Consider the following 71,717-nt stretch of genomic DNA (forward strand, 5'->3'; position numbering starts at 1 on the left):
AACAACCTAGGGAACATGCACAAAAATTGGCAGCTCAAAATAACGTTCTGGCTGTGCGCACGAATTTTTTTAGTAACAGTCCAGAATCTGTTTTCAGGCAGCACTTCCCCAAATATCATCTTTCTCTCATTAGAAAACCACTCAAAGAAACTAAACAAGTATATACAAGTATCCAGCAACCATAATATGCAAAGAATGAGTGATGCCGGTATACCTCCCCCCAAGCTTAGGCTTTTGGCCTAAGTGGAGATCAACCCCATGGTGCCCATGAAGAAGCACCTTCGTAGTATGAAGATGGATCATATTCCGGGTATGTGCTAGAAGAAGCACCCGGATACGTGACGGTGTAGTCGTAGGAGGGCTCGGCGTCCTCGGAGTCATGCTGCTGGTGGAAGTTGTGTATCTTGAGTTGCTCATCCACCTCCTCCTTAGAGCGCGACCATGGTTTCCTGTTGATACTGAACAAATCTGGTTGGGGCAAAGGGACTTCCCTCTCTTCCCCGTCAGCAAACAACACTCTATAGACAATATTATCTAACTTAGAGTCAGTTGTAACAAATTGATGACTCTTCATAGCAGCAATATCGAGCCTCATAGGAGCTATTTTTACATCATTAGGGTCAAGAGGAAGCTCTAAATATGCTAAAACGCGCGAAGCAATAATTCCTCCAAATATAGGCCCCTTGTTAGACAAGCGGCGAGCAACAAGAGCACCAAGATGATAAGGCGTGTCCCCAGTGAGTGCAGCAATTAAGAAACCAAGGTGATAGCTAGATATGTTGCTAGTGTTCTCCCTACCAAGAATGCTAGTACCAATGTAATAAGCAAAATACTTAATGGCGGGGAGTTGAATGTTTCTTATCTTGCCACGCCGAATGGTGCGACAATCATCATTGGTGATCCCTCGATAGAGCTCCAACAATTCCCTTGGGTTGTCCTCGATCTTCCTTGCTGTACCTACAGGGACAATACCCAATGCAGCACAAAAGTTTTCCAACTTCATAGTAATAGGTTTACCATAGATCTTGAATGAAACTGTCGGGTGAAAGTGCTTATTGTTGAACTTGAAGCTCTCCACAAAGATTTTAGTGAGCGTGTAGTATTGCTCACTCTCATCTCCCACATAGGTGGTTAAGCCTGCCTTACCGACGAGGGTCAAGAAATCATCCAACAAACCTGCATTTCTCAAAAAGTCATAACATGGGAAAGATGAAGCATTAGGGACTCCATTGTCCTCCTCGGGTGCGAAGCTTGGTGCGATGAGATCCTCATTATAGGATGGCCTCGCATCGGGTGGATGACCTAGAGGGCCTCCCCGAGCTTGTTGTCTCCCCTTGGAACACTTCTCCAAAGTTAAAGTTGTCCATCCCCCTTTTCTGAAATTTTTCAACAAACAATATAAAATTTGATTTGGTGACATATAATTGAGGGAAACTACCATAGGAACTTGCTAGAGTACTAATCATGCATCAAAACTAGTTTCTACCACTTAGAACAAGCATGCAAGCTCACTAAATATGTTACCTACATCAGCAAAATATGCAAGATATACTCAACCAAACAAAATTCTACTTGGAGGGTTGGAGGAGTCACATACCGAAGAGCAAATGTGCCAAATTTCAGACAGAAATCTGGGCTGAGCAAAGAGATCGAGAAATCTGGAGCTCTTGAGCAAAAACGCGAGTGAGAGGAAGCTCGGTGTCGATTTTTTCGGAGAGAGAAGAGTGTGGGAGGAAGAGATGCCGAAGTGGGGCAAAGGGGGACCCACACACCAGGGTGGCGCGCCCCTTCCGGGCCGCGCCGGCCCGTGGGGTGCCACCCTGGGGTGCCCCACTGGTCATCCCCAGGTGCTCCCAGGTGCATTTTCGAAAAATAGGACTAACGGTATAATTTTTGTGAATTTTTGAAAACTTTGAAAAATGCACATTTCTGGGTATTAGGTTTATTATTACTGGCCAGGAAAATTTTTGAAATCTCTAATTGACTAAGGAACTTTACAAAACAAAAGTGCTACAGCAAGTAGAACAAGTGGAGGAAGAAAGAGATGTTGTTTACCTCCTCTATGCATATAAAAAGTATTTGTTAACAAGGTTGATCAAGTCTTGCCACCAAATAAATTTTACATAGCATAAGAAGAAATAAACCTCAAATCAATCATGTTACCTTGAATTGTATTGATATGGATCCAATCACAAGAGTTTGATATTCTTCTTTAGGCTCATATATAGGACAATCGATAGTTCCCACTTTGATAGTTCTCACATTAGAAATAGTATTAACTCCACATACTTTATCAATCCTCTTGGGGAAATAGACGGTGTGCTCCCTATCATCAACATTGAAAGTAACCTTTCCTTTATTGCAATCAATAACAGCCCTCGCGGTGTTAAGAAAAGGTCTCCCAAGAATAATAGACATATTATCATCTTCAGGCATTTCCAACACAACAAAATCAGCTAATATCAAGCAGCTTATTAGTAACTTGAACAGGAACATCCTCACATATACCAACAGGAATAGCAAGTAGATTTATCAGCCATTTGCAAAGATATATCAAGTAGGTATCAACTTATCTAAGTAAAGTCTCTTATAAAGAGAAAAAGGCATAACACTAACACCGGCTCCCAAGTCACATAGAGCAGTTTTAACATAATTATTCTTGATAGAACAAGGAATAGTAGGTATACTCGGGTCGCCCAACTTCTTTGGAACTTTGCCATTGAAAGAGTAATTAGCAAGCATAGTGGAAATCTCCTCATTAGGAATTTTCCTTTTGTTAGTAACAATATCTTTCATATACTTTGAATAAGGAGGCAATTTAATAGCATCAGTCAAAGGGATTTGCAAGAATAAAGGTTTCATCCAATCACAAAATTTATTATAGTGTTCTTCTTCCTTTGATTTTAGTTTCTTAGCAGGAAAAGGCATTTGCTTTTGAACCCAAGGTTCCCTTTCATTACCATGTTTCTTAGCAATAAAATCTTCTTTAGTATACTTTTTATTTTTATCTTGCTTTTCAGGTTCATCTTCAACTTCTTCTTTATCAGAAACATCATTCTTATCATTACCATCATTATTATCATGTTCATTACCACTTTCAGTTTCAAGCATCGGAAATAGAAATACTATTAGGATCATTAACGAGTTCGTGAGGATTCTACAACATTTTTATGTTTCTTTTTCTTTTTCTTAGATGGAGTACTAGGTTCAATGCGTTGAGAATCTTGTTCAATTCTTTTGGGATGCCCTTCAGGATATAGAGGATCCTGGGTAGAGACACCACCTCTAGTTGTTACTTCATAAGCATGTTTCTCTTTAGAATTATTTTTTAATAAGTCATTTTGCACTTTAGTAAGTTGATCAATTTGAGTTTGAACCATTTGAAAATGTTTAACAAGCATCTTAACATCATTGGAGGTTCTCTCCACAATACCATGCAATTCACCAATAGCTCGAGAATTTTCCATTAAGTGATTCTCTACTCTCATATTAAAATTTTCTTGCTTAACAATATAATTATCAAACTCATCTAAGCATTGTGCAGGAGGTTTTGAATACGGAATATCTTCCCTAGTAAAGCGCTGAAGGGAGTTTACCTCAATCATGGATGAAGGGGGAATTATCTCACATATATCTTCTATGGGAGGTAGATTCTTCACATCTTCAGATTTAATACCTTTCTCCTTGAGAGACTTCTTGGCTTCCCTCATATCTTCATCATTCAATTTAATTAAACCCCTCTTCTTCAATATTGGCGTTGGAATTGGTTCAGGCGTAGTCCAATCATCATGATTCCGGCCTATTTTAGCCAATAATTCTTCAGCTTCGTCTGGAGTTCTTTTCCTGAAAACACAACCAGCACAACTATCCAAGTATGCCCTAGACTCAATGGTTAGTCCACTATAAAATATATCAAGTAAATCATTCTTTTCTAAATCATGTCCAGGTCGAGCTCGATAAGAGAACAAAATCTAGCCCAAGCCTCGTGCAATTTCTCTTCATCTCCCCGGTCAAATCTATAAATTTTCTGTAAAGCAACATGTTGAGCACTAGCAGGGAAGTATTTTCGAAAGAAAACATCACGCAAATCAGTTGGACTTTCAATAGAACCAGGAGGCAAATTATTATACCAAGTTTTAGCATCATCCTTTAATGAGAAAGGAAAAATTTTAGCGACAAAATAAGTACGCATCTTAATATCATCAGAAAACAAGCTACTCACAGAAGAAAGTTCAATCATGTGTTCTACAACACTTTTTTTTTCAGTACCACAAAAGGGTGCTTTCTCTACAATAGCTATATGAGATAGATCAAGAGAAAAATCATAATCTTTATCCTTAATGCATATAGGAGATGTGGCAAATTTAGGATCGTGGAGATAACTTAAGTCTAACAAGATATTGTGTGAGAAACTTTTTAATTTTACTTGCATCAGCAGTAGCATTGCATCTATTAATAAAATCATCATTAAGCTCCACATAATCTTCATTAGGATCATCACTAGAATAATCAAGTTCGAGTGAATTAACAGGTGTAGTAGCATTAGGAGTTTCCAGTATTTTCAATTTGTCTAGACCTAGCAATTGTAGCATCTAGAAAAGATCCCAATGAACCACTATCATCAAGCACAGCAGAAACATTATCAATATTATGAGAGTTTTCAGATTCAGCAGAAGTACCAGCAAGTGAAGCATGTGGTGGTGAAACAAGTTTATCAATCGCAGATGGTGAATCAAGAGCAGCAGAGGTACTCAGAGTTGTACCTTTTCTTGTAGTGGATGGTAATATGGCGACTTTAGGATCGCGAGGTTTACCCATGATGGAGAATTTGCAGCGAACAATATCAATCCAAGTGAACTTCCAAATAAAGCTATGCTCCCCGAGCAACGGCGCCGTAAAAACAGTCTTGATAACCCACAAGTATAGGGGATCGCAGCAGTCTTCGTGGGTAGTAAAACCCAATTTATTGATTCGACACAAGGGGAGACAAAGAATACTTGAAAGCCTTAACAACGGAGTTGTCAATTCAGCCGCACTGAAACAGACTTGCTCGCAAGAGTTTATCAGTAGTAACAATTTTATAGCAGTAGCAGTAGTGAAATAACAGCAGCAGAGTAACAGAGACAGCAGTAGTAATTATAGTAAACAGCAGGATTAAAATACTGTAGGCACGGGGACGGATAACGGGCGTTGCATGGATGAGAGAAACTCATGTAACAATCAAGCAGGGCATTTGCAGATAATAATAAAACGGTGTCGAAGTACAAAGCAATCAATAGGCATGTGTTCCAATTATAGTCGTACGTGCTCGCAATGAGAAACTTGCACAACATATTTTGTCCTACCAGCCGGTGGCAGCCGGGCCTCAATGGAATCTACTGGATATTAAGGTACTCCTTTAATAGAGTACCGGAGCAAAGCATTAACACTCCGTGAACACATGTGATCCTCACATCACTACCATCCCCTCCGGTTGTCCCGATTTCGTCACTTCGGGGCCATTGGTTCCGGACAGCGACATGTGTATACAACTTGCGGGTAAGACCATAAACAATGAATATCATGATGAAATAATAACATGTTCAGATCTGAGATCATGGCACTCGGGCCCTAGTGACAAGCATTAAGCATAACAAGTTGCAACAATATCATCAAAGTACCAATTACGGACACTAGTCACTATGCCCTAACAATCTTATACTATTACATGACCAATCTCATCCAATCCCTACCATCCCCTTCAGCCTACAGCGGGGGAATTACTCACACATGGATGGGGGAAGCATGGCTGGTCGATGGAGAGGCGTCGGTGGTGATGATGGTGATGATCTCCTCCAATTCCCCGTCCCTGCGGAGTGCCAGAACGGAGACTTCTGGCTCTCGAGACGGAGTTTCGCGATGTGGCGGCGTTCTGGAGGGTTTTTGGTGACTTCGACTTCTCCCCGTGCGTTTTTAGGTGGAAGGCAATAAGTAGTCCGAAAGAGGGCGTCGGGGGCCAGGCGAGGCCGCCACACACTAGGGCCGCGCGGGCCCCTCCTGGGCCGCGCTGGCCTAGTGTGTGGGGCCCTCGTGCCCCCACCTAGCTCGCCCTTTCCGGCTCCGCCGACATTCTGGGAAAATAGGACCTTTCGCATAAATTCCGAGGATTTTCCCGAAAGTTGGATTTCTGCACAAAAACGAGACACCGTGAGCGGTTCCGCTGAAAACAGCGTTAGTCCGTGTTAGTTGCATCCAAAATACACAAATTAGAGGCAAAACAATAGCAAAAGTGTTCGGGAAAGTAGATACGTTTTGGACGTATCAATGGGGTACCCCACGCGGCCAAGGAATCATGGGCCTACCCATTTTGGTCCTCGGATTTTTTTTTTGCGCTTCCTTGACTCGTACTCCTTCTTCCTTCCAAGAACTGATCCTCGTAAAATCTCAGGTGATTTGGACGTCGTTTGAGTCCCTAAAACATCAAAATATAGAAAACATGGTTTTCTGACAGTGCATGGTTAATTCCAGAACAATAGGAAAACTGTGAAATATCCCCAAAATCAATATAAAGCAATGATATAACCCTTATATGATGCAATTATGATTGAAATATAAGTAATACAATGCAAAGTTCATGTATGCATTCTACATGCATCATTCGCGAACTATCCAGACATGGTCGAGAAACTTCTCTGATCAATAACCAATAGCGGGACCTGGAGATCCATAATGGCTCCCACATATTCAACGGTGACTTCCAAGAACTGTTAACATAAGATACCGTTTTCCTTTGTCGCGCGATACTTTACTTATCCGAGGTTCGATCATCGGTATCTCCATACCTAGTTCAACCTCGTTACCAATAAGTACTCTTTACTTGTACCATAATATGACATCCCTTGTGACCCAATCACATGCTTGCAAGCTAATTTGATGGCATTCCACCGAGAGAGCCTAGAGTATACATATCCATCATTTGGATGGACAAATCCCACTCTTGATCCATGCGTTTCAACCCATACTTTCCGAATACTTAACGTCACATTTATAACCATCCAATTACGAAGTGGTGTTTGATGTCATTGAAGCATCCATCCGGTGTAGGTGATTAACACGATCTCATGGTCGAATGATTATGTTACTATGTATTGAAATCTTGTAGCAAGACGAACTCAATGACTTGATCTTATGCTATGCTTACTATGGGTGTATGTCCATCATACCATTCTCCTAATGATATGATCTTGTTATTAACAACATCCAATATTCTTGATCAGAAAACCATGATCATCTATTAATCAAGAAGCTAGTTTAACAAAAGGCTTACTAGGGACTCTTTTATGTTTACAAAACACACAAGTATTAATGTTTTCCGGTTAATGCAATTATATCATGTGATACAAAAATTTATCATAAACACAAATTTATAATAAAAATCACTTCATTATTGCCTCTTGGGCATATCTCCAACACCCTCCTCCCTCCCGACGTGCGGGTCTCACGCCGCCACGCCGAACCGCCGCCGGCCGCACCTACCCCGCGCAGGCACAACACCGAGAGGGAAAACTCGATGGGCCGCCGGCGGCGGCTCCATCCAGGCCTTGCCCGACGACGCACGCCGACGGACGGCGGGGGAGAAGAGGAGGAGGGGGTGCGGGACAAGGGAGGCGGCGGCGCGGCACCGTCGCCCACGGGGGACGACGCGGTCGCGGGAGCGTTTTTTCGGGAGGGAGCACACGCACCTCGGGAAAACCATACTACCAAGTAAAAAGCAGCATGCATGAGTTTGGGTAGGGAAGATGCAGATCTGACGGTTGTAGTTGACTCCATCCAACGGCACAGGAGGCGGGGTAGTTCGGATGGATCCTCAAGAGGAGGCTCAACACGCGGCCAGAGAGAATGTCACCGTGCCAGACTTGTTTGAGACTTAACTTGCAACGTTGTGCTGTGGCTGTCTGCTTGTTTCATTGTTTGAGACTCTTGAGAAAACATGCGCTACTATATATGTCACGAACACATTTTTTACTTGTCGAAGTGTACCGCATTGATCACTTAGGCCTTGTTCGGCAGGGGTGTTTTTTTTGGTTTTGGGGTGTCTTAACCCACAGGTTTTGGGTGGAAACACCCAGTCCACCAAAAACACTTGCTTCAGCCCCAAACCACTTCCTCATCAATACCCTTCACAACTCGATCTGTTCGGCACATGGGGATAGCCACCAGGTTTCACATCAACCTAGTGAGCAGGTCAATGCTTTTTTACACCACATTTTCATGAGCACTCAGCACACATTTTTTATGCACTCCCAATCTGACGAGAAGTACTTATTTTCTGGGGTGTACACATTCTCTTTCATGCAAAATCATGAACCAAAATCAGAACGAATTAATGTTAAACGAACATCTTCCTCTAATTCCAAATCCTTGACTTTGACCATACAACAATTCACCACCACTCCTCCACTGTGAACTCAAGAACAACTACTGCATGTATATCAAGAACTGGATCAACATCGAAATTGAACACCTACTACATGCATATCAAGAATTGGATCAAAAAACCTAGATCATGAACCAGATCTCACATACATATCAACCGATATCCGCATCTAGCAGTGGATGGGGAAAGGAGGGGAAGAAGTTGGTAGCACTTATAGGTGAGAAATCCAGCTCTGCGGCCGTCGTTGTCGGAGGGATCTCGGCGGCGTCGGCGGCGGCAGTGCCGGAAAGGGAGGTGCGGCCGTTTGCAGGATGGGCAGAAGTAGGTGGAGGAGCTCCGTACTTCCTGGCTGCGAGATGGTGGAGCGGCCGGCGACGTCGGCAGCGCCGGTCCGCGCCGCCGCCGCGTGGGAGGTCCGGGCGGCCGCTGCTCGCTCGCGTCGCCAAGAGGGAGAAACGCGAGTGGGGTGGGGGCGAGCGTTTCTGACCCCTCCAACCCGCCGTGTATCGCCGTGTATCGGGAGGGTCGATCGGGCCGAGACACGTCAAACCCGGCCTACCGAACGCTCCAGAGGTGTTTTCCAGTGGATTGAAAATGGGCTGGGTAAGACACGCCAAAACCCAAAAATACACCCCTGCCGAACAAGGCCTTAGAGGGTTATACATTTGCAGTATGTTGTAAATATATAGTGTAATTCACCGATCGACCACTTGGTGGACGTAGGCAGCTTAATTAGTTATTCGTGTAATGTAACCACCACGCTCTTGTCCTGTCCTGTTATCAGCAGGCACCGGGGGCGAAGCCGACGGTCTTCTTGCCGAGGTCATAGACCACGCCGTAGGTCTTCTGCTGCGTGTTCCCAAGGATGCCCGTGCTTTCGTCGTCGCCGATGGACGCGAACGCCAGGCACACCTGCGCCTGGGAGATCGCGTACAGGATGCCGGACTCGTCCACGTCCAGGCACGCGCCGCCCTTGAACACCAGCGAGACCGTCGGCACCGCCGCTTCGCTGATCCCCGTGAAGTCGTAGCAGGTTTCCAGGATAGAGTATCCCGCCACCTTCTTGAACCCTCGCGCCGCCATGCCCGCGGTGAACGCCGAGGACAGCGCGGAGTAGGCGGTCTCCGGGAGCCGTGTGATCACCGTGCCGGAGTCCACAATCGTGCCGCCCGTGGAGAAGACAGTCTCCGGGATGGACAGCTGCTTCCCGCCGACGCGGATGCCTGTGAGGCCCACGAAGTAGAACGTCGGCCCGTTGTCGGTCAGCATCGGCGTCACCCTCGCGTTGGCCGGCGACGCGCCGGGGCCGAAGTCCAGGTACCCCGTGGTATCCGTGGACAACGCCGGGAAGCAGTACGCGAACGCGCCGCCGTACCTGTACTGCGCCTGCACCGTCAGCGACGTCTTCCCTCGGCCGAGCCCCAGCAGCCCGGCGGTCATCCCGAAGAGGCCGTCGTTCTTCTCCCCGCACCCGAACTGGAACCCCTTGATGGCGTCGTGGGCGATGGTGAGGGTGTCCCGGGCGAAGAAGCCGACGGTGTACGAGCCGTCGCCGTACTGGACGGCGTAGAGGCAGTGCCCGCCGGTGCAGCCGCTCTCGTCGAGGTCGTCGCAGGCGGAGTCGGAGCACGAGACGTTAGCGTAGGTCGACGATCTGGCCGGGTCGAAGAGCGGATCCTTCTGCTTGTAGCACTTGACCACGCAAGGGCGGCACTGCACCCACGTCGTGTCGCTGCCGGTGTCAAACACAACCGTGTACTTGGACGCCGGCGTGCCCAGCCCCAGCGTCACCACGTAGTTGCCCGTGCCCAGCGCGCGCCCTGAACTAACCGGGAGTAGCGGGGCGGAGGAGAACGACGAGTGCCCCGGATGGATCCCGGCGGGGTTCTTCTTCGGGCCGGGCTGGACAGGTGCGGCGCGCTTCTTTAGTTTGCCGGCCGTCGCGGCCACACGGCGCTGGATCGACTCCACGCGGTTCTGGTCGGCTGCGAGGATCTCCGCGTGGGACGGCGGCTTCCCGTGGGCGTCTGCCAGAGGCGAGCATGGGCCGTGCTGGTGGACTACCTGCATCCTCGCTGACGTCGCGCCGCTGCGTTTGTTCTCTGAATTTTCAGGGACATGTTTGGGTTAGTGTCAGAAAATTCAGAAATTTAAATTCAGGATTACAGTAAGCTCATCTAGTAAGACGCCGCTGGTTTTTTTCTCTGAATTTTCAGGGACATGCATGTTCGTGTTGGTGTCAGAAAATCCAGAAATTTAAATTCAGGATTAGTAAGCTCATGTAGTAAATTTTTTCTTGAATTGCAGCTGTAATCGAGTAAATCGAACCATCCTTATCAGACATGATAGAAAAGTTGTAGCCAGTGGTCGTTTCTGGTCAGCCCGTCACTCTAGCTGCTTGGCCATGTTCGACCAGACAAAGAACGGGTAGTAAAAGACAGCACATGTAGTTTTGTCCACTTCAGCTGTTATGGGGTAAACAGCTTTGTGTTGCACTACTCATTATACCAACATTAAGCTGTAAACGACTTAATTTCCTGAAGATGCACCTTCCCATCCCAGTTTTTAGCTGCTGCAAGAATTTCGCACATGTCTCGGGCGAAATTTTGCTTTCAGATTTTTCACATGCAGTACTTCCTGAGTTTCTTATTCAGAAGTTCTTAAATTCCAGATGGTTTGGAGAAAATCGTCACACTTATATATCTATCTAGCTATCCAAAACTAGAGGAACCAAATCAGAAGTGGCAAGGTTTTTGTTTAAAAGAATCACAAGTGGCAAAGTAGACATGCATGGATTCAGTGAGGGAGAAATTCATGGAAAGTAAGAAAGAACAAAAACAATTCAAGCATGGCCGGCTGCAGCTAGTTACCAGTCAACAGCTAACAGAACAAAAACAATAGGTAGCTACGTAGGAGTAGATGTGATCTATGATCGATGATCATGAGCTCGTTCGACCAAGAATTAACCTTGTGGAGCAGCGCACGACCGGCCAGGCAGCAAGGACTGGACGTTGAGCAGCACGGTTTCATCCCCCGAGCTCCCGGCAGCACGGGCGAACCCGAATGCCGCGAGAACGGCGGCGGCAGCAAGCAGACGAAGGAAGCCATGGCTGCGGCAGCGGGAAGACGAAGCAGCAGCGGCCATGGCAGGACCGCACAAGTGGTCTTCAGGTAGTGGGCCGGTGAGTGGAGGGTACACACACGATCACACAGCTCCTATCCTGTCTTATATACAGTGAGTCAGGAGATGTTACGATAAGAGCCGTGCGCACTGGCCTACCACACTACTACCCTCTCTGGGGGGTGCCTGGTCGTCAGCCCCCGCACTCTGACCAAAATTCAGCACTTGTTGCATTGCAGTGGATCACAGGTGCTGGAAGGTAGACTCTGCTGACTCGCGTCTGTGCTAGATCGTATTGCAAGTTATATCCACCCCTCGTACCAACCTTTCATTGAAGGTTGACACATTAGAATCATAGCTGCCCAAGAAATTGCGCACTCTTTCTCATTGTCTTCATGGGATATCCATGATTTCCTGATAAAACTGACTTGGCAAAAGCTTTTGACATGTTAGAATGGCAGTTTGTCGGTTCCACCTTAGCATGTAATTAAAGGGTTGTATGTTCATTTTATAAATCTTATTCATGCATTCGCTGACTTTTTCTATTATCATTAACGATTAATCTAATGCTCGCTTCAAAAGTATCATTAGCGGAATTTGTTTTGGTGTGTCATAAGGGAGGCTTTTGGTAAGCAATACTTGTCTAGGTGTAGGGATGACTTTGTGGATATTTTCCTCACTGCCGGGGGAAGATACAATCATATTTCCTGGTTCTTGGCAGCAACTGTTTTCTGGTCCTTGTGGGTTATGAGAAACGAACGAATTCTTCAGCATAAAGTGCCGTTTTCTCCTTTCCAACCGATATACAGAGCTTTCTCTCTAATGTTACATTGGATGCCATTGATCGGTGCCAAGAATCTATCGGGGATTGAAGACATGATGCTGAAGCTTGACTCTAAGATCAAAGAGTTGAATCCTGGGAGAGCTGATGGTGGTGGCAGGAGCAGAATAGCATTAGGTTTGAAAGGGCTGTGTTCCCATTTTCTTCGTTTTATTTGCTGCCTTCCTGGTGTGGTTCTCAGCTGTCTATGTTTAGTTCACATGAGGTTGCTAGTTTCGTTTTTCTTTTTCTTTTTTTTGTGTTGTAAGACACTATAAAAGCTTTCAATATAAGCTGGGCTGAGAGGTCTTTGAGCTAAAAAAAAGTATCAGATTTATAAGACAAGGATGTCCCATATCCCTTTATCTCTTTGTTGTTGCAGCGAAGAAGCTCTCACTGTACCTACATTAGCTACGCATAGGGCGAATATTCTCTCTCATGCAGCTAGGCTTACGCCTATTCAGTTTGTGTTTGCTTCCACACATGTCTACTATATACGTCCAACATTTTTTTCTAAGAAGTTCCTTGCAAAGCTCATATCTATCATCACAATTTTTTGGTGGGCAGGGTGTGAAATATGAATCAACAACAAAGAGCTTATGCATGAGGCATGAGCTCACATTTGCATAAAAAATAAAATTGGTGGACTAGGAGTTAATTAGAAACTTGTAGGAAATGAACCAAGGGCTCATTCTCTCGACAGCCTGGAGATTGGCAAAGTAACCTCAAAGTATGATCCAATAGAAAGAAATGTCGTGAGAATCCGTGACATTGTGTTTGTTGAAGATCAAAAAATTGAGGATATTGTGAAGAAATAGGAGAAAGTTCCGGAGTCAATTCTGGTGAGTGTTCCTCCTCAAAGACAATAGCAAAATAGAAATGATTCTGACCTAGGTCATGTAGATTGCGCTCAACAACAAGCTGAAGATGATGATGCAGAAGATTTGAAAGATGATTCACATAGTGTTGCAGGTGATGAAGATGCTCCCCAACAACAAGAGTATGATAATGCTGAAGAAGAACAACATGATCAATATGAAGCACTAGCACAAGATAGTCCATCAGAAGATCCACTCAGACAGTCTAGCAGTGGTCGTAGTCAAGCTTGCATGGACCGCACCCGTGGTTTTTCCCTCGTCGTGTTGAGGAGATATTCCATGTAAATTCTTGTGTCACTTGTGTGTGTGCTTGTGTTTGTTGTTCTCCTCGAAATTTACCTTTTTCACACAGGCTAGTAGGTTGTGGGGTCGTGTATCTCCTCCTTTCCCTAACAAACAAACAACTTGGAATGTTGATTTAGTCATGTCTCCATTACTCCTCACGGTGCAAACGCCAACCTTCAAACTCCAACTATAAGCTCAATTGGATAGGACATGTTCGTGTGGAAGTTAACTCCTATGAACCTCACAAAGCACATACATGCAATTTTTCATTAACCTCCCTTTGCAGGCAGATCAACAGCCTAAGGTAGTTCCCTTTCAGGTTATCTCTTTACAATCAGATCCGGCAGGCTTCGAACATGGCGCCTCGAGTTCACACCTTTGCATGGAGGCTACTTCATAGATGCAATTACTATAGGTGCACATACAAGCAAATTCTCAAAGTATATTGAACATGATTGTTCTAGATGTGGATGTTTGGAAGAAGAATTTTATTTAATTTATTATTTCTTGACCCCTTTTCAAAAGAATCTTGGTTTACTCATCATTGGTATATCTAAACTGAAACTCTTGCTGGTGTGCACCAGAATGTTCCTGATAAGCTAGAAGCTTTGCTTTCTTTTACAAAAAAATTCTCTAGGCCTAGCCAGGTCTCTGTTGTTGGTAATGCCATCATGCAGGACTTGAAGCTTGAAGGCCAAGCGTCAACTGAAGACCTTGTTCAGGAAAGGGGATGCACTTTCAAACCCTCTTCTGAGCCAAATGGAGAAGCAGTTCTCTACGATGCTGATTGGAAATTAGAGCACAACACTACTACAACGTTGACCAACGGGGGAATGATCCCTCCCTTGGCTATACGTTGTTAGGTAGGATGAGACTCTCCCCATGAATGGACGCTAGGATGATAACCCGGTTTAAAGTCCGCCTCTCCCAACGAAATTACAGCTAGATGGGGATTCGAACCTGGTTGACCTGGTTGCGCACTCGCTAGTCTTGCCACTGAGCTAGAACTCAGTTCTCACAACACTACGACAACTCTAGCAGAAATTGGCATCTTCATCTGGTTGGAGCGTGATACATCTCAAACGTATCAATAATTTCTTATGTTCCATGCTACTTTTATGATGATACTCACATGTTTATACACACTTTATGTCATTATTATGCATTTTCTGGCACTAACCTATTGACAAGATGCCGAAGAGCCAGTTGCTGTTTTCTGCTGTTTTTGGTTTCAGAAATCCTACAAAGGAAATATTCTAGGAATTGGACGAAATCAACGCCCAGGGTCTTATTTTTCCACGAAGTTTCCAGAAGACCGAAGGGGATACGAAGTGGGGCCACGAGGGCCCGTACCCATAGGGCGGCACGGCCATCATGGGGCCCGCGCCGGCCTATGGTGTGGGGCCCCCGCGCCGCCTCCAACCCTACCCTTCCGCCTACTTATAGCCTTCGTCGCGAAAACCCCTGTACCGAGAGCCACGATACGAGAAAACATACTAAGACGCCGCCGCCGCCAATCCCATCTCGGGGGATTCAGGAGATCGCCTCCGGCACCCTGCCGGAGAGGGGAATCATCTCCCGGAGGACTCTTCATCACCATGATCGCCTCCGGATTGATGTGTGAGTAGTTCACCCCTGGACTATGGGTCCATAGCAGTAGCTAGATGGTTGTCTTCTCCTCATTGTGCTATCATGTTAGATCTTGTGAGCTGCCTATCATGATCAAGATCATCTATTTGTAATGCTACATGTTGTGTTTGTTGGGATCCGATGAATATGGAATACTATGTCAAGTTGATTATCAATCTATCATATATGTGTTGTTTATGTTCTTGCATGCTCTCCGTTGCTAGTAGAGGCTCTGGCCAAGTTGATACTTGTAACTCCAAGAGAGAATATTTATGCTCGATAGTGGGTTCATGCCTCCATTGAATCTGGGACAGTGACAGAAAGTTCTAAGGTTGTGGATGTGATGTTGCCACTAGGGATAAAACATCAATGCTTTGTCTAAGGATATTTATGTTGATTACATTACGCACCATACTTAATGCAATTGTCTGTTGTTTGCAACTTAATACTGGAAGGGGTGTGGATGCTAACCTGAAGGTGGACTTTTTAGGCATAGATGCATGCTGGATAGCGGTCTATGTACTTTGTCGTAATGCCCCGATTAAATCTCATAGTAGTCATCGTGATATGTATGTGCATTGTTATGCCCTCTCTATTTGTCAATTGCCCAACTGTAATTTGTTCACCCAACATGCTATTTATCTTATGGGAGAGACACCACTAGTGAACTGTGGACCCCGGTCCATTCTTTTACATCTGAAATACAATCTACTGCAAACTCCGTTCTTTACTCGTTCTTCGCAAACAAACATCATTTTTCACACCATACGTTTAATCCTTTGTTTACAGCAAGCCGGTGAGATTGACAACCTCACTGTTAAGTTGGGGAAAAGTATTGTGATTGTGTTGTGCAGGTTCCACGTTGGCGCCGGAATCCCTGGTGTTGCGCCGCACTACACTCCGTCACCAACAACCTTCACGTGTTCCTTGACTCCTACTGGTTCGATAACCTTGGTTTCATACTGAGGGAAAACTCGCTGCTGTACGCATCACACCTTCGTCCTCTTGGGGTTCCCAACAGACGTGTGTCTTACACGCCAGCAAGGATATTTTCTGGCGCCGTTGCCGGGGAGATCAAGACACGCTGCAAGGGGAGTCTTCCACATCCAATCTCTTTACTTTGTTTTTGTCTTGCTTTACTTTATTTTATTTACTGCTTTGTTTGTTCTCTATATCAAAAATATAAAAAATATTAGTTACTAGTTTTACTTTATTTACTGTCTTGTTTGCATTCTCTATATTAAAAACACAAAAAATTAGTTACTTGCATTTACTTTATTTACCTTTTGTTTATTTCATCATGTTTCCTCCTAAATACGCTCTGAAAGATATACCGGTAGGACGAGGGTCTATCATTGGAAGGGATAATATAGAAGCATTTTTCACTCATGTTAGTATGAATGAAGATTTTGATGATACACCCTTGGTAAAAGTTGTTCCTACTTATGGAAGTGCTACTGCCTGTTTAATACGCATGTTGGAAACTAGATTTGTTAATCTCAATCCTATAATCCAACATATGTTTCTTACACTCTCTGATATGGAAAGGGGAGAAAAGAGAGATTTTGTTTTAGATGTCTTTCTTAGAGAATTTGGTGATATAGCTAAAGAAGCTAGAAAAGTTTTTATTAAGCATAAGAGGCTTGGTCTTTTCACCGACTTTGCAAGAACACTTGAAAAGATGGACATGGATAGAATAAAGTACACTAATAATGTTAATGATGGTGGGGAGATTAAAGTACCGATACCTAGTAAGCTCCTAGGAATGCATGAAGCTCTAGAAAATAACTATGCTTGGCTTGTTCCTGAAAATTTATTTGATGAGGATAGTAAGCCTAGGAGCAACAAAAGAGGAGTTACTTACATATACAAGATACAATGCATTGTTGAGAAAACTCCCAACTCCCCTGGTAATGATGTTGATGCTTCATCTCTTGATAATACTTGATTCACACTTTCTGCGCCTAGCTGAAAGGCGTTAAAGAAAAGCGCTTATGGGAGACAACCCATTATTTTACTACAGCACTTTTGTTTTATATTTGAGTCTTGGAAGTTGTTACAACTGTAGCAACCTCTCCTTATCTTTATTTTATTGCATTGTTGTGCCAAGTAACGTCTTTGATAGTAATGTTGATACTAGATTTGGATTATGCGCAGAAACAGATTTCTTACTGTCACGAAATTTAGCAGCCCCGTCTGTAGGTAACTCAGAAAAATCTGCCAATTTACGTGCGTGATCCTCAGTTATGTACGCAACTTTCATTAAATATGAGATTTTTCATCTGAGCAAGTTAAGTGCCCCTGAAAAAATCGTCTTTACGGACTGTTCTGTTTTGACAGATTCTGCCTTTTATTTCCCATTGCCTGTTTTGCTATGTTTGATGGATTTCCTTGTTCCATTAACTTTCAGTAGCCTTGTGCAATGTCCAGAAATTTTAAGAATGATTATGTCACATCTGAATATGTGAATTTTTGATTATGCACTAACCCTCTAATGAGTTTGTTTTGAGTTTGGTGTGGAGGAAGTTTTCAAGGGTCAAGAGAGGAGGATGATACAATATGATCAAGAAGAGTGAAAAGTCTAAGCTTGGGGATGCCCCCGTGGTTTATCCCTGCATATTTTAAGAAGACTCAAGCATCTAAGCTTGGGGATGCCCAAGGAATCCCTTCTTCATCGACAACTTATCAGGTCACCTCTAGTGAAACTATATTTTTATTCGGTCACATCTTATGTGCTTTACTTTGAGCGTCTATTTGCTTTTGTTTTTGTTTTTGTTTGAATAAAATCGGATCCTAGCATTCTTTGTATGGGAGAGAGACACGCTCCGCTGTTGCATATGAACACATATGTTCTTAGCTTCACTTTTAATGTTCATGGCGAAGGTTGAAACTGCTTCGTTCATTGTTATATGGTTGGAACCAGAAAATGCTTCATGTGGTAATTGGTATAATGTCTTGAATAATTTGATACTTGGCAATTGTTGTGCTCATATAGATCATGTTTAAGCTCTTGCATCATGTACTTTGCTATCTTATTTCTTATAAGTTGCTTGTTGAGCGGTAACCATGTTTCTGGGGACGCCATCAACTTTTACACCTTTGTTGAATATCATGTGAGTTGCTATGCATGTTCGTCTTGTCTGAAGTAAGGGCGATTTTCATGATCAAATGGTTTGAGTATGCATATTGTTAGAGAAGAACATTGGGCCGCTAACTAAAACCATGAATCATGGTGGAAGTTTCAGTTTGGACATCAATCCTCAATCTCTTATGAGAATTTTATCTGTTGTTGAATGCTTATGCACTAAAGAGGAGTCCATTATCCGTTGTCTATGTTGTCCCGGTATGGATGTCCTAAGTTGAGATCTATCAAAAACGAGAAATCAAATGCGATCTATCTCCTTGGACCTTTGTACAGGCGGCATAGAGGTACTCCCTTTGTGACACTTGGTTGAAACATATGTTATGCAATGATAATCCGTGTTAATCCAAGCTAATTAGGACAAGGTGCGAGCACTATTGGTATTCTATGCATGAGGCTTGCAACTTATAAGATGTCTTATACATAACACATATGATTTATTACTACCGTTGACAAAATTGTTTCTATGTTTTCAAAATGAAAAGCTCTAGCACAAAAATAGTAATCCATGCTTCCCTCCGCGAAGGGCCATTCTTTTACTTTATGTTGAGTCAGTTCACCTACTTCTTTCTATCTTAGAAGCAAACACTTGTGTCAACTGTGTGCATTGATTCTTACATGTTTACCTATTGCACTTGTTATATTGCTTTATGTTGACAATTATCCATGAGATAAACATGTTGAAGTTGAAAGCAACCGCTGAAAATTATATCTTCCTTTGTGTTGCTTCAAAGCTTTCTACTAAGAATTTATTGCTTTATGAGTTAACTCTTATGCAAGTCTTATTGATGCTTGTCTTGAAAGTACTATTTATGAAAAGTCTTTGCTATATGATTCAGTTGTTTACTCATTATCTTTACCATTGCTTCGAATCATTGCATTCATCTCATATTCTTTACAATAGTATTGATCAAGATTATGATAGCATGTCACTTCAGAAATTATCCTTGTTATCGTTTACCTACTCGAGGACGAGTAGGAACTAAGCTTGGGGATGCTTGATACGTCTCAAACGTATCTATAATTTCTTATGTTCCATGCTACTTTTATGATGATACTCACATGTTTTATACACACTTTATGTCATTATTATGCATTTTCCGGCACTAACCTATTGACAAGATGTCGAAGAGCCAGTTGTTGTTTTCTGCTGTTTTTGGTTTCAGAAATCCTACAAAGGAAATATTCTCGAAATTGGACGAAATCAACGCCCAGGGTCTTATTTTTCCACGAAGCTTCCAGAAGACCGAAGGGGATACAAAGTGGGGCCACGAGGGCCGGTACCCATAGGGCGGTGCGGCCAGCATGGGGCCCGCGCCGGCGTATGGTGTGGGGCCCCCGCGCCGCCTCCAACCCTACCCTTCCGCCTACTTATAGCCTTCGTCGCGAAAACCCCTGGACCGAGAGCCACGATACGAGAAAACATACTGAGACGCCGCCGCCGCCAATCCCATCTCGGGGGATTCAGGAGATCGCCTCCGGCACCCTGCCGGAGAGGGGAATCATCTCCCGGAGGACTCTTCATCACCATGATCACCTCCGGATTGATGTGTGAGTAGTTCACCTCTGGACTATGGGTCCATAGCAGTAGCTAGATGGTTGTCTTCTCCTCATTGTGCTATCATGTTAGATCTTGTGAGCTGCCTATTGATACGTCTCCGACGTATCGATAATTTCTTGTGTTCCATGCCACATTATTGATGTTATCTACATGTTATATGCACACTTTATGTCATATTCGTGCATTTTCTGGAACTAACCTATTAACAAGATGCCGAAGTGCCGGTTCCTCGTTTTCTCGCTGTTTTTGGTTTCAGAAATCCTAGTAACGAAATATTCTCGGAATCGGACGAAATCAACGCCAAAGTTCCTATTTTCATCGGAAGCATCCGGAACACCCGGGAAGGACCGGAGGGGGCCACGGGGCCACCAAACCCTAGGCTGGCGCGGCCGAGAGGGGCCGCGCCGCCCTATGGTGTGGCCCCCTGTCAGCCCTCCTGCGCCGCCTCTTCGCCTATAAGAAGCCCCTGGATCAGAAAACCCGAGACCAATTGACGAAACTCCAGAAAAGTTACTGTGGCGCCGCCGCCATCGCGAAACTCCAATTCGGGGGACAGAACTCTGTTCCGGCACCCTGCCGGAGCGGGGAAGTGCCCCGGAAGGCTTCTCCATCGACACCGCTGCCATCTCCATCGCCACCGCTGCCATCTCCACCGCCATCTTCATCACCGCTGCTGCTCCCATGAGGAGGGAGTAGTTCTCCATCGAGGCTCGGGGCTGTACCGGTAGCTATGTGGTTAATCTCTCTCCATGTACTTCAATACAATGATCTCATGAGCTACCCTACATGATTGAGATTCATCTGATGTTTGTATCACTACTATCTATGTGCTACTCTAGTGATTTGTTATTAAAGTAGTTTATTCCTCCTGCATGTGTGCAAAGGTGACAGTGCGTGCACCGTGTTAGTACTTGGTTTATGCTATGATCATGATCTCTTGTAGATTATGGAGTTAACTATTGCTATGATAATATTGATGTGATCTATTCCTCCTACATATGCATGAAGGTGACGAGTGTGCATGCTATGCTAGTACTTGGTTTAGTAGCGTTGATCTATCTTACACTAAAGGTTACTTAAACATGAGCATTATTGTGGAGCTTGTTAACTCCGGCATTGAGGGTTCGTGTAATCCTACGCAATGTGTTCATCATCCAACAAAAGTGTAGAGTATGCATTTATCTATTCTGTTATGTGATCAATGTTGAGAGTGTCCACTAGTGAAAGTGTAATCCCTAGGCCTTGTTCCTAAATACTGCTGAGTTACTACTCGCTTGTTTACTATTGCTGCGTTACTACTCGCTGCAACACCACCACCATCAACTACACGCCAAGCACTTTTCCGGCACCGTTGCTACTGCTCATACTTATTTATACCACCTGTATTTCACTATCTCTTCGCCGAACTAGTGCACCTATTTGGTGTGTTGGGGACACAAGAGACTTCTTGCTTTGTGGTTGCGGGGTTGCATGAGAGGGATATCTTTGACCTCTTCCTCCCCGAGTTCGATAAACCTTGGGTATCCACTTAAGGGAAACTTGCTCGCTGTTCTACAAACCTCTGCACTTGGAGGCCCAACACTGTCTACAGGAAAGGAGGGGGAACGTAGACATCAAGCACTTTTCTGGCGCCGTTGCCGGGGAGGAAAGGTAAAAAGGCTCTCATACTACGGTCCCAGGTAAAGTATTTTTCTGTTGCCGTTGTGTGTGTGCTCAAAGCTATTTCCTTTAGATCCTGCAATTGCAACTTTTTGTTTCTTGTTTACACTAGTTTGGCATAATGTACAAGAGTGAGCTTCTTATTCTATTTCCTGATTTAAAACATGGATTGTTTGATGCGAAAATTAAAAAACCTATGAAATCTTCTTTGCATGCTGGTAGTAATATTAGTATGAACACTTCGAACACCATTGTTGATAATGATATAGAAAGTTCTAAGCTTGGGGAAGCTGGTTTTCATGATATTTTTAGTCCCCCAAGCATTGAGGAGAAAATTTTCTTTGATGATACTTTGCCTCCTATTTCTGATGATTATAATGATAATGGTCTTTTGGTGCCACTTACTGCTGAGAGTAAATTTTGTTGTGATTATACTATGCCTCCTACACTTGATGAGAATAATAATGATAGCTACTTTGTTGAATTTGCTCCCACTACAACTAATAAAATTGATTATGCTTATGTGGAGAGTAATAATTTTATGCATGAGACTCATGATAAGAATGCTTTATGTGATAGTTATATTGTTGAGTTTGCTCATGATGCTACTGAAAGTTATTATGAGAGAGGAAAATATGGTTGTAGAAATTTTCATGTTACTAAAATGACTCTCTATGTGCTGAAATTTTTGATGCTACACTTGTTTTATCTTCCTATGCTTGTTACTTTGCTCTTCATGAACTTGTTTATTTACAAGATTCCTATGCATAGGAAGCATGTTAGGCTTAAATGTGTTTTGAATTTGCCTCTTGATGCTCTCTTTTGCTTCACATACTATTTCTTGCGAGTGCATCATTAAAACTGCTGAGCCCATCTTAATGGCTAAAAAGAAAGAACTTCTTGGGAGATAACCCATGTGTTATTTTGCTACAGTACTTTGTTTTATATTTGTGTCTTGGAAGTTGTTTACTACTGTAGCAACCTCTCCTTATCTTAGTTTTGAGTTTTGTTGTGCCAAGTTAAGCCGTTGATAGAAAAGTAAGTACTAGATTTGGATTACTGCGCAGTTCCAGATTTCTTTGCTGTCACGAATCTGAGCCCACTGCCCTGCAGGAAGCTCAGAAAATTATGCCAATTTACGAGCGTGATCCTCAGATATGTACGCAACTTTCATTCAATTTGAGCATTTTCGTTTGAGCAGGTCTGGTGGCCTAATAAAATCCATCTTTACGGACTGTTCTGTTTTGACAGATTCTGCCTTTTATTTCGCATTGCCTCTTTTGCTATGTTGGATGAATTTCTTTGATCCATTAATGTCCAGTAGCTTTATGCAATGTCCAGAAGTGTTAAGAATGATTGTGTCACCTCTGAACATGTTAATTTTTATTGTCCACTAACCCTCTAATGAGTTGTTTTGAGTTTGGTGTGGAGGAAGTTTTCAAGGGTCAAGAGAGGAGGATGATATACTATGATCAAGGAGAGTGAAAGCTCTAAGCTTGGGGATGCACCCGGTGGTTCACCCCTGCATATATCAAGAAGACTCAAGCGTCTAAGCTTGGGGATGCCCAAGGCATCCCCTTCTTCATCGACAACATTATCGGGTTCCTCCCCCGAAACTATATTTTTATTCCATCACATCTTATGTGCTTTTTCTTGGAGCGTCTGTTTGTTTGCTTTTGTTTTTGTTTGTGTTTGAATAAATTGGATTACATCATGCTTGTGTGGGAGAGAGACACGCTCCGCTGGTTCGAATGAACACATGTGTTCTTAGCTCATAATATTCATGGCGAAGTTTCCTCTTCGTTAAATTGTTATATGGTTAGAATTGGAAAATGATACATGTAGTAATTGCTATAATGTCTTGGGTAATGTGATACTTGGCAATTGTTGTGCTCATGTTTAAGCTCTTGCATCATATACTTTGCACCCATTAATGAAGAAATACATAGAGCATGCTAAAATTTGGTTTGCATAATTGGTCTCTCTAAGGTCTAGATAATTTCTAGTAAGGTGTTTGAACAACAAGGAAGACGATGTATAGCCTTATAATACTTGTAATATGTCTTTTATGTGAGTTTTGCTGTACTAGTTCATCCTTGTGTTTGCCTCAAACAACCTTGCTAGCCTAAACCTTGTATCGAGAGGGAATACTTCTCATGCATCCAAATACTTGAGCCAACACTATGCCATTTGTGTCCACCATACCTACCTACTACATGGTATTTCTCCGCCATTCCAAAGTAAATTGCTTGAGTGCTACCTTTAAACAATTCAAAATTTATTACCTCTTATTTGTGTCAATGTTTTATAGCTCATGAGGAAGTATGTGGTGTTTATCTTTCAATCTTGTTGGGCAACTTTCACCAATGGACTAGTGGCTTCATCCGCTTATCCAATAATTTTGCAAAAAGAGCTGGCAATGGGATTCCCGAGTCCCAAATTAACAAACTAAAAATAGACACTCCTCCATGGTATGTGATTGTTGGACGGCACCGAAGGATTCGGTTAGCCATGGCTTGTGTAAGCAAAGGTTGGGAGGAGTGTCATCATAATAAAACTAAAATAAAAAGGCACTCCTTCATGGTATGAGATTGTTGGCAGGCACCCGAGGATTCGGTTAGCCATGGTTTGTGAAAGAAAGGTTGGAAGGAGTGCCATCTAAAAATAAAATAAAATGGGAGCCGCTCTTTGAAGGTTTGTCTGGCAAGGGGGTTAGAGTACCCGCTACCATTCGTTGACAACAACATACACCTCTCAAAACTTTACTTTTATGCTCTCTTTATGTTTTCAAAATAAAAGCTCTAGCACAAATATAGCAATCGATGCTTTTCCTCTATGGAGGACCAATCTTTTACTTTTATTGTTGAGTCAGTTCACCTATCTCTCTCCACCTCAAGAAGCAAACACTTGTGTGAACTGTGCATTGATTCTTACATATTTGCATATTGCATTTGTTATATTGCTTTGCATTGACAATATCCATGAGATATATATGTTACAAGTTGAAAGCAACCGCTGAAACTTAATCTTCTTTTGTGTTGCTTCAATACCTTTACTTTGAATTATTGCTTTATGAGTTAACTCTTATGCAAGACTTATTGATGCTTGTCTTGAAGTGCTATTCATGAAAAGTCTTTGCTTTATGATTCACTTGTTTACTCATGTCATTACCATTGTTTTGATCGCTGCATTCACTACATATGTTTACAAATAGTATGATCAAGTTTATGATGGCATGTCACTCCAGAAATTATCTTTGTTATCGTTTTACCTGCTCGGGACGAGCAGAACTAAGCTTGGGGATGCTGATACGTCTCCGACGTATCGATAATTTCTTGTGTTCCATGCCACATTATTGATGTTATCTACATGTTATATGCACACTTTATGTCATATTCGTGCATTTTACGGAACTAACCTATTAACAAGATGCCGAAGTGCCGGTTCCCGTTTTCTGCTGTTTTTGGTTTCAGAAATCCTAGTAACGAAATATTCTCGGAATCGGACGAAATCGACGCCAAAGTTCCTATTTTCATCGGAAGCATCCAGAACACCCGGGAAGGACCAGAGGGGGGGCCACAGGGCCACCAAACCCTAGGCTGGCGCGGCCAGAGGGGGGCGCGCCGCCCTATGGTGTGGCCCCCCGTCAGCCCTCTGCGCCGCCTCTTCGCCTATAAGAAGCCCCCGGATCAGAAAACCCGAGACCAATTGACGAAACTCCGGAAAAGTTGCCGTGGCGCCGCCGCCATCGCGAAACTCCAATTCGGGGGACGGAACTCTGTTCCGGCACCCTGCCGGAGCGGGGAAGTGCCCCGGAAGGCTTCTCCATCGACACCGCTGCCATCTCCATCGCCACCGCTGCCATCTCCACCGCCATCTTCATCACCGCTGCTGCTCCCATGAGGAGGGAGTAGTTCTCCATCGAGGCTCGGGGCTGTACCGGTAGCTATGTGGTTAATCTCTCTCCATGTACTTCAATACAATGATCTCATGAGCTACCCTACATGATTGAGATTCATCTGATGTTTGTATCACTACTATCTATGTGCTACTCTAGTGATTTGTTATTAAAGTAGTTTATTCCTCCTGCATGTGTGCAAAGGTGACGATGCGTGCACCGTGTTAGTACTTGGTTTATGCTATGATCATGATCTCTTGTAGATTATGGAGTTAACTATTGCTATGATAATATTGATGTGATCTATTCCTCCTACATATGCATGAAGGTGACGAGTGTGCATGCTATGCTAGTACTTGGTTTAGTAGCGTTGATCTATCTTACACTAAAGGTTACTTAAACATGAGCATTATTGTGGAGCTTGTTAACTCCGGCATTGAGGGTTCGTGTAATCCTACGCAATGTGTTCATCATCCAACAAAAGTGTAGAGTATGCATTTATCTATTCTGTTATGTGATCAATGTTGAGAGTGTCCACTAGTGAAAGTGTAATCCCTAGGCCTTGTTCCTAAATACTGCTGAGTTACTACTGCTTGTTTACTACTGCTGCGTTACTACTGCTGCAACACCACCACCATCAACTACACGCCAAGCACTTTTCCGCACCGTTGCTACTGCTCATACTTATTTATACCACCTGTATTTCACTATCTCTTCGCCGAACTAGTGCACCTATTTGGTGTGTTGGGGACACAAGAGACTTCTTGCTTTGTGGTTGCAGGGTTGCATGAGAGGGATATCTTTGACCTCTTCCTCCCTGAGTTCGATAAACCTTGGGTATCCACTTAAGGGAAACTTGCTGCTGTTCTACAAACCTCTCCTCTTGGAGGCCCAACACTGTCTACAGGAAAGGAGGGGGAACGTAGACATCACCTATCATGATCAAGATCATCTATTTGTAATGCTACATGTTGTGTTTGTTGGGATCCGATGAATATGGAATACTATGTCAAGTTGATTATCAATCTATCATATATGTTATTTATGTTCTTGCATGCTCTCCGTTGCTAGTAGAGGCTCGGCCAAGTTGATACTTGTAACTCCAAGAGGGAGTATTTATGCTCGATAGTGGGTTCATGCCTCAATTGAATGCGAGACGGTGATGAGAAAGTTCTAAGGTTGTGGATGTGATGTTGCCACTAGGGATAAAACATCAATGCTTTGTCTAAGGATATTTATGTTGATTACATTACGCACCATACTTAATGCAATTGTCTCGTTGTTTGCAACTTAATACTTGGAAGGGGTGTGGATGCTAACTCTGAAGGTGGACTTTTTAGGCATAGATGCATGCTTGGATAGCGGTCTATGTACTTTGTCGTAATGCCACTGATTAAATCTCATAGTAGTCATCGTGATATGTATGTGCATTATTATGCCCTCTCTATTTGTCAATTGCCCAACTGTAATTTGTTCACCCAACATGCTATTTATCTTATGGGAGAGACACCACTAGTGAAGCTGTGGACCCGGTCCATTCTTTTACATCTGAAATACAATCTATCGCAAACTCGTTCTTTACTGTTCTTCGCAAACAAACATCATTTTCCACACCATACGTTTAATCCTTTGTTTACAGCAAGCCGGTGAGATTGACAACCTCACTGTTAAGTTGGGGAAAAGTATTGTGATTGTGTTGTGCAGGTTCCACGTTGGCGCCGGAATCCCTGGTGTTGCGCCGCACTACACTCCGTCACCAACAACCTTCACGTGTTCCTTGACTCCTACTGGTTCGATAAGTTGGTTTCATACTGAGGGAAAACTCGCTGCTGTACGCATCACACCTTCCTCTTGGGGTTCCCAACAGACGTGTGTCTTACACGCCAGCAGAGCGCAACCCACATGCAAAGCAGTTATATGTCTCGGCCATGTCGCCTCCAACATCATCTCCCCGAGATTTTTTTTCGATAAAGGGAATATATTTGTATCAAAAGATATCAATTACACCCGACCTCTGCAACAACACCCCATCCCAGTGGAAGTACGGATGCACACAGCCAAAAAAGAGTATAGAAAACTAAGAAATAAAAGTCCCGCTACAGCATTCTAGACCTAGCAACAGCAATACAACCACCACCGTGACAACACCTGAAATACAGACTCTCCAAAAGAGATGCCTCCAAGAAGGGAACAATGCACCAGCGTCGTCGTTGCCCGACCAAATGTCTTAGGTTTTCACCCTGAAGATAGTTCCCACTCTCAAAACAATGCCTCTAACATGGTCATTGCCAGACACAACCAGTTAAGGCCAGACCTTGGGTTTTCACCCTAAGAGGTAAGACTCTGAACTTCACATGTGCTGCCGTCCCCATATGCATACCACTGATGTGGAGCCCGGAACACCAAGCGAATCCCTCAACATCACGGAGACTCGAACCTCATTTAGCCAGTCCACCAATCCGGCCTTCATGATATTCCTTCTTCTGACTTCACCATGGGCCAAAAATTCACCTTATATCAACACAGAATAGAGCTTCGCGCCGCTCCCTCCGGAACCAAACGGTCGGAATAAAAATATGGGTGCGCGCGACCGAATACCACCCGATCCAGCAAACTCCACGCAAAAGATGCACTGCTCCATTCATCGGCGGAGCTTTCCGAAACTCATCTCTCTAGCCAGATCAAGGCAAACTGACCTCCGGTAGATCTTCATCTTCGCTTGAAAGAAACCCGAGGACCGCCACCAAAAACAAAGCAAGACCAACAACCCCCACGCCGCCAGTCCCTCCTGCCGGATCACCAGGGAAGAGGACGACGGCGCAGATCATGCGTACCACCGCCGAACCGTCACCGGGGGAGGAGGCCGCCACCGCTCCACCGAATCCTCCATGGCTACCGAAGGAGAGCATCAGGCCCCGGCCAAGTAGTCGTGTCGCCCGGCTTCCTCCACCGGCGCTTCATCACCTCCCATGGAACGCCACCACGGAAACCCTCTCCCCCCCCCTCGTCGTTCGACGGATGGGGCGCCGCCATCGCCACCGAGGCCGGGGCCAGGGCTGTGGCCGGGGCCGGAGCCGGGGCCGAGGCCGGGGCCGGAGCCGGGGCCGAGGCCGGGGCCGGGGCTAGGGACGAGGCCGGCAGCAGCGGCGGCTGTGGGGCAGCGGTCGGGGGGGCGGCTGCACGGGGCGGGTGGATTCTCCGCCGCCACCCGGGAGGGGCGGGAGAGGAGGAGGTAGGGTTAGACCCCGGCGGCGGATGAAAGAGTTGTGAATTGATGGTTTGCTAGTTATGTGATTTTCTAATCTCCCCTAGATGCAAAAGCTTAGACCCTTGAGCTAGCCACAAAGAAAGCAAGAGCCCTTCAAGGCTTCAACTACAGGTGCTTCACTTCTACTCTGACTATCTGGTTTATTTATTTTTTGTGGAAAAATCCACTGATCTATATTACAAGTAATAATTATCATCAGCAGTACAAAGAACCTCTTTGACAACCGCTAGTAACGACATCACTGTTGCGCCGGGACACTGGTTGATCATGATTCATGCCACACTCGTTTCAAGAATTTGCGCGAACATCATGTTTCAGGCCAACATGTTTGCACATCTCCACAGAAGTTCCAATGTGAAAGCCCATCATCAAACTATACTAGCAACTAAGATTCAGTCATGCCACACTCGTTGCAAGAATTTACGTGAGCAGCACCTTTCAGGTCAACAAGTTTGCACATCTCCACGGAAGCTCCAATGTGAAAGCCCACTATCAAGCTAGACTAGCAACTAAGATTCATTCCAGGAACTTAATAGTCAGATGTGTAATTTCAGAGATGCCCAGGAAGGAACATACTTGCTTGTATCTTGCTTGTGTGAATCCTTTCACGCTCTTCCCTGTTAAGTATGCCTAAGTTAAAAAAGAAAATTGACGTGACAAACTTTTAGTCAAGTGATGTCATCCCATAATTTGTAGTGTGAACCATATTTTCTGTTAGAGCTTACTTTCTATTTAAAATTTTAAGTTATAGTTCAATTTGCAATAGGAAAAATCACGACTGTAACTCGGCTTGCAACTGAGAAATTCTAGGTGCAACCCATTTGCAACAGAAAAAATTCGAGTTGCAGACCTTATTTATGGATGAAAATCTTTCGCCCCATCTCGATGGGGTTGCCCCCCTCGACGGGCTCAATCGGGCATTTATTTCCTTAATCCCAAAGAAGGATGAGGTGCTCACTGCCGACGGCTTTCGCCGCATCTCACTCCAGAATTGTGTAATGAAAATTGTCACTCGGATCCTCACAACAAGACTCCAACACTTCATAGAGCGCCTCATCTCCTTTGAGCAGTCTGGGTTTGTCAAAGGGCGGAATATTGTTGACAACTTCCTCTACGCAGCCGACGTGGTCCAGAGCTGTCAGGTCCGAAGTTCTCCGGCAGTGGTGCTCAAGCTCGACTTTAATCCGGCATTTGACTCTGTCAACTGGGAGGCTTTAGACGCCATTTTGGATGCTCGTGGACTCGGGCCCCTCTTTCGGTCCTGGATTTCTTCTATTCTTAACACCGGACGGACTGCTGTGCTGCTCAATGGTGTTCCTGGGCGATGGATTACATGCAAGAATGGGTTACGCCAAGGAGATCCGTTGTCCCCCTACCTGTACTTGGCCGTCGCTGACTTGCTCCCCAGCCTCATCGCCATGGAAGGGGGCGGTGTCCGTCTATTGCACCCCCTTGTCGACGATCTCCCATGCCCCGTGATCCAGTATGCCGATGATACCTTGCTGATTTTGAGAGCTGAACACTCCCAGGTCCGTCGCCTCCGTGAGATTCTGGACCTCTTCTCGCACGCCACCGGTCTCCACATCAATTTTCACAAGAGCACGTTTGTACCCGTTGGCGGCGTCTCGGCTGAACTGGCTCGGAACTAGCGGGCATCCTCGGCTGCCCCGTCTCGTCCTTCCCCCGGACATACCTTGGTCCGCCGCTCTCGGACCGCAAGCTCCCTGCCGCCGCACCGGAATTTTTATCTGTTAAGATCTCCAAACGCATTCCAGGTTGGCGGACATCCCTGCTTCCCATCGGTGGGCGTCTCACTCTCACTACTGCGGTGTTGTCTGCTCTCCCGTCGTTTGCCATGTCTGTTCTGCCGATCCCTAAAGGGACGCTCGCGAAGATGGACAGGCCCCGAAGATCGATGTTCTGGAAAGCAAAAGAGAAATGTTCCGGTGGCGATTGCCGGGTCGCCCGGGACTATGTGTGCCGGCTGAGATCCGAAGGCGGGCTTGGAGTTGTTGACCTTGGACTTCAAAATAAGTGCCTCCTCGCTGAAAGCGGTCCATGGGCTATTCTCGGGGCGGGACTCTCCGTGGACCAGATGGATAAAGCGCGGTTATCTTGGTGAACACCCTCAGGCGGCCACCCCCGCTTGGAAATGCTTCCAATCGCTTATCCCACTGTACCGCTCCATTACGAGAGTCGAGCCCCGCGACGGGCACTCCACGTCGCTCTGGCATGACGCTTGGACCCAGCTCGGGCCCCCTGTCGGCGGCTCTCCCCGCAGCTTTCTCGCACTGTCTCCGCCCCCTCGCCACCGTCGCCGATGCCCTTGAAAGCGGAACCGTGGAGATCCCGCTCGCTCACCGGGTGTCTGCGGCAGCCTCCGGGGAGATGGAGTTTGTACATGCTTGCCTCTCTCGGATCTCCCTCGCGGCGTCACCGGACGTCCGTTTCGTCGCCCTCGGCCCATCTGTCGACTTCTCCACAGGGTGTGTCTACCAAGCTCTTCACGCCTCCGGTTGTGTCGTCCCGGGCCAGGACGTCAACTGGAACTGCTTCGCGCCCCTCAAGGTGAAAGTGTTCTTCCGGATCATGCGCCTCCGGAAAACAAGGACGCGTGCGCTCGCTGCATCGTCTCGGGTGTGTGCCCTCCACGGATTGCCCCTTCGCCCCGGCCAGCCCGAAGACATCTCGCACCTGTTCGTTGGCTGCCCCCGCCTCCGCCCCTTGTGGAATATCATCTCTCCCTCGGGCGCCCCCGGGCCGATGATGACGTGTTGGGCCTCCTCGATGCTCTCTCTGAAGACTTGCCCCCCATGCACCCGAAAGCGCGTAACACCGCCATCCTTGCCTTGCTGTGGTCCATCTGGAAATCCCGGAATAGAATGGTCTTCGACGCGGATCTTATGTCTACCCTGCGCGTGCTGGATATGGTAGCCGACCACCTCCGCATGTGGATCGTCCGCGCCCCTCCCAGTGTCGACACGAGCCCCCTGCTAGCTTGGTGTGGATCTATCTCTTAGCCCCTTAAACACTTGTACCCCTCCTCTAGCTGCTCCCCTTCGTGTTGAGCGCGGTATGCCGCCTCCCCGACCCAGGATTGTTGGCTTACGCCCCCCTGGCTTCGCACCCTTTGTAACCCCCGTTAATTAATGAAAACTGAGTTCAGGTGGGCGATCGCCCCCCGTTGATTCTTCAAAAAAAAAATGGATGAAAATCTTAATTGCTACTTCACTTCTAACTAATGAAGCGTACGAATCGCGATACAAATCAGTTGGTTGTAAACTAGATTGAGCATTTGAGTTATTTTCCAGCTAGCTGAGAATTAGTAAATTCGTAAAAAAATATGTTCAATAAAAGAGCGAAAACATGTAGTCACCACTTCTCTGTCTCTTTGCTTTTTTTCGATAAAGTCTGTCTCTTTGCTTGTGTCGAAGTATACAAATTTCATCGCAGTGCCGCAGTATTTAATTATTTATGTGTACTAGTATAGTAATCACTGTCTACTTGGTGTTTTGGACGCAGCTTAGTTGTCCAATAATCAGCAGGAGCTCAAACCAATGATGAATTAGCAGGCACCGGGCGCAAAGCCGACGGTCTTCTTGCCGAGGTCGAAGAGCACGGCGTGGGTCTTCTGCTGCGTGTTCCCGATGATGCCGACGCTGGTGTCGTCGCCGTTGGACGCAAACGCCAGGCACACCTGCGCCGGCGTGACCGCGAACATGATCCCCGACGCGTCCACGTCGAGGATCGCGCCGCCCTGGAACACGAGCGACACCGCCGGCAGCGTCGCCTCGCTGATCCCCGTGAAGTCGTAGCACGTGTCGAGGATCGAGAACGCCGGCGCCTTCTTGTACCCTTTCGCCGCCATGGCCTTGTCGAACGCCGACGACAGCGCGGCGTTGGCGGTCGCCGGGAGCCGCGTGATCACCGTGCCCGAGTCCACAATCGTGCCGCCCGTGGAGAAGACGGTCTCCGGGATGGACAGCTGCTCCCCGCCGACGCGGATGCCCGTGAGGCCAACGAAGTAGAACGTGTTCCCTTTGTCGGTCAGCATGGGCGTCAGCTTCGCGTTGGCCGGGGCCGCGCCGGGGCCGAAGTCAAGATGCCCCGTCGTCCCCGACGACGACGCCGGGAGGCAGTACGCGAAGGCGCCGCCGTACTTGCCGGACGCCTGCACCGTCAGCGACGTGCTCCCGCGGCCGAGCCCCATGAGGCCGGCCGCCTTCCCGAACAGGCCGCTGTTCTTCTCCCCGCACCCGAACCGGAACCCCTTGATGGCGTCGTGCGCGATGGTGAGGGTGTCCTGGGCGTAGAAGCCGACGGTAGAGGAGCCGTCGCCGTACTGGAGGCCGTACAGGCAGTGCCCGCCGGAGCAGCCGCTCTGGTCGAGGTCGGCGCAGGCGGGGTCCGCGCAGGAGATGTTGGCGTAGGTGGACGACTTGGCCGGGTCGAAGAGCGGCTGCTTCTGCTTGTAGCACTTGACCACGCAGGGGCGGCACTGCACCCACGTGGTGTCGCTGCCGGTGTCGAACACCACCGTGTACGGCGATGCCGGCGTGCCCAGCCCGATGGTCACCACGTAGTTGCCCGTTCCCAGCGCGCGCCCCGATGACGCCGGCAGCGACGGGGTGGAGGAGGACGTCGAGTGCCCTGCAGGGTTCTTCTTTAGGGCTGCCTGGACAGGTGCAGTGCTCTTCGTCAGTTTGTCTGTCGTTGTCGCGGACGCACGGTGCTGGATCGACTCGACGCGGTTCTGGTCGGCGGCGAGGATCTCGGCGTGGGACGGCGGCTTCCCGTGCGCGTCGGCCAGAGGGGAACACGGACCGTGCCGGTGGACGATCCTCATCCTCGCTGACGTCGCGGCGTTGGGTTTGTGCTCTGTATTTTCAGGGACATGTTCGAGCTAGTGTTAGAAAATTCAGGAAAAATTCAAAATTTACCTTTTCTTGCGGAATGCTAGATAAAATTCAGGATGGCAGTTAACTACTTGTTCTAGTAAATGATTTCTTGAATTAGAGTTGTAATAATCGATGAAATCGAGCCATATGTCATTGTCACACTCAGACTTGGTCATGTAGCTAGTGGTCTTGCATTGTCAGCTTGTCACTCTAACTACCTGGTCATGTTCGACCAGACAAAAAAAAAACGGCAGTAATAGACAACACAGGTATGTCTGCTCACTTTCAGCTATTCTTGTGAAGTAAACATATTTTTTTCAAGTTACCTACTTTGAGCTGTGAATGACTTATCTAAAGTTGCACTCCAGTTTTCACCAGCTGCCGCCACATGCTCAGGAACTTTGTAAATTTACTTGCATGGATTTTCTCTCATTTCCTGAGTTTCTTATTCAGCAGTTCTTAAGAGCATGTCTAACAGGCCCCGTATTTTTTCGCCCCTTAAAACGCGAGTAGAGGGCCCTGTATCCGGTTTTCGCCGGCCAAAAACTCGGGCGAGCTAGCAGACCCCGTATCGGGGTGGGGATACGGGGTCTGCTAGCTCGCCCGAGTTTTTGGCCCCTCAAAACAGGGTTTTTTGACAAATTGCATATTAGAACCAACACACCATTCACATAAAATAAATGTTTTACATCACACAATAATCATCTTAATTATTACAATAATGTTTGTCGGAAATGTCAACAAATGTTCTAATGGAAGAATTAAACAAATAACAAATGTTTCACACATACAACAAATAGGAAATGAATGTTCCACACATACAACAATGGAAAATGAATGTAAAAACTCATTGGCCATGCAACTGCCAATGGTGATCAATCAGATCTTGGGTGAGTTGGTGATGAGTCTCGGCATTTTCAATGCCTCGATGAGCTGCAAGAAAAGCTTCAAGCCGATCGGGGTTCCTCTCGGGCTGCACTCGGGTGCCAACATTGTCATAGAAACATGGCAAGTTTAAACCTCTTTCATCTTCAATGATCATGTTGTGAAGAATCACACAACATGTCATGACATCAACAAGAGTTTCCTTGTCCCAAAACCTAGCAGGACCCTGACAATTGCAAACCTTGCTTGAAGGACACCAAAAGCTCTCTCAATATCCTTGCGGCATGCCTCTTGATTTCTGGTGAAGCAAGCTTCCTTTCTTGTCAAAGGCCTGTCCTTTTTCTCTTTTATGGACTTGACAAGGGTTGCATAGTTAGGGTAAATACCATCTCGTGAGATAGTACCCCATGGTGTACTCATTGTTCATAACTTTGTAGTTACAAGGTGGAGCATCACCCTTAACTAGTCTTGCAAACAAAGGGGATCTATTCAAGATGTTGATGTCGTTGAGTGTCCCCGGCAATCCAAAAAAAGCATGCCAAATCCATAAGTCTTGAGAGGCCACAGCTTCAAGAACAATGGTAGCATCACGGCTTTTGCCACAATACATGCCATGCCATGCTTTTGGACAATTTTTCCATGTCCAATGCATGCAATCCAAACTACCAAGCATCCCCGGCCACCCCTCTTTTCATTGATCTCCATGAGCCTTTTTGTATCATCCTCATTTGGAGCTCGGAGATACATCTCTCCATACAACTTGATCACCATCTTGGCAAACATACGCACGCAATCCGTGGTTGTTTGCACACCAATGCGAAGGTACTCATCGGTATAATCTGCTGGTATACCGTAGGCAATAACCCTCATGGCGGCAGAAATTTTTTGGTATGGGCTAAATCCCATGACTTGGGCAGCATTTCTTTTTTGCTTGAATAGTCGCAATTTGCCTCGCAATCTTTGACGATTTTCTCGAACAAAGTCCTACGCATTCGGTACCGTCTACGGAAGAGGCGGGGAGGATAGGTCGGTACCTCGGCGAAATAATCTTGCATCAGTCTGCTCGTGGCCGAGCGCGCGGTTCCGCGGAATGCACATACGCCCCATCACGGATCCTTTCCGCTGATCCAGCAGCTTCATGCGGTCCTCCGTTTGCTTCAATCCGAACAGGAGCAGCATCATCTCCATCTCATCGTCGTTGAGCAGCTCGTCGATATCCGAATCGCCGGAATCCGACGACGACCAATCGGTGGTCGTCGCGTCCAAATCCGCCATGTGCACATCCTCCGAAGCCATCTACCACGGTGTACCATACATCAGCCCCAAATCCGACCAATTTACCGGCGGCAACGAAGAAGAACGCGGCGGAATACTCACCGGCGGAGAAGACCACGGTGGGAGGGCGGGCGGCGCGCGCGGAGGGACGCGGAACTTCGGCGGGGGAGCGGCGGAGGTGCGGCGGGCGTCGAAGAACCTCGACGAGGCTGGGCGGACGGCGGAGGGGCACGGATCTGACGGATTGCGGCGGCGGCGCGCGGGTGGCGGCGGCGGCGCGCGGGGAAAACGGGTGGGGGGAACCGAAATGTCCGCGCGCGCTTTGGAATTGGGATGCTGGCTTCGCCCACTATCCCCGCTCCCACCCCGCACAAGTAGGGGCGAGGACCCGCCCCGTACTCGAAAACAGCAAAAAATGATTCGGGGGGCGTTTTTACGGGGCGTGCTAGACGGCCGGGTAGAGCCGAAACCCTCAAACCGGCGGTTATTATACGGGTTTGCCCCTTTTACGGGGTCTGTTAGACCTGCTCTAAGACCAGGGTTGTCATGAGAAAAAACACACTTCAATATCACTCTATTGTGTCATTATGTGTATCTAAAACTATAGAAATCAAACCACACTTAAGTAATCCAGATAACAAAGAATCAACACACGAGCCATCCCAGCATGATCGGAAGCAGGAGCTAGCTACTAGTCAACAGAAGAAAGCAACCAGCCAACTTGATGATGGATCATGGATGTGGTGGAGCTGGGCCAAGGAAGGGGCTTAACCTTGTGGCGCGGCGCAGGACGGGCCGGGGAAGAGGGACTCCACGTTGAGCAGCACGCGATCATCACCGGAGCTCCCCACCTCAGCACGAGCAGCCCCGAGCCCGAATGCCGCAACAACGGCTGCGGCAGCGACCAGGCGAACGAAGCAGCCATGGCCGCGGCGGCGAGAAGACAAGACAGCAGCGGCCATGGCAGGATCGCACAAGTGGCACCGTCAGGTAGTGGGGCGGCTTGGTGAGTGGAGGGTGAACACAAACGATCACATATATATAGCCTGGGGCCGGCTGCTGATACGATAGGAGACGTGCGCACTGGCTGTTGCTTGGCGTTGCCTACCACACTACTCCGGTCTCCGGCAGACTCTGCTGACCGGCGTCTCTGTACGTGGACCTGGAGGAACAAGTGCAAGCTTAACACTGGAAGGACGAGGTCGCCACAGCCACTGATTGAAACTGAAATCGTGACGGCATGTCATCCTTCATCCTTGCATCTAGGGATGAGTTATTGGACGCTGCAGGGTTGCTTTCAGATGGCTACAGACCTGTATTTCTCCTATAAATGATGCTAGAGTACCCGGCCAACCAGCCCATCCAAAGGGGCAAATCAATCTGGGTCACACGTTTGCCTCTGTACAGTAAATCTTCTATCCCACTTTTCACCACAGCCGTTGAATCGGTCAAAATGTTTCTCACTCCTTCGGCTTTGGAAAGGCTCCATGACGCGTGGGACCGGCCATGTGCGGGCCCCGATGACGAGAGGCAGACACGCCCGTTCCTTCAGTCGCCTTGTTTTTCCTCTCCACAGGGCACGGGTGAAACCCTAGATCGCTCCTCCAATCCCCGGGCCTCATTTCCACCCAATCCCCCTTTCTCCTCTCTCCTCCTCTCCAATGGTGGCGCGCCGCTCTCCCCGGCATGGAGACGGACGGGAGACCGCACGCAGGCGGGCTTCCGTGCGGCGGCGCCGCGCCGGCTGCGCACGGCGCCCTTGGCCGCCGCGACCTGCTCGCGCCTCCCCGACGCCGGCGGCCTCTCTGCGCATCCTCCTGCTGGAGGCGAGCTGCAGGAGAGCAGACGGGGCCGGACGGGACAGCTGCCGCGCGGCTTCCATCCCTTACCTCCGCGGCCCTTCCTCCTCCCGCACGTCGTCGTCGTGGATCCTGCCGGCGGCCGCGCGGTTTCCAATCTTCGTGGAGGGCGGGATTTGGAGGCTGCGTCGTGGAGGTTGCAGGCCGGCCGGCTGCCACGCCGATCACCATGCCTTCCCGCCGCTCTGCTGCCCTCCTTCCAAGCCAGCGACAGGAGAGGTTGCACGAGTCTGGGAGGCGGCGGCATCGTCCTCCACCGCCTTCAGACCTTGTGCTAGGCGCGGCTGGAGCCCTTCAACCTTCCAGCACGCTCGCATCTGCTGTCCAACCGTAGGAGGATGGCTCGCTGCGGTGGCGGACCAACCATCGGCGGAGATCGAGCTTAAGCTCTGATGCATTGCTCAAGCTCTGATGCATTACCGCATCTCCGCCCAACCAGGCGCGCCGCTGTCTCTCTGTCTAGGTGCTCGTCTCCGCGCTGCAGTCTTGGTCGTCTCCAACTTGTTAGCCCCATCTACGAGGACCTTGTCTACTGCTACCTCAAACGTAAGCTGCTATACACTTTTTTTTCCAGGTCTTCTACTTATATCGATTGGTTGGTTCTGCAATTTCTATAGACAAGGAGAGATGCATTTGTTGAGATGGTCTTGATGCATTTGTTCAGATGGACCTGATGCATATTTCGAGCTTGGAGTTTCTTGTGTATATGCAGGTGAATTCTTAATCATGTGAGGCCTTTGATGGATCAAGCTCCCACAGTCATTCCTGGGTTAAAGTAATGCGGTATTGCAACTTGTTGTCTCACTGAAATTCTTGCTATTGATGCTTGCATGAACCAATTCGAGGGTGGATTAGTACATATATATGCTATAAATATTCAACCTTCCGGTGCTTGTTAGTCAAATATATATGGATAGGGTTTGTACGCTGATCTTGGAGTTTTCAAAGCCTTCTATAAAATTATTAGCTAGCTACTTCAGTGACTAGGCGGATTTGCATGCGTTCAACTTGCTCTTTGTTATTAGGCTGCTTCTTTCAGGGTTAATGTGTGAGTTCCTCTTTTCAATTTAGGAACTCCACCCTATGTGTAAATGTTTTTATTTATTTATTGCCCTTCCTCTTCCCATTAACTCATCCCTAGCACGAAGAGGTTTCCCAATGCTATTGCTTCCAGTCAGGATGGGAGGCTGTTATTTAGGAAGTGTTCATGGTACCAGGTCTCCTTTGACCAGACCGTTTCAGAATGCGAACAAGGTAATAATAATCCTTATGAAAACACACATAATATTGTTTTAGGTTCTACGAATTTGTATCTTATAGCCACATTTGTGTTATGGCCAGAACATACCATTTCTTTGTTCCGAGTAAGCTTCATTTTCATTATTTAGCAGTGCAATGCAAAGAACTCTAATTTAAACCTTACAGGTCATACTATTCAAAGCTTTCCAAAGAAACAGTGAGCTTGGTTGTAGATAGTCTATTGAAAAGATAGAAGATATGGTATCTTGCAAGCAAATGTTAGCACACCTGTAAGTTGTGTTTAGTAAATTTTGACTTTCTATTGTGTGATTACTGTTCCCTTGATTGACAATCTCAGTGCGTGCTTTACAGATTGCTAATTAATATTGTAATGCAATCTTGTACTGTCACACACACTTTCTTTTAAATTGCTTAAATAGATATCAAAATGCATTTTTGTATTATTTTAATTACTAATATTCATCCTGTTTTGTCAGCCTGGAAAGATGAAGGGAAGCTTCTGCTGGTCAAAGATTCAGACATTGGACACACATATCATCTCCTACGACTCTTGTCACTCTGATGATCTGCAGGATGCACAACAGGTGTTTGAAAACTGAGGTGAGGTCTACATATTCCATAACCTCTGCTTTCTACGTATGGGTTTGGGATTTGAAGTTGCTAACCAGTTCCATATTCTGTTAAACGTGTGCATTGATTCAGTCTTTTGTGTTAAAATATATCTGCTTTGACCCAGAAACCCTGATGAAACGTGTGCAAGGTTGTGACAGCTAATGCACCACATCAAAACTAACCACACCCGGTCGCTGCAGGAGCTCCGATGGCGGCGGCGGACGGATTGGAAGGGGACGGCGGCGAGTGGGGGAGGACGGACTGGATGGTCCAGCGATGAGCAGGGCCGCCTACCGCGAGCTCGAAGTTACTCTCTGCGTCACGCGATTGGAAGTACTAGGCGGCATCGGACACGGCGACGACGGTGTAGGAGGGCGGAAGCGGCGGGGAGTGGGGGTCCTCATCTGACCAGTCGTTCGGCCGACCAAGGCTAGGAAGGCAGCCGTCGGCGACAAGGATCTAGATTTCGTCAGGGAGCCCTTCCCCACCTACGAGGCGTGCACGAAGTGGCCGAAGCGCTACCAGCGGCGCCCGTGAGGTAACATGTCCTTCCTACTGTTTCCATTCCAGATCTCCAGCGCTCACTCGGTTATTTTTGTGTTAAATATTTTCCATCTCGTGTTGTGTTTCGCGCAGGCCAGATGAGGAGGAGGACGTCAAGGCGCGGTGTCACTACCGCTGTGTGCAGATCGACAATATAGTCTACATGCTTGATGACGATGTGTATGTCCAGGTACTGAACAGCTCTGCATTTTTTGCTCTCTGACTTTTGTGGTTACACTTGCATCGAGTAGCCAAATGTTGCTTAACACGCGGCGCCGCTGCTGTGGAGGCCCGCTCTAGGAATGACGGTTGGGCCCATGCTTGCGTGGGACCATTTGTTTGAGACAGTGAGGGTACGTGCTCGCGTCGCGCCACTCCTATAAATGTTGGTAGAATACCCAGCCACCCCGGACCTGACCACCGGATGCACATGGACGGTGGCTGCCGAGGCACTGGCACGATGGCGGTGGCAGCGCGGGGAGGCCGGTGACCTCGGGTGCTGATGAGTTGTTCACTTGCAGGTGCAACCAATCAGAAATTGGGGAGTGCTTTGCTACCATATCTAAATTGGAAAGAAAAACCAAGGTACTGATTTATTAAGCGTAGTGTCCCAACTACTACAAAAGAAAGGTACAAATGTAAATACATAGCTGTTAGTGTTAGTGCTGACTGTAGAATTTCTTAATCCCAGGCCATAGGTTGTGTGCTATCATTTTTCTGGAACACTAGCCTCTAATACTTTGACAACTCTAAATCAGTCTTTCAGTTTAGTTTGGTGGATCACATGCTAATATACCATGGAAAAGATTATTATGCATGCAGTTTTGTTCGAATGCATCCAATACTTCTGTGCACTGAAAGTTCTACACACATCTATTTTCTAGGTTGCGAACAACGGCAGGGATGCCATTGCTAAAGCCTATTCCAGCCATTTGGTGAGCTCATTGTTGACAACAAGGCTATGTTGTACTTTGAAAACGGAGCCACATTTTGCAAGTTTTGGTGACTCTTCAGAGTTCTTCATTGATCCTGGTGGCACACTGATAGCCTGAAATTTTATCCTCTTGGCAAGAACATGAGCAACCATCCTTACCTGTCGAATTCTTGCGGAGCAATGCTGCCAAGGTAACCATTCACACGTGTTGCTTTTTAGAGAGCTTGATTATTACAAGGTGGGAATTCATTGATTCTGATCCATAATATGCAGGGCCCTATTGTACTACTTGTCTTGCTTGTTCTTTTCGCATTTATATTCTACGAAGAAGCCACACTGCTGATCCATGAATTATATATGATACATGTGCAAAATTCTATGGTTCTGAGAATTGCTATTTTGGTTGTACAGGATTATGTTCGGTGGCCGCCCCCATGTGTTATGTTCTTTTCGCCCCTTAGATGATTATTTTGCTCATACTGAGTTATGTGGTTTTTCCGTGTTGGGTTGGTTGGTATGTCCTTGCTTATTTTTGATACAACACATGCGTGCTTATAATGAGAAATAAGGCTTACATGAGCATGGAGGATTACTGGTCGGTGTAATTGGACTACCTGGGCATCAAGGCGTCAAGTATAAATGTGCAGAGAAGGACGAAGAGCACATCCTTGAGCAGTAGTTCAGTGATGCCTGGTATGTCTGTTTATGTTGGGATAATAAAGCTTTGTTTTAAGGAATTTGGACGGTGTTGGTGGATTTGAAATGGTGGAAGGAGAAATGAAGCTGAGGCCGTGTGCCCATGTCAAAATGTACAGCCGAATATCGAGGTTTATTTTCTTTCTTTCCTGGAGGTGCTTTTGCTTTTTCTTTGAAAGACTACTGGAACCTGTGTTTCCCCTTAACAACCAATTCTTAGTATTGAACTACGTATTTTGCTATCTGGTCCAGTGACATTTTATTCACTATTCATTCGAAGAAGATATGCCATTGGTTGGGGTGACATAACGGCATGTGTTGCAGCTCGATGAGTCGGCCCAGCCAGGTCATGCTCCCTGAGTAATACTGCTTTTATGCTTCTCTTTTGAATTTCATAAATTTTATAGATGTATGCTTGTACCTGAAAGGTAAGATTTTGATACAAAACTAAACCTTTATTAGGAAACCCCTTGGATAAATAGGTAATCTTGATGGAGGAACTATTCCTACCCAGGCTATTATCATTTTGTTTTGTGCAAACAGAGATCCAGCGCTAGAAATATTCTTGATATGGTCAAGGTTCTGTTCTCTGTAGATGAGGAAAATCTTTTGAATCAACATAATTGATATATATTCCCATTTTAATAGCATAATGCTTAGTCATATTGGTTGCCTATACTTGCTATGTATTAACCGGTTAGTTAAATAATTCTGATGACATCTCTGCTCTATGGGAATAAAATAGAATTGTAGGAGTTGGCTCTCACATGAGACCAATAAAATAAGTATTTTGTTTAGTTTTTTTCTGCCTTGTTTGCTTACTGGAACAAGCATCATATTATTGATTTATGCCTTGTTTGCTTCAGGCCTTCTGTTATTTCATACGTTCCAATGAACCTGAAGAATTGATATTATGTATCCCTCTTCTGTTATTTTCAGCAAACAATCAAAGTTTGATCATAGTGTAGGTCATATGCTAAATAGTTTGTTGGTTGCATCTAAACTCATGAGACATCTGTTGGCGATTCAAAATTTAAAGTGAGTTTCAAACGATTCTGTCCAATAAAGTGTATACCAAAATGAAATTCTTTATGTTTGGCTGAGCTAATGGACTTAAATTCAGCAAATAGAGTTATTCTGGTCTGACTTTACCCACACAATATGTTATATGCTGATATGTGATTACTTTGTTTTCTATACATCACTTTTGTTGGTGGAAGCTAGCAGATTTTTGGCATGTATAAACTTATTGGAAAACCCTTCTAGGTATGCATAGACTGAGTGTGCTTGGATCCAGGCCACCTCTCTTGGATTCCTATCAAGAGCTCGGCTTACGGCACAGCTGTTGACCAAGCGAGAGTTTTTGTGATGAGCCAGGTGCGCTCCTGGAAGAAAAAGAGGACGACACAAGGGAACCGTCGCCGCGTGGATGTCGCAGTGCCTCCCACACGGTGTTATTGTGGTAGCATATCATCGCCGCTCTAGGCGACCCCGTGGTGCTAACCACATGCGTTGTCGGAACATCCATTCGATGATTCTGCCTATACCCACCTGTAGCTTGGGAGTGTGTCGTCTCAACTGGAGCCTGAAGCACGCTACACGGTAGCAACCAACATTGCTATCCATGTTGAATATTGCTGCTGCAGGTTTGCTCAACCTCCACATTTTTGTTTCCCCCCTCTTGTGTACTATATTGACTTTGTTTTGACCTCCAGGCCTTCTACAGACTACATCTAATCTCTTTCTTTTCTCATCATGCAGCAGCCAGGAATGCTGGGGATAGAGGTCGGTGAAGACCTTGCTTGCCTGTCGAATGAACCAACTAATGAGAAAATCAAATAAGCTGTCCAGGGACTGGTTGTGGTAAGTGTACACTATTTGAATCATCCAATTGTTGTTTTAAAGTTGATTGCCTTAATCCACTGTTTCTCCTAAAGGACATGAATATGGATTCAATGAAAGACAAACACTATTTGCTTAGAAACGTTCCTGTTGTTTTTTCGTACTTTTTAGTTTGCGTTGTTTACTCTTTGCAAAACACTGACTGTCTTCTGCTCTTTACATTTTTGAGGTTTAATAACAATTTGCCTCTTGAGTTCCACATAACCTTGAACTGATGTGCGTAAGTGCTCATACCCCACCACTAAGTTCATATGTATAAATCTGGTGGGTTGGAGTTTGCTGTGAAAGTCCTGAAAAAACATGGAGGACGACGACGGATTAGATAGTGCAGAGGAAAATAATATATGGTGCATCTGGCCTATCCCACTTTGCCATTTTGAAAAAGAAACAAAATCTATCTGTTAATTTGAGCGTATGTTGAATATAACAATACTCAGTTTGGTGCACATTTCTGATTTTTATGGTACTATGTGATAAGATTTCTGAACTTCAATTTTACCATAGAGCACAAAAGCATATAATAAGTTATATGTATACGATCAGGTTCATTTGTGATTCTAAAATAGGGACCTAATTTATTTCTCTTGCTCGCTATAATTAACTAGAAACATATATTGCTAATAATAGGAATTTCTGTTGAAACTCAGCTCAAGCTTAATAAACATTGAGAGCAGTGATGTTTTCTTTTATTGTCGAGAGTGCGGAAGAAATCTGAATAATCAAATTTCAAGGTTAGAGTTTTCTTTCAATATCCATCTCCACGGTTTTCCATATACTTGTGTTTGGATGCCATGCCACCTTAAGTTAAGTATAATGTATGTATATATCATGTTGCATGGTCCATCCAGTGACACATGTGCAAATATAAAGTTTCATCATGCTACAACGCTTCTTGAGAGAAAAGAACCAGACTGATTCGGTATTTTTTTTGCAGCTCAAATTCCATATTGTTTTCAGGTTGTTCTTCACTGCTTTGTGTTCTTCAACTTTCTGTTCAGCCCGATACAAAAAAATGCATTGTATTGCTGTACGATATACCTCTGAACACAGTTCAGCTAAAATGTCGCTTGGACAGAGCACTATTGTTTCTTGTTTTTGTAGAGTTCTTATTACGATTCCCTTTTAGGTGTATGAAACACTTCTTTTCAATTTCAAAAGCAGCTGTGTTGGGTATTTGTGAATGGTGGCAGCACTACATGAGGGTATGACACTCTGGCAATTGGTTTTACTCCCTTCTCTATTTTGTATTGTTGGATATATTGACGTAAGTATGATACGATTAATAATGACTTAGATCTATTGGTAAGTTCTTGGTTGGCCTTTCCTTTCTCACTCCATCTGTGTGTTGATTTGATAACTACTACAACATGCAGGTATAATGTGTGGGCAATTTTTTCCTTGGTTCTTCAGGCTGCATTGCAATAGTTGGGGAGGTGTTGGAGAGGAACGGGAATTGTATAACTGCAGTCTCCTGTAATCATCCTCCCTAAACTTTGGTGTGTCATTCTTGCATTTGTTGTACTGAACTGAAGTTTTAATATTGTAGTCCTCGGGTTTTAATTAATTCGGAAACCTAAATTGTATACATACTGGTGTTTGTTCTATGCTTTTTAGTGATGATCCTAATGTATATTTACTGGAGAATAATAATTTTACTTCACAAATGCTTCTTATGAAATAAGACATCGGAGTAACAGTAGGTATATTTCCTTGATCTACCGATATTCCTTGTTTGTTGAAACATGTGGTTTGTTGACATACAATGCATTCTTCGCATCAGATGATTCAGGGGTTGAAGTAGCGTGTCTCTCCTATGCAAATCATTTTTATTACCCTTGTACATATGTTTCCGTTTAAATTTTCTTTGTTTAAGAAAGCACTTGCTGTAGCATGTCCATTTATCTATTTTCCTATTTTTCTGTTCATTACATTCGCTTATGCTCCAAGATGCAGCTCAAAATACTTTTGTTTGTGTTGTGTCCTCAATCCGAGCATATTTTGAAGTGGTTGCTTTGAAATTTTACTTTCCTAAAAGAACGGACGTCCACCAAATTTATCCTTTATGATATATCATAATCTGTGGTGAAGCTCCCTAAACACTTTCTATATGGCCTAGGGTGAGATAATTGTCATCATGCATCTAGAATGAAAATGGGATGCTCATATATTTCCATCCTTTCAGGGCACTCCATTTTCTATTTGTATTATATATATGCACCCTATGCTAATAAAAGGTAAAAGCAGCAAACAAATTAATGTAGATTTTAATGGTTCCTGCTTTTCGGGTAATTGAAATTATTTTGTGTGTGTTTGCTTTCCATAGTTAATGTCATGTAGATTACTGGGCTCTTGTGCATTGTAGGAGATCGTGAATGGCAGAATTAGGTTACAGATAGTGTGAGACTGTGAGCTAATTTGGAACATCTTTTTTGCTTCACCATGTAGTACCTACCTTAGTTTTGCTATTTCTCAAACTTTATGATACTATGGTCCTTTGTAACTGCAAAGGGAAATCTACAAATAATATGTCAAGTGCTCGAAGTGAATATGTAAATTGAGTTAATTTGTGGTATTACGTAGGAGCTTATATAACTAACTAAATTGAGTTAATTTGTGGTCCTTTGTAACTGCAAAGAGAAATCTACAAATAATATGTCAAGTGCTCAAAGTGAATATGTAAATTGAGTTAATTTGTGGTATTACGTAGGAGCTTATATAACTAACTAAATGCAGGCGTGCCAGAGGTGCAGTTGACCACAGCTGAGTACCCCAGTGCGCTTACTTTCGCTCATGTCATGAAGAGACTGGCGGCCTGCTGCCGAGGGAGGTGACACTGACTGCGCTGAGCGGATGTCATCTGAAGAATCATACGGTGGCTTGCCATGCACAGCACCGTGCTCGGTTTACCTTGGGCTCATCATCAAGGACGATGGCAACAATCAGGCCTGATCTGGAGGCGGTGTGGTCAGCGAGTCCTCTGTCGAAGGAGGCGAGGACCAGCATGAGGTTTCATAACTTAAAATTATTCAGTAATTAATCTTCAAGAAATGTATTAAGAGCATAGTGTAGAAGTTCATGATTGTTTGACTCAGTTATGGCAAATGAAGCAAATGAGTTTTTCATGTATTCTTGTTTGTAGCAAAGTATAAGGGCAATAATTTTTTCAGATAGCTTATTAACATTTGTTAAACAGTGGAGATGTTGCTTGTTCCTTCACCATACCACATGATGGAATGATGTGTTGCAAGATATTTAAGTACTTAAATTTCGAGTTAATTTTTAATATTAAAATAAGGTAAAACTTATGGTTTAAATTCCGACTTGATTTTGCCATTTGCGCGATAGCGCAACGGGTCATCTAGTGCTACAGTAATTGGAGAACACTGACTCTTCTCTACGGCGAGCGCTGTCCACATTACAATTTCTAACGTGCCCTGAAGGTCTGATCTATGGTGCTGCGACCAACCTGCTTGATGCCCTCGCTTGCCGGTAGCCTCGCCACCGTACACTGGCTGTCGATTTCCCCGCGCCCCGCTGCCGCTGCCGCTGCATGTGTTTCTTAAACCAGCCAAAAGATATGCTAATTAAGATAGAATGGAAACATAGATTGATCTAGGGCACGTATCCGAGGTTAGAGTTTTGTTGGCACGGATTTAATATGCCACCACATGTATGCAGCTCATTGCCACGTATAATTTCTTTTTTAAAATGTTTTATCTTGAATCATAAGTTGAAATTCACATTCATTTTCACGATTAGCTTCTTAGCGACGAGATCTTCGACGCTAGATCTCATATTAATATATTTTAATTATATAATTTTTCAACCTAGTTGACATATTACAGTCATTTGATCACTTGGTTGCCAGGTTAAAATCAAATGATTGACATGTTGTTTAACTTTGCTATCACCCATGTAAGCTTTGTGTGATGATAATGCCACCCTTTACGTGATTAGACTGAATCAAATATCCACTCTCTCAACATGTAGATCATTGCTATGAAAAAACATGTAAACATTATTCGATAACTATATACAATTTGAGTAGTAACAGTTAACTAGTAGCTGTTAGCTACAGTATAATCTAGCAATTGGCATTTTTTCGTCAAAACCTATTAAGATGAGATCTTGTTTTAAAGCCCTCGTCTATACAAACATAATAGTGAAGACGGAAGTAAATTGGTTTATGAGTGTGAGAGAAAGTTTATTTTGAATTTCCAGATTGTGAAATGATTTCTTACAAGCATGTAAGCATGTATGCATGTCATTGACATCTCCGCTCCTTATAGAACCTAAGGCTAACACCATGCATCATACGAAAACGTGATCCAATGCACGTTCTATAAGTACAATTACCGAATTAACGTTGATTAAGATAGAGGGCCGAAGCCAAAGAAATACGAACTCCAACACGTAGTCGGGCTCATGAAAACATGCGGTTTTGCTAGTTCTCCGTTAGAAGAGAATTAGGGAAAATGATTTTATGGGACATGTTTCACAACTTCACTTGCGTGGGGCCTGAAACATGTGTCAATTATTGGAGTTGGTCCACACAAGTGATTTTGTGACGAGGTCACACAAAATTATTTTTCAAGAATTAGGTTAGAGCACGGTCACATCTAGAGCAGATTTACAACATGATTCGTGCATTGTTACAAATGGATAAAAAAATGAGCCTTTTTACCGTTGTAAGTGGGTCGCAACTGAGGAAAAACTTATGACTATTGATTTGCATTCTGGTTCGTGTTAGCGAGAGTTGCAAGTGACCGAGAATTAAGATGGGAAACATAGATCGATTAAGATTGAAGGGAAACAGAGTTGCAGGACGGAAGCAAAGAGCGCAAACAAAGTCCAACAGGTAATCGGCTCATGAAAACATGTGGTTTTGGTAGTTCTTTTTTGACCGAGAATTAGCCTAGAGCTCGGTCCCCTCCGAAGCCGTTAGGTTTACATTGTGATTCGTAGTTATGTAAGCTACATGTGGGTCAGAAATGTGTTTTTTACCATTGCAAGTAGGTTGCAAGATAGCAAAAGATATTTGTGACTATTGATTTGTATCCTGGCTCATGTTTGCCGTGAGTTGCAAGCGACCGCGAATTTAGCCAACTCTTGGTCGACCAAGAATTAGCCGCTTCGGAAAACACAAGCGCTAGCAATACCACAAAGAGTGGATTTCTTTCTCCGAGATGAAATTCAGCAAACACACTTGTCGCCCTCGGTGATGTATAACTTAGCCCCCTCTTTGGTATCATGATAATGCGAGAGGGCATAAGTAAAGTGAGCTTGAAGCTTCGAGCATTCCTCTGCTTCACAATCTTCCAAGCAACAAGAAAGGTGATGGAGGCACACTAGCCTCACAAGAGGGCTGATGACTGTTTTCGCACCTGGCAAGCTAGTAAATAAGTCATTACATGTGGCACACCATTTACGTCCTTATGGACAATCCAAATAATTTATGCATTACCTTATATATGTATTCCTCTTACACTCTTCAACCTTGTTGTACCTTTGAGAAGTCGAAATGCGCTCCACAAGCACACTCAACTCAGCCTTATCTAACTCACACCGTTTGTTTCTGAACGCGTTGTTTGCTATGCGGCGCTTAGGGGTGATAAGAGCGTGTCGAGAATTCTGCGGAGGCCGATCATCATCATTTTCGGCAATCCGATGTTGTTAACATTAGTGTCTCTCTTGTTTCATTTTGGTTTGCTTTGTTGAGGCACAAGTAGTTATACCGTGTGGCTACTATACTAATATAACAGGTCAAAAAAATCTAGAGGACCATATAATTTTTTTTTATAAGGAACTTTTTGGACAGCCTCAAGTTTCTGAAATCAGGCTCAATTTGGATGATATTCCAATGATTGATGCTGAGGTTGCCCAAAATATGACTATGCCTTTTTGATGGCGAAAATTAAGTTGGTTGCCTTTGAAATGGCCCATAATAAATCTGCTGGGCCAGATGGCTTTCCTATTGAATTTTATCAAAAATTCTGGGATTTGATCAAACATGATTTAAAAACGCTTGTTGATGATTTTCAACAAGGAAAACTTGATTTAGGAAGACTGAGTTATGGTGTTATAACTTTAGTTCCAAAGTGTGAGGACCCTACTGATATAAAGAAATTTCGGCCCATATGTTTGTTAAATGTAAGCTTTAAGATTATCACTAAACTACTCATGAACAGGCTATTCCCCGTGGTGGATCTGGTGGTCTGTCTTACCCAGACCGCCTTTTTTTTTAAATAGATATATTATGGAGGGAGTTTCGATTCTTCATGAAACCCTTAATTCTCTTCATACAAAAGAACGGTCTGGGATTATGTTTAAAGTTGACTTTGAGAAAGCATATGACAAAATTAAGTGGCCCTTTGTGTAACAGATGCTCAAACTTAAGGGTTTTTCTGATACATGGTGTGACTTGGTTATGAAGACTATTACTGGAGGAAAAGTGAGTATCAAGGTGAATAATAGTATTGGTACATACTGTGTTACGCACCAAGGCCTGAGGCAGGGGAGTCCTCTTTCCCCCTTGCTCTTTGACTTGACTATCGATGGATTAGCAATTATGATGGATAAAGCAAAAGATGGTGGTTTAATCAAAGGCTTGATTCCCGACTTGGTGGATAATGGATTGGTGCTATTACAATACAATATGCGGATGATACGGTTTTCTTTTTGGAGGATGATGTTTCTAGTGATCAAAATTTCAAATTCTTGCTTGCATTTTTGAGCAAGTTTCTGGGCTTAAAATTAACTTTGACAAGAGCGAGCTACATTGTTTTAGTGATGCTATTAATAACAAAGATCAGTATGAACTGGTATTTTCCGGCTCTACGGGGAGGCTCCCTATTAAATACTTAGGACTCCCTGTAGATGACAAGAAGCTGTTAAATAAAGATTGGAGTGGAGCGGAGGAGAAAATGAAAGGGAAGCTTAGGTGTTGGCAAGGTAAATTAATGCCAATTGGGGGAGGCTTATTTTGATTGAAACTAGCCTAAGCAGTATCCCTCTATATATGATGTATTTCTATCCCTTACCAAAAGGGACTAAGAAGCGTATGGATTTCTTCATGGCTAGATTTTTATGGGGTGAGGATCACGGGATAAGAAAATACCATCTTGTTAAGTGGTCAGTTGTGTGTTCACCAAAAGAATGTGGTGGTTTGGGAGTGAAGGACTGAGTATGAATGTTGCTCTTCTTTGCAATTGGTTATGGAAACTTGAGACTACGGAAGGGATGTGGCAATCCATTCTTTATAAGAAATATTTAGCAAGTGACACACTCTGTGGTGTGGAGGCCAAACCTAGTGGTTCCAGTTTTTGGCGTGGAATCCTGAAATTTGGGACCTTTTCTTCTTGTTTTGCGTTAGAAAAATTCGGGATGGAAAGCGAACTCGTTTTTGGGAAGATCGCTGGATGGACAATGAGACTTTTGCAACTAGGTTTAAATATTTGTTTGAAATCTGTGAATTAACAGAAGTGACAGTTCATAGGGTGCTTTCGAGTAACTTTGGTTGCCTTAGTTTTAGAAGAACTCTAACCGGGAAAGTTCTACAAATTTGGATTCAAATGAGAGATCTGTGTAGTGGTGTGAACCTATCCGTAGGCAATAAGGATAGTTTACTTTGGAATTTGGATCCTAAAGGTTTTTCAGTTAGATCCGTATACACGGCTCTGAAATGGAGTATTTTAGGCTTCCCTTTCAAAAAGCTCTGGAAGATTAAGATACCCGCCAAGGTCAAAGTATTCCTATGGTTGGATATTCGAAAAAGCATTCTCACCAAAGATGTGCTACATAGAAGGGGCTGGAAAGGGGATTGGATGTGCCAGTTTTGTGGCTGCGATGAAAACATATCTCATTTGTTGTTATCATGCCCGTTGGCGCGATATATTTGGAATATAGCTTCTTGTGCCTTTGGATTTAAGAATAAACCGAGACCGGTTCAACATTTGTTTGGGCCTTGGATTAAAAGTTTTCCAAAAAAGAATAGATCGAATATTTATGTTGGTTCTGCTGCGATTTTATGGTCGATTTGGAAAACCCGCAACAATGCTTATTTTAGGTCTATTAGACATGTTGATCCACTTACAGTGATTAATATGGTTTGTTAAATGATGTCCTCATGGGCAATCTTGCAGGTAAAGGAACCAAAACGCATTGCACTCAGCTGGGGAGCCAAGTTGTTCATGAGATTGTCATGTGAGGTGTTCCGAGGGTCGAGAGGATGGAGGCCGGTGGTTCTGAGATTGACATAATGATCTGGAGAGGAAACACAGCCCCTGATGTGTCAAAAAAAAAAAGCAGACTCTGGCTAGTCCCCCCTCCCTGTTGTGTTCGCTCTTGTAGCTGTTGTCTGGAGTGTGTAGTAAAATAGGTTTCGGGCTTATGGCTGGAGCTGTCTGTAATAAGTTCTGAAGTTTTTTTTTTCTTTTTCTGTTCGATGGGCTGGTTTCTTTGTTTCTTTTCTCGCATTTGTTGTAGCGAACATATAGGTTTCTTTAATGGAAATCAGGGAGAAACCCCTTATCTAAAAAAAAACTAATATAACAGGTCGAAAACCTGTTTCGAGGAAATGCGCTCTAGAAACACACTCAACTCAGCCTTATCTGACCGCTATATCGGCGCTGCTGTTGGTGTCCCAATCACTCATATTTGCCCCCACACTGTTTATAAATCTTGTCATGAATTCGTGCTAAGTTCAGCTAGCGTGTGGGCTTTAGGAATTGGGATGCGTAAACTTCACTATCCACGCATGTCCCTCTCGCGCCAACGACCGTACTTGACGTCGTAGTGCCGGGGCCAGCGCAACAACATCATCCTAACTTCCTCTGCATCCTGATCGAGTGGTTCCATCCCTGCCAGCTGCATGATTGCTGCCTATGCTTACCAGTTCGCCGCATGAACAGTTTTTTCTCTGTATAATTTTCCAGATAATAAGGCAGCATGCCAGCATGCATGGCCGAGGCACACCAGGTTTGAAGTCTTACATTCTGGAGTCTGACCACGGAACGACAATGATCAGCGCGCATGCATAACCGCATATCTACATTCGGTCATCGGCGCCTTTTTCCTCGAGAATATTGGCCGCCGGCACTATAAGAGCATGTCTAGCAGGCCCCTTATATTTCTGCCCCGTATCTGGCTGCTTTTTCGCCCCGTATCCAAAAGTTGGCAACGAAAGAGGCATTCCGTCTAGCAGAACCCGTATTTCGCCCCGTATTTTCAAAAATAAAAACCCCGGGAAGTTCGATTTCAATGAATCATACTACGGATTTCATTGATCATACTACGGATTTCATTGATTCTACATCCAGAATGCGCGATCCTACTCGGGAGGTCGACTAGGTACGAGTCCGCCTCCGCCTCCGCCTCCCGCAACTCCGCCTCCTTCGCGGCGGCGATGGCCGCCGCCACCTCTTCCTCGATTGCCCTCTTCCTCTTGGCGTCGTCCTTCGAGAACCGCCGTAGCTCCTTCAACAAGTCCGGGGCCTCCTCGTCATCGCCGGCGAGCGGAGCTCTTCTAGCGCCGGTGCTCCCGCTGCTCCAAGCCTCTTTCGCCCAGCCGGCGGCGCTCCCGGCTGGCGCGCCACTCGTCGAACTTGAGCCCGCTCATCGGCTTCATCGGCGGATCCTCGATGAACCGGCGCCCGCCCCGCGCGAAGTCGATTAGCTTTTCCGGGACGGACGCGGCGCCGTTGTAGCTTGCGAGGCCGCGGCACGGCCGCCGGCGGCGGATCTCTTGCATTGCCGCCGCCACGCTCCTCTACGGTGTCCCGGCGAGCGGGATCGCTTCGATCCGCTCGCCGGCGATGCCTCATCGCGGCGGCGGGAGTCCATCCTAGCTTGGGGGTGGAATGCGGCGCGGGGAGCGGCTAATTGCTCGCCGGAGCAGGAGGAGGAGGCGGCGGCGCGCGGCGGAGCTAGGGTTGCGAGTGAGGGGTTAACCCCTCACTCGCACCTGCGCCCACTATATGTACGGGGCGAAGGGGCCGATTTCCTGGGCCCCGTATTCCGCCGAAACGGGGCGGCCCGAATACGGGGCCTGCTAGACGGCCCTAACCGCGCCTGCCCCGTATGTCGCCGGAATTTTACGGGGTGGGCGGGTTATACGGGGCCTGTTAGACATGCTCTAAAGCCGTTGCTACATCAGGAACACCACTAGCAGAAGCGACTACGCATGCACCTTCTCCCCACGCCTAAGGGTGCAAGTGGACACGTCCACGGATTTGCCCGCGTTACCTGCATCAGCCGCAAATGCACAGTGCGGGCCTTGCAGGTGCCTGCATCCGCTAACGCGATTGTCTGCAGAGCCCAGCAGGTTTTGCAGGGAGGTTGATCCTGGTGCTCCGCTCCGGCAGGATGAGCTGCTTCTCCCTCTAATTCAATTGGTGCTCCGCTCCGGCAGGATGGGTTGCTTCTCCCTCTAATTCAATTAGGAGGATCGTTTAAGTTAGCTTGTAAGTGTAACTCATGGGTGATCAGACATGCGAATTTGCCTAGCCCTATGTCGACAGCTTACAGCTTAGATAATCAAAATTTCACTTTTGCAAAAAACCACTAATACATTCTAATTGTTTTAAATTTGGGCTTGAAATCAAATTTCAAATACATAATCTTGTCGCCGTCAATCGTCTGGTCCATCGACAGAGTGCTTCCCTCGTGCGGACGCCGGACTGCAGCGGACGTGCACGAGCTCGAGGACGCCAACATCGCGGACGCGCAGGAGCTCGCCGGTGCTGGACGGGGCGGCTCGACCAGGCGGCCGGCCAGCCTGCTAGCCCCACTCACTCTTACGGGCGCGTTGCTCCCGTCGTCGTTCTCCCCTGCCTCCGCAGCTCCGTCACCGTCCGCCGCCGCGGAAGAAAGTCCTCATCATGTTTGGGCCCCGCCTCGCCGCCGCGGCTAGAACTGCGCTAGCTGCACGCTGCCTTGCCGCCGCGGCCAGGTTCCCGTCCTCGACGTAGAGCCCTCTTCGTCGTCGAGCAGGACGCCATAGCACCGGTGAGCGCGCCCTCCGCCCACCCTCCTGCAGTTCACTGAAAATGTTCCATTACCTGAACCTGAATCCACATGCAAATGACCAATACCTGAAAAGGTTCAGTATCATTGTCGTCACCCGTGGCTTGGCTAAAACCATGTAGCATCACATTCAGAGTTTCAGACACATGCTTTACCATATCAGTCTGTCCGAGAAAAAGGGCAGTTATGCATTCTGTATGTACCTTAGGTGTGCTTGGTGCCTCTGTGAATGAACTCTCTCCGTTTGCTATAACTTCAGCCTCTTTATTTTATAGCTACACAAGATGCAAAAGAGTTGAACTATTAGTTCAAGGGGAGGGTACTTGATCTCAACTCAATTCCAGCATATGATGATGAACCTGGTGAAACTCAATTCCAGAGAATGCATACTGAAGTTCTTCACTCAGTATATAATCAGGCCATTCTTCAGGAAAAGAAAAGAACAAGGGCAAATTATGGCAATAACACAGATTTCAGATAAGAACAAGGGCTGGATTTGGACTTGTGGGCAGGATGTGGTAGGTCCCTAGAGAGAGAGATTGTTAAAAGAGGCTGATTTATAACTCCCAATGGCCAAACCAGGCCGAAGAACACAGGGAGCAGCAGCCTCACGTCATCAGATAAATCTCAACAACTACTCTGTCTCTTGTTTTGGTATTAATGCTTGAAAATATTCACATCATGTATTAATATTCACATCAGAGTGAAAATGAAAAAAAATGAGCATGGTATGTGGTAATCATGTGACTCCTATGTCGTAATGATGCTTAGCCTTGCCATCTATCAGACAGCTAGATAGAGTGGCCTTGCTGTTGGCAAATGAAGCTGGTTTGCGTTATAAGTTCAGTTTACAGGGATGACACTTCCCTTAGTTTCCTAACAGCAACTAAATAGGCATAGTTACTCTGCGTTCTACGACTCTATAGCTTGGGATACAAACTCACAGCTTGACTGATTTTCCCAACCACAGAACAGAACAATAGTATAGACAGCATTATGTGCGGCAAGAGAGTGAGATAGTGGTCAAACTCAGATAAAGCTCATGGTGCAGTTTGAAAGAACATCGTATGGCACCTCTTGCAGTACCAAGAGCGCCTCCACCAGATTACCTGGGAGCCCGCCGGATTCGTCTCCTCTCTCCGTCCGGCGTCTTCTCCTCCTCGTCCATCCCCGCTGTCTTCGGCATCTCCTCCTCCTTCCCCGCCGCTCCCGGCATCTCCTCCTTCTTCCCCGCCGCCCCTGGCATCTCCTCGTTGTCCTCCATCCGCAGGTGGCGCCGGGAACAGCGCCGGCTGGCCGAGGTGTATCTGAGGACGACGGGGAGGTGCAGTCTGGGGAGGGAAGGCGAAGACGACGGCGGAGGCGCTGGGCGACGCAGGTGGGGACGAACGGGACGGCGAAGACGGAAGACCTACGGTAGTGAGATAGCGAGGCGGGCCGAGCCAGCGGGCCAAGAAGGTAAGGTGGAAATTGTCTGCACGGCCCGCATATACAAAGCAGGTTGTCCGCGACTCCACTAATCGTTTTTTTGGCGGGGCGGCTAAGTGGGCCTGTGGAAGCCTGCGTCCACCTACATCCGGCCACGCCATGCAAGTAGCTCTACGCATTTGGTTCGACCGCATCACGGATTAGTGGAACGATGACGCAGCTGTCTGTCAACGTAGCTTGCTCGTCTTTCCAAGCCGGCCGGTTCCTTCCATTGGGATGCAACGGTCGGCGTTGCGGCCGGAATGGAACCTTCGCCCTTTCAGCTTGGCTACAACGCACTTGCTCACACTTGCTCCGTCGCTTGTCTTTGCAGGTTTCCTCCGCTCAGTCTGGACCGTAGCACCAGAGCTCGTTAGGGCATCTCCAATCGCGCAACCCAAACCGCGTCCGTGCGTCCGTTTGGGTCGAAACGGACAAAACCGCGGCCCAGCGCGGGGACGCACCGCAAAAGCGGACGGCCGCGGCCTCCGGAACGACGCAAACCCGGCCCAAATCCGGGCTAGGTTTGCGTGGCCGCGGATGGCACGCGCCGTCCGCTCGCGTCCGGCGCCGGTCGCCTCGTCACCTCGGGGCCCACCTGTCGGTGACCGGGGAGTCTATTAAATGGGGACTGGACGACTGCATCTCCATCGGCAGATCCGTCCACTCCAGTCCCCACTCCACTCCCCGCAGCGAAACCGCCGCCATTGCCAAGCGACGGTTCGCTTCCGCCAACAACGACGAGGCGAGCAGCAGCCGCCGTCGCCCGCTGGCGCTGCGGGCTGCGGGAAGAAACCGAGGCGGCCTCCACATCGGAGATGCCCCCCGCGGCGGTGCGGCATTGCCGCAACCGCCGCCTCTCCTGCTCGAGCCGAAGCCCGAGTCCTCGGAGGAGGACCCGGACCTCCGCGCCGCGCTGATGATCTCGGCGGCGGAGGAGGAGGCGAAATGGCCGCACCTCCATGCGGCCATTCGCACCTCCGAGATGGAGGAGGCGGCCCGGCGGGAGGTCGAGGAGGCGCAGGGCTGGGAGCTCTACGCCCAGGCCCGCCAGGCGCGACGGGAGGAGGAGGAGGCGGCGCGGCGGGAGGAGGCCAGGCGTCGCCGGCGCCGCCGCGCCTGGCAGGAGAGGCAGCAGCGCCTCAGGGAGGAGGCGCTGCTCCGTGCGCCGCCGCAGCCTCGGGTGGCTCCGGACCCCCACTCGGCCTGGGAGGAGGCCCTGTGGTCTCCGTGGCCGGAGTCCCCGGCGCGGTCGAGCCACAACAGCGCCTCCCCGCCCGGGGACGTCGTCCACGACGACGACGTCGCCGACGACGCCCACAGGGGCTAGGCGGCGCACCGGCGGCCACCGCGCCGCCGACCAAACCCTAATAGAGGGTTTTTAGTTTATATTTAAAAGCCCATATAGGGGCTTCTTTTGTTAGTTATTTGCCCAAAATAGGGCTATGTACAAATTTGCCCAAAATAGGGCATATGTTTAATCACATAGCGTTTAAATTTGCCATTTTCATTTTGTTTTCGTGTTTCTCCAAATATGCGATGCGTCCGCGCGACCCAAACGGACACGTGGACGCGGGGCGCTGTCCGCGTGTCCGGACGGCGACCCAAACGGCCTAAAACGGACGGCCCAGCGCGTCCGTTTGGGTCGCGCGGTTGGAGATGCCCTTAGAGCATCCCCAGCCGTTGGGGCTCCCCAGGCCGAAATCTGGCGTTATTTAGCGCCGGATGGATGTAGTTTTTGGCCTGGGGAGGCCCATTTTTCCAGCCGCGAGCCCATGGACGCGCACCCACCGCGTGCGTAGCGACGGCGCGATCACCGGGAAGGGCAATCGTCGGAGTTCCCTCGACGCATTGAACCGTCGCGAAGTGGTCTGGAGAGCCGAAACGACTCGCCGGGAACGGTCGAAGTGGCCTCGATGCGAGAACCGCCGTAATGGAGCACGAACTCCGCGGAAGAGCAACCGCCGCTCTCTTCGTCGGGAGACCTACATATACGGTTTCCGACGGCCGACGCCATTCATCTGTTCTCTCGTCACCATCCTCCGTCAACCATGAGCGATCTCTCTTGGCCATCGGACACCGACAGCGAGGGGAAGCCGCCTGGATGGCGCCATTGGTGGGATCCAGCTGCATCGTCCAGCAGTGACGATTCCCCCCCCGCCGGCCAGCGAGGACGAATGGGATGACGACGAGGAGGAGGACGAAGAGGCCGAGGAGCAGGCCGAGGAGCAGGCCGAGGAAGAGGCCGAGGAAAAGGAGGAGGAAGAGGCCGACGAGAAGGAGGAGGACGACGAAGAGGCTGAGGACACTGACGAGGAGGAGGACGCAACTTCCTCCGACGAGGAGGTGACGAGCCGGAAGCGTCGCCGCGACGACGATGAGGCGGGGCCACGTAGGAAGAAGAAGTAGTTTAAGTTCGTTTTAAAGTTTTTATATGTAATTTTTATGTTTATTCGAATTATATTCGAAATATATATAATCTATCTATGTTGCACCACTTGAGATTTCAAAGCTTTCGTTCGACGAGGGTATTGCCGTAGATCGGGAAGACGAGGGTATTGCCGTAGATCGGAGGCCATTGTCGCCGACAAGTTGGGGCCACGCGCGCTTTCGTTTCGTCCGGAGTCCCCGAGCGCTCCCCGGGGGGGCGGGGATGGTGTGGGATCGCCGGATGAATTTAGGCCCAAATCCAGACGAAAACGAGGAACCGGGGGCGCGACTGAGCCAAATTTCGCCGTCCGGATGAAAAAAACGCTCGCCGGGGGCCTGTTCGGGAGACGAGTGGAGATGCTCTTAGGCTCCATGCCACCACGGCGGCTCATCCTTGGCCGGCCAGATCTCGGCCAGGTTAATTAAGACACGCGCGAATACGCAATATCAGTCGCTGGAGTACGCGAGTGCGCAACAACGACCTGGCGCATGAAATCTTCACAACTTCACGGATAATAGCATGCACGATCATGGTGGTGAGACTCGCCTTTTTTTCTAAGCGAATGCTCTTTTAGAGCGGTTAATAGCATGCACGATCATGATGGAATCCACGTGAGGGATGGTAAATTCTCGGACTCTCAGTGAACTACATGTAAAGAGTGATAGTTTAGCTACAAATCCTAGCCGATACATTAAGAAAATACGGAAAATGCAGGCACCACTTTATGGCATAAAATTAAAATATTTGCGTTGTATTTCACTAAAGGTGTAATTAATCCTTACAAATGATAACCTTGTCAAAGGTAACATGCATGACCAGAGTATTGATAAATCTTGCCACAGGACAATTGATAAATCTTGCAAAATTGATAACCTTACAAATGATAACCTTGCCACAGGACAATTGATAAATCTTGCAAAATGTTCCACTATGTTCAGCCGTGGGTGTCCAGACAACTTGCAAGATGGTATTAGATTGATTCTCCAAGTGCAGAGACCAGAGTTCGAAGAAAAGTATTTAGGTCTACCAACTCCAGAGGGTAGACTAAATAAAGGGAAGCTGCAGAACCTTCAGGTGAGGTTTACAAAAAGGTTCATGGAGTGGGGAGATGGCCTGCCATCTCAAGCGGCCAAAGAAGTACTTATAAAGGCTGTTGCTCAGTCAATTCCTACTTACATCATGGGTGTGTTTAAGCTACCACTTGGCCTTTGTGATGATCTGAACCGAATGGTATGTAACTACTGGTGGGGATCAAAGAAAGGAGCAAGGAAAACACACTGGAAGTCTTGGGATGCACTAACGCACCCGAAAAATCAAGGCGGGCTAGGATTTAAGGACTTCAGGCTGTTTAATCAAGCACTTCTTGCGCGGCAGGCTTGGAGATTACTGACGAAACCTGATAGTTTCTGTGCTTCAATCCTAAAAGCAAGGTATTATCCTAATGGTCGTTTGGAGGATACAGTGTTTGCAGGAAACGCGTCGTCGTCGTGGCAAGCAATCCAATACGGGCTGGAGCTGCTGAAGAAGGGCCTGGTGTGGAGAGTTGGTGACGGTAATCAAATTCGCATATGGCGTGATCCCTGGATACCAAAACCTCATGAGTATCGGCCGATGACGGCGCGAGGAAATTGTAGGCTCCGACGAGTCGCAGAGCTACTGTCGGAGAACGGCGAATGGCGGATGGACCTTCTGCGACGACACTTCTCCAACTTGACATCGCCGACATCCTGAAGATCAAGGCTTCTCCGCACCAGGGTGACGACGTACTGGCCTGGGCACCAGACCGACGCGGTATCTTCTCTGTTCGGAGTGCATACAAGCTGGCGTGGGAATGCAATCATCGCACGGTAACGTGCGCAGCGAGCAGGGCACCGGACGGCAATCGTGTCGTCTGGGACACAGTGTGGGGGTGCCCTGCTCCCCCGAAGGTACGCGTGTTTGCATGGCGTCTGATTACAAATTCCCTAGCTACAGGGGAGAACAAAAGAAAGCGAAAACTGTCGGTTTCTGACATATGTGTGCTTTGTGGTATGGAACGCGAGGATACATATCACACATTTTGCAGGTGTCCGTTAGCCCGAGAGCTGTGGGCAGCAATGCGGGAGATCTGGCCGCTGAAGGAGCACATCACCAACACAGGCCAGGAGTGGCTTTTCCATGCTCTGGACCAAGCAAATGAGCAGGAAAGACTGATGATGCTCATGACCTTCTGGCGCATATGGCATGTAAGGAATGAAGTGGTTCATCAGAAGGCAGCCCCGGCAGTTGATGCCTCAAGGAGATTCTTGCGAAGCTATGTGGACTCGCTGTTGGTGATTCAACATGATCCCAACGTTGATTCAGTTAAGGGGAAGACGCCGATTGTCTATGATCAGATTGAAGGCATCACAAAGCGGAAGAATAAGGTGAGAGAAGATGAAGTTCCTGTGGTGGGTTGGTCTCGGCCACCACTAGGATGGACGAAGCTTAATGTTGATGGTGCTTGGGCGGGAGAGAAGCATGAAGGAGGTACCGGCATGGTTCTAAGGGATGATGAAGGCTGCATTATCTTTGCAGCTTGTACATATCTGAAGACATGTGACAGCCCTCTTGAAGCAGAAATTCTTGCATGCAATGAAGGACTAGCATTTGCGCTAGAACATACAAATAAGCCTGTCATCATAGAGAGCGACTGTTTGGAGGCGACATCTATGATCAACGACACTGATGTGAATAGATCTGAAGTTGCGGCGATCGTTAATGTAGCAAAACACCTTTGTAAGCAAGGTAGAGAGTGTCTTGTCAGGCATATTCGTAGGGAGCTAAATGGTGTGAGCCATTCCTTAGCTAGATTGGGTTATACTGAGAGGTGTACCAAGGTGTGGATCCGTAAGGGACCAGACATTATCAGACAGGCTTGTAATCAGGATGGAACTCCATTTCCTTGATTAATAAATTTCCATTTCGCAAAAAAAAAAAAAAAAAAAAAAAGGTAACATGCATGACGATACAATGTGTGTATTCTGTCAATCAGAAAAAAAAATCAAACATTTATTCTTCTATAGTTCTATTACAAGTTTGTCTCATGGTATACATTCAACTACCTTCCAGGCCGCATCTATCATGTAGTGTTGCTAACATGTTTGGCAACTGGGTACATGGAATTGATCCCAATTTAGAATTTTTATTAGGGTGAAAGCATTTGCCGTAATATGATAGCTTTGACTATGTAGAAATAATAAGAAGAAATAAGAGATATAATTGGCTGTGGCAACTACAAAATCACATTTTGTTATCTCGGATGATAGCACCAGCGGCTCCACTGAGATCATCCATGTTGGAAGCAACATCCAATTATATTGATTGTAAAACAAAAATCTGTTTTTGAAAAGGGTCATGGACACACTGGCCATGTCTGGCCTGTTAGTGCCCGAGCCGACTGGGAGCATCATGGTGGTTGGATTGTCTTGTACTACCTTCAACTTACTTTTAATAGCTATGAACACGCTCTTCATTTTTCACTTATATTTAGCTTGTGGTCTTCACTCTTACTAGTGGATCACTCTCACCTATGTCATCTCACTACTGAAATTAGCTTCTTATGCTTTGGATAGAGCTTTTGCATTATCCACAATTACTTGGTAGGCAGTCGTGTTGGTAGGAGTCATGGCCTCATGGGGCGAAGAAAGAAATGTCTTATGATTAGGAACCATCATCCCAATTCCAGTCTTACCCCGATCGGCCTTATTTGGACTCTAGAACCGGCCCGCTGCCGTGCAGTGACATCGCCATGGTCGGTCCATACATATTCAGGGCCCTAGGGAGAGATGACGAAAAAGGGCCCTTGTTGACAGAAATAATATTTTAGAATGCATTGTATATCCAAAGCAACCCATTACATAATCGTATATTGATGGTCTCTGAATTACAAAACTCACACCACAAATTTTTTTAACGGTCGAAGAACTAAATCATGATAGTAAAGAACAATGTAGTTTTACAAAATATCAATCTTCTATGTGCCACAAAAAGACCATCAATTCATCTGCAAGTTCTAAATTCTTTTTGTCTATTGAAAATATTTGAGATTCTACAAGTTCATCTCTCTGTTTTTTCTCCTTCTTTTCTCATTGCCAGATTTTTTTTGGAAGACATGTCACCAAATGACCAAAACAATTTGCAAGAAACAGTCAATACAAGGAACAATAGCACCCATGGACGAAGCTAGAAAAATAATCTGATAGGGTTAGCCTTTGTGGCATTGGTGTCATCTTTACTAATAAACATTGATTAGTGCAAAATTAGTGAAGGATTTTCCATGATCAATTGATGTCGGATGACACCATTGCCATGCATGTAGCTCCATCCCTGATAGCACCTCGATACGGGCATATGGCTCGATGTTGAACCGTTGATCTAGGTTCCTTGATCTGCAATCTACAACACTCAGCCGTCTCTTATTCTTCTCCTTATGTGTTGACTGCTCATGCTTAGATCAGATCCAATGAAAACCTTGAAGAGTTGAAGAACTCAAGAAGAGACCTAAGAAGAGAAGAATTGGAGATGTGTGAAGCGGGTAGAGCCATGAATACATGTTCTTTAACAGGCTAACAACGAATCAGTTGAGGTGGGATTAGGGGATACATGTACCATCTCACATCTCTGATGTTGTACTGCATGGAATGGTTAAGGATGGAAAGGGATGTGATTGGGGAACAAAATAACACCGCTCGTCTCCATTAATGGGCTGCGGCGATGTCAAAATTGGAAGTGTGGCCGAAATGTTTTGATTGGAGAAATTGAGGGAGCCGGGAGGAAACGAGTCGACGGTGCGAGTTCGGAGGAGAAGTGGAGATCATTTTTTTCATTTTTTTGAGGGAAAGATCTTTTTTTTCCTGAGGGGGAAGAAACGGGGGCTGCTTTACACCGACCTGGTCGGTGCCTGTCGTTGCCTAATCGACGATACCTCGGAGGAGGGATCCTCACGAGGGGGAGAAGAAGTAGGAGCCATAGGGCGGAGTGCACACGGGACGTACTACCTTGTCGATTTCCGAGAGCTACAGGACAGACCTGCCAATTGGCACCGGAAACGCAAACGGGAGGATCCGGATGACATTTACGATGAAACAGAACGTCCTTGGAACATTGCACAGCTACGTCCTTTCCACACTTAGCGTAGAAATTACATACTTTGTAACAACATTATACATGATCAATGAAATAAAGCTTTTGGTTCACTCTATGAGTCATTTACCTCCTTTACTTGTTCATTTTTAGATCGTGTATGTTTTCCGACTAAAACCGCAGAGCTGGATATTTCCGCCTAGGCGTGTATGAAAGTTGTGATTTTCAAAAATCGTCCCTTAGGACGTAAGCTTAAGTTTTCTGGTGGAAATGTTTTCTGTTGCAAATTCGTGGATTCCTAGTAGCGATTTCCGGCACCTGGGCCGGGGGCTTGTTTCCGCGGTTATTGACGGATTGCCATTGGGCTTCGTCGCCGCTGGCGAGCATTTCCGGCTAAAGGTCTTCCGGCTCGCGGAAGGTCAAGCGAGTAAGCTGGAAAACACAGAAATCAACACTTGCTTTCCAACAAAACGAAACATGCAAATAACATTAAGGATAGCAGGATAAGTTGTTTCCGCCCATGCATAACTGTTTCGTCCCTAGCTATTTAAGAATTTAAAGTTATATTACAAACCCTCCCAGGGCCAAAATGATGCATTATTTTTTCCGCAGGACTAAGTTTTTACTTCTCCTTAGCCGGAGAAGTTTCCACATTGGCATCACCTCCTTCTGCGTCAGTCGGAGCTTCCTTCTCTGCGTCTTTGACAGGCGAAGAGACATCTTCATCTTCTTCCGCCTCAGCTGCAGTCAGAGAAGCAGCGCCACCTTGGTCCTTCGAGCTTGTCCATGTATACTGGCTTCCGGATTGGGCGGGTCTGGTTTCCGCTTCGCGCTCCTTCAGAAGCTCAGCTTCGAGAGGCTCGTCAGCAGGAAGAACCGCCTTCTCATAGAATTCATCGTGGCGAATCCTCCGAGCAATGCGCGTATCATAGCCACTGACTGCGTCAAGAAGCGCATTGACATCCGCATCCGGAGGAACGCCAGAAGTGACCCGGTCGAGGTTCAAACTCGGATTATGCGCTAAGCACATAGCCAAGGACATGGCAGCTGCACCCCGTGCTGAAGAAGATTGCAGGTCCACAACCAGCTCCGGAAGCAAACCCATCCTCTTTATGAGCTTGCGCACATCGCAGGTTCGGCTCTTCTTGATATTGAGGTTGTGACAGATTTTCCTGGAGGCGGAGATGAGATCCTTGCAGTCTTCACCGGCTAGCTGCAGCAGGTCATCGCGCGGGAACTGGCTCCGACGTTCCTCATCATATCCGAGTGGATCTGGAAGACGCAATTTTTCATAAATACAACAAGTTCCACGCAGCATATGCTGTCATATGAGTTTCGAGGACATACCCATGACGTCGGAGTTGAGCATGTCCCAGCAGCTCTCTGCTGTCTTCATATACTTGCGAAGACCACCAAGCTCTTTCTGCTGCTTCTGGATGATGTCGCTGTCAGTTTGTCTTTTCAGCTCGAACTCACCAGATTTTCGAGCAAGCTCCGAGTTCTTCTCAGCGAGCTTCTGCTCCGCCTCTGCGAGTTTCGCTTCAAGATTCTTCTGTGAGGCCCGCAGAGTTTCCAGCTCGGAGGAAGCTGCAGCGAGAGACGAGGATGCACCTACTCATAATTACGTAAAGCATCAAGTTCGGAAAATGCGGAACATAATCCACAAGCATCGGATAATCGGAAACCAACCTTGAGCTTCTGACAATTGTTTTTTCAAATCCGCATTCTCCGTCTGGAAGCGTTGGATTTTCTCCGCCTGGCTGATGGTCACACGACGCTGAAGCGCAATGTTTTTGTGCAACTCGTAATGCAGGGCTTTTTGTTCCTGCAAACACAGTCAGAGACGGAGTGAGTTCCGCAATAATGGTTTAAGTCTTTCTAAAGCATTGTCGCTGGAAATTTTTTCCGCCATCATGCTTGGGGGCTACCACGACATTTAAATCTTCCTTCAGTTTGAGTTCTCTCTAAAAGTATTCAGACGCTAACTAATATAGTTTCCGCCTAAATACTTGGGGGCTACTCGGGAGTTACCTTTTGCTTGCAAACAAGCTTGTCGAAGAATTGGCCAACGTTTTTCTTGAAATCCTGGATCTCCGACGTCTCAACGTCCGGTTTGCCCCAGGCGTTGTTCAGCATAGCGTTGAGCAAATCTTGCTCCAGCTCCCACTTTTCCGCCTCTGTTAGTTTGTTGAAAAACTTCGTGGCGTAGGCTTTGGGGGTGGAAGTAAGGTCAGCCGGATCTCCCAAATTTTTGGGGAAAACGACCATATCACTGGCGGTGGCCTCAGCTTTGCCGGAGGAATTAACTTCTGCTTCCCCTTGGCTTTGTCCTTCAGTTTCGTCGTTGATGGGGCCCTTGCCGCCGGAGCCATGTCCGCCCGCTCTGTCGCTGCTGACCGGAATTATTTCCGGTGGAGTGGATGCGGCAGGAGCTGGAGATTGGTCCGCGGGAGGAGGAGAAGGTTGTAGGGAAGCTTGTGGAGCGCTTGGCGGAGCTGGCGTCGAGGGACCAACAGCGGGAGATTTCTTCTGCATATACTAGGTGATATGCTCCTGAACATTGGTCCGCGCAGTGGTGGGGTTCGGGTTCCTGCGAGCAAGCAAAGGAAAAGTATACATAACACAGTTTACCAAGATAAACAACGCACGTTACTCGGAAACTTACGCTGCGCCCGGAATGTTGGGACGTGAGGGCCTTCCTGCTGTTGAAAGCATCTTAAGGCGCTCGCGCTCCGCCTTTCTGGAGTCGAGCGGAGGCGGTTTGGTCACCTTGGGTTTCTTGGCGGAAGCCTCGCCGCTGGCTCTGGCGTCGGAGCCGGAGACTTTGGCGCGGGAACGCTTTGAAGGTTGAGGGGCAGCCTTTCGGGGCATTCGCTCCTCTTCCTCCTCAGGGTCCTCCAGATCCTCTTCCACCGATTCACCGCTAACGGGGACTCGGAGTATGGTGCGCAGGTTCTCTTCCGCCAAAGTATCGAGCTGCGAGAAGGGTGAGCAAAACAAGTTAAACACTTAGAAAATATGAGAAGTTAAAGGAATGCGAAGGAATAAGTGCTTACCGGAGGACATTTGTCATGTGTGCTGATATCCTTAATCAGTTCCGGGACCGGTTGGCCCCGGGCTATCTTCACCAACGTCTTGAATCTCCTCTTGAGGGAGTCAGCCGGAAGATCGTGGCGAGTGACCCGGAGGAGATCGTCCGCCCCAGTGTAAGCGCACATCAGGCGTGCGTTGTAGCGCAAAGGCTGGATCCTCCGGGTAAACCAGCTGAGGGTGAGCTGGGCTCCGGTTAGTCCATCATGAACTAACTAGGGAATCCTCCGCGCGGCCTTCTCCAGTATGGGCGTTTGGGCAAGCGTGGGGATGAAGCTCCAGCTCGCCAATTCTTTCGGAGGCTTGTTGCTGAAGGGCGGGAGTCCATCGTGGACGCCCGAACGCGCGCGTTCTTCACATAGAACCATCCGGCGTTCCAGTACCGGACGGATTCGTGGGAGTCGTGAGGCGGATACATCCGACCGGAGCGGAGCATGAATGTCATACTTCCGCAGTTTAGCATGGCCTTGTCCTTCGTCTCCTTCTTCACTCGGAAAAAGAATTGCCATAATTTGACATCGGGTCGGATCCCAAGATGCCCCTCGCAAAGAGTTGCGAAGTTTGAGAGCAGAAGATAGGAATTGGGGCAAATATTATGGGGCTGGAGCCCATAGGTGTCGAGGACGGAGAGGAAGAACTCCGAACAAGGGAGCGATAAGCCGCGTTCAACCCACGCCTTTGTCATGACACGTTCGTCCGTGTCGGGCTTGGGGACGTCGGAATCACGCGTGAAGCTCCAATGCTCTGAGATCATGCCTTCGTTTTGGAGCTCTCTGAGCTCCGCGTCAGTGGTCTCGCAGGGCCACCATTGACCCCGCACCCCTTCACGGCTCCGGGCCTTGGAAGCCCTCTTGTTTTCCGCTTCCTGTACCTTGGCTGCCATTCTAGCTTGGCCTTGTAGTTCCTCTTCGAGCTCCTGAGCTGTTGGGATCCGGCCTAGTAAAGTACTGGAAGAGGCGGAGAATGGTTGAGCAAGCCTAATGTCGGAAACATATGGTGGTAGATACGCAATGGGATCCGGGCAAATTGGTTCCACGGCACTGGGATCCGGGCTACTTGGAGAACTACCAGTGCAGTGAGGAGAACCGTGAGGCATGCTTCCGGCTGCACCCATGCGAGCTAAGTTGAGTAACCGGAAATTCTACACTACGACTACTTCTTCTTCTACAAGACCGGTGCACGTACCGTCAATGGCGCGACGGTCCGGCGAAGCTCCGGCGAGGTAGAGGTCGACGAACTAGCGGTTTCGAGCCTCCGATGACCACGAATCGGCGGCGGAGTTGATTTCCTGATCAACCGCGGCAATCTTGGTTCGAGGAGAGGCTTGGGAAGGCGGCGCACGAAGCTCCCGTGAGGAAGGTTTGCCGGAGTTAAGATCCGTCGGGCGGCGCGGCGAGAGGAGGAAGATGAAGTGGTGAGGTGCGGTGAGAGAATGAGGAATTACCGAGCAGCGGGGTATTTATAGACCACGCGCGGAGATTCGGGATTCGGATCCAACGGTGGAAACGGAACGGTCGCACCGTCGAATGGATGACACGTGTCTTAGGTCAAGTGCGGTAAAACGACGTGGAGGTAACTTAACCATGCGCTCCCGAAATTTCAGGCTAAAGATTCGCATCTTCGAAAATTAGCGCGAGAAATAAGGAAGTTGTGCGCGGGGAAAGCGGAATCTCCGTTGCGTTACCAATTCCGAAGACAAAGGATTTCCGAGCAGATGAACCCGGAAACAAGTAAAAGTTTTGAAGCTCTTCGAGATTCTCTTCGGATCCAAACTAATGAAGTTGGAGGAATGATGAATCTCGGAGAACTTCGGGGGCTACTGTTGTGGGTATACTTTATGGGTATATCAACGGCGTGGCCTAGATCCGGCAAGTCCGGGTGGCCCATAGTTGGTGATGAGGCATGTGGCCCATCGGGCGGCCCAGTTGCTGTAGATCTTGAAGGATGAAGACCAGCCCAGGAACAGGAAGCCGGATTAAGGTCACGTCGTTGATATACCCATAAAGTATACCCACAACAGTGCCGAACGTGGAGCCGCACACCCCCGGCCGTTGTTGGGCCCGGCCCACTATCCCCGACCGGCTGTTTCATTTCGCTGCCCCTGTGTGGCTGCGGTGGCTAGCTAGGCCGCGGCCCACTAGAAGGTAATTCTTGTTTCGTTTTCTTTTTTTCTGTTTTATTTTCCATAATCCGGGTTTTTCCGGAATAATTTCTATTTTTCACAAACATGAACATTTTTAAAATACGAATATTCTTTAAAATATAATTTTAAAAAATTAGAAGTTCTCAAATTTGAAAGATTTTTAAGTTTGAACGATTTTCAAGTTTGAACGATTTTTAAGTTTGAACGATTTTTAAATTTGAACAATTTTTTATTTTGAACTATTTTTATGTTTGAACGATTTTTTGAATATGAACAAATTTAAAATTTGAACGATTATCCGATTTAAACATTTTTCGAATTTGAACATTTTTTAATTTGAACAAATTTTAGATTTGAACCTTTTAAATTTTAACAAAAAGAAAATAAACAGAAAAGAAACAAAAACAAAAAAAAAGAAACAGAAAAAAAAGAAAAGAAAAATAAAAGAAAAATAAACATAAAACAGAAATAAACGTGGAATGGGCCCTGGCCCATACCGCGCGCGCGGGGTGTGGGGCGCGCGGTAACCACCGACCTGGTCGGTGTATAGGTCTATAGGAATTGCCGAAGAAACCATGGGTGCAGGTCACATCGCGTAGTAGGCCGAACACAGATCCAGCCCACGGGTCGTCCATCCTTCTGCCGCCGGAAGGGATAGACCGTTGGCGCAATGGCGCGGTGGCGCCGCGAGCAAACCGGCGGCCGAAGCAAAGCACCCTCAGGCCCTCAGCCTCCCCTTCCCCACGCGCGCGCATCGTGCAAGGAGCAAGCACTAGCTAGTGGCCTAGCAGCAGCTAGAGCGCACGAGGCGGGGATGGAATCCGGCCGGTGGCCGCGGTCGGCAAGGCAGCGCCGCGACGCGACAGCCCGATTCCTTCCGTGCCGCCTCCGCCGCCGCTCGCCTCCTTCCCCTCCCCCTTAACCGCACGCCACCTCGCCCAGACCCCGCAGCCATGGTCTCCGAGCCGCCGCACCACCAACAGCAGCACCAGATCGAGGAGGCATGGAGGACGCGTCGCTCGAGCACACGCCCACCTGGGTCGTCGCCGCCGTCTGCTTCACCATCGTATCCGTCTCCCTCGCCGCCGAGCGCTTCCTCCACTACCTCGGCAAGGCACGCGCCCCCTTCCAACCTCCTGCACATCTCTGTTTCGTTTATTACCACAGCTGACTAAATTCAGTATGCGCTCTTGCGCGCGCTGGTTAAGTTATTAACTCAATCGTTCGTAAGATCGCAGTAATACCGGTTGGGCTTAGTTATCATAACATTGGACTGTTTTTTCAAGTCTCCTTTGCGGAGCAATTTTTGACACTCTATTTAGAATGAGCAATTGTAGTACAGTAGATAATTTCGATGGTACGCGACACCTCACACGCTAATATATCATTTTCTTTTGGCCACGAGACACTTTCATTGTCAGCTTCTGCTCACTATTACTGACTGACGCAGATTGGCTTCACCCAGTTAGTATTTCCCTGTTGTGATCCCAAATTGTGTTATTGGTGTCTCCTCTTACTTGACTTCTCAGGATGTTGTTTTGGGTCACAAGACTTCTAAGGAAGCTAACATTTTGTAGTATTCCATTGAAACAAAGTTGTGCAGAACAATGATATAGTTGATGTTGCACATTTCAGAAAAGCATGTAATCCGTTATTAAATCCTCATGAAAGTTATGATAATCAACTGATTCACTGACTCTTTCAGTTAGTAGCCAACACTGCTAAAAAGAGAATGGTTTCCACCTCCTACTTATGCTTTCTTCTACAATCATGCAGGCACTAAAGCATAAGAAGCAGAAAACACTGTTTTCAGCTCTACAGAGACTAAAAGAAGGTAACATCAATTCATGAATATATCCACAACTGCGGGAACACTTATCGATGTAGCGTATCAGCGTGCCTGAGAATTACATCATTTTGTTTGATTCCTCATTAGTAACTGTACATTAGCTATTTCTTCTTGGGAATATCTGCTGTAGAACTTAATTTGTTGATCATAACTTTTTTTTGAAAAAGGGTACATATCTTAAGGAGCCCTTTGACTTTAGCAAATGGTAAACAGGAAACCAGATAAAGGGTTGGCAAATATTTTGTAACAGTTAGTTTATGATTTTGGATTCTTCTTCTTCTGTGTCTTATCTAGTTCAATGGCTACATATGCAGAGTTAATGCTTCTTGGATTTATTTCCTTCGTCCTGAGTCTCTCTCAGGGTTTTATTGTTCACATTTGCATTCCGGAAACTGCTACCCGTTTCATGCTTCCATGCAAGAGAGAGAATCACAAAGTTGCAGAAAAAGGTGGCATTGTTTGCAAGAAAAAGGTTAGGAGAACTATATTTGCAGAGATGTATAACCTTTCTTTCTTTCTTAGAATTGAATAACTGATTTTTGCTTGGAAGTAGATACATATACTTTTATGCTGGGTAGCGAAACCTTTTGTCATTTATATGTGGTAGGAAGAAATGTTAAGTGGTGTCCTTAAAATACAAAGAAGTTTAAGTTGTGCTGTGCGGAAATGTGTTCTATAATGTTCATTATCAAATACATGTTTTCTCTGTTTCAGGGTGATGTTCCCTTGTTATCACTGGAGGCATTGCATCAGCTGCACATATTTATATTTGTACTTGGCTTTGTCCATGTTGTTTTCTGCGCGACAACAATATTGCTGGGTGGAGCAAAGGTTTGTCTGCAATTATAACGTTATGCTACGTATGACCATGTTTGTGGATCACAAACTTACTGTGGCTAAAATTTTCTAGATAAGAAAATGGAAGCATTGGGAGACCAGAATTCACAGAGAAATACAACAGAAATGTGCGTATTGCCCTATCTTTTGTTTCCTTGATTGATTTAAATAAGTACATAATACAGGCTCCTTACGTTATGTGATGCTATTACCCTACTTTTTGTTTCCTTGATT

At 46.5% G+C, this 71,717-nt stretch overlaps 3 protein-coding genes and 2 long non-coding RNA genes across 5 annotated transcripts in view; 3 read left to right on the forward strand and 2 right to left on the reverse strand.

The window, feature by feature from the left end:
- Positions 1–9,065: 9,065 nt before the first annotated feature.
- Positions 9,066–11,628, reverse strand: LOC124696023 (aspartyl protease family protein At5g10770-like). The gene is made up of 2 exons (XM_047228816.1): positions 11,384–11,628; positions 9,066–10,518 (listed from the first exon to the last, which is right to left on the reverse strand). The coding sequence occupies exons 1-2, from the start codon at positions 11,559–11,561 to the stop codon at positions 9,197–9,199; spliced, it is 1,500 nt and encodes a 499-aa protein (XP_047084772.1). The 5' UTR covers positions 11,562–11,628; the 3' UTR covers positions 9,066–9,196.
- A 20,463-nt stretch (positions 11,629–32,091) lies between these two features.
- On the reverse strand, positions 32,092–36,893 carry LOC124683916 (aspartyl protease family protein At5g10770-like). Its single transcript, XM_047218336.1, has 2 exons — positions 36,508–36,893; positions 32,092–33,555 (listed from the first exon to the last, which is right to left on the reverse strand). Exons 1-2 carry the CDS (start codon positions 36,695–36,697, stop codon positions 32,243–32,245), a joined length of 1,503 nt encoding a protein of 500 aa, XP_047074292.1. The 5' UTR covers positions 36,698–36,893; the 3' UTR covers positions 32,092–32,242.
- A 3,138-nt stretch (positions 36,894–40,031) lies between these two features.
- LOC124683917 lies at positions 40,032–41,491 on the forward strand. The gene is made up of 3 exons (XR_006996860.1): positions 40,032–40,199; positions 40,894–41,134; positions 41,355–41,491. It is a non-coding gene; the product is annotated as an uncharacterized LOC124683917 (long non-coding RNA).
- Positions 41,492–43,237: 1,746 nt separating this feature from the next.
- LOC124683918 lies at positions 43,238–44,464 on the forward strand. Its single transcript, XR_006996861.1, has 3 exons — positions 43,238–43,285; positions 43,401–43,502; positions 44,169–44,464. It is a non-coding gene; the product is annotated as an uncharacterized LOC124683918 (long non-coding RNA).
- Positions 44,465–69,800: 25,336 nt separating this feature from the next.
- The window catches only part of LOC124683919 (MLO-like protein 13), a 6,248-nt gene continuing 4,331 nt past the window's right edge, over positions 69,801–71,717 (forward strand). Inside the window, exons 1-5 of the mRNA XM_047218337.1 lie at positions 69,801–69,911; positions 70,574–70,631; positions 70,961–71,118; positions 71,361–71,477; positions 71,557–71,611. Of these exons, the coding sequence (XP_047074293.1) occupies positions 69,801–69,911; positions 70,574–70,631; positions 70,961–71,118; positions 71,361–71,477; positions 71,557–71,611 (499 nt within the window). The remainder of the gene's footprint in view (positions 69,912–70,573; positions 70,632–70,960; positions 71,119–71,360; positions 71,478–71,556; positions 71,612–71,717) is intronic.

The sequence above is a fragment of the Lolium rigidum genome, chromosome 1, assembly GCF_022539505.1.
Source record: "Lolium rigidum isolate FL_2022 chromosome 1, APGP_CSIRO_Lrig_0.1, whole genome shotgun sequence".
Classification (NCBI taxonomy): domain Eukaryota; kingdom Viridiplantae; phylum Streptophyta; class Magnoliopsida; order Poales; family Poaceae; genus Lolium; species Lolium rigidum.

What these genes read in the sequence shown, in the direction of transcription:
- LOC124696023 (XM_047228816.1), bottom strand. Translation starts at nt 11,561, where the DNA reads ATGGCCGCTGCTGCTTCGTCTTCCCGCTGCCGCAGCCATGGCTTCCTT. An exon ending in GTCGTGCGCTGCTCCACAAG is followed by an intron (nt 10,519 to 11,383) that starts GTTAATTCTTGG and finishes CTGAAAATTCAG; the next exon opens with AGAACAAACGCAGCGGCGCG.
- LOC124683916 (XM_047218336.1), bottom strand. Translation starts at nt 36,697, where the DNA reads ATGGCCGCTGCTGTCTTGTCTTCTCGCCGCCGCGGCCATGGCTGCTTC. An exon ending in GTCCTGCGCCGCGCCACAAG is followed by an intron (nt 33,556 to 36,507) that starts GTTAAGCCCCTT and finishes CTGAAAATACAG; the next exon opens with AGCACAAACCCAACGCCGCG.